General features: G+C 36.7%; 2 pseudogenes; both read left to right on the top strand.

Annotated features, from left to right (window-relative positions):
- Nucleotides 1-19,541: 19,541 nt before the first annotated feature.
- LOC149161695 (alcohol dehydrogenase class-3-like) lies at nucleotides 19,542-21,150 on the top strand (annotated as a pseudogene).
- Nucleotides 21,151-27,192: 6,042 nt separating this feature from the next.
- Nucleotides 27,193-56,039, top strand: LOC149161694 (uncharacterized; annotated as a pseudogene).
- The last annotated feature ends 16,050 nt before the right edge of the window (nucleotides 56,040-72,089 follow it).

The raw sequence follows: 72,089 nt of genomic DNA, 5'->3' as shown, positions 1-72,089 counted from the left end.
CAAGAAAAAGCATCAGGGCAAAAGCACCCTTAGAAATTGTCCACTCAGAATTATGTGGACCAATGAAAACTCCATCACTAGCAGGCAGCTAATATTTTCTAACATTCATTGATGATTTTACTAGAAAAACTTGGGTTTATTTCTTGAAGAACAAAAGTGAAGTGTTTGAAAAATTTCGAAATTTCAAAGCACTTGTAGAAAACCAAATCGGGCTGCATATCAAAGTTTTAAGAACTAACAGAGGAGGTGAGTATATCTCCAAAGACTTTATATGGTTTTGTAGAGAAAATGGAATCCATAAGAAATTTACAGCTAGGTACACCCCGCAGCAAAATGGAGTGGTTGAAAGGAAGAATAGGACCATCATGGATATGGCAAGGAGTATGCTAAAGGCAAAGCATTTGCCAAATGATTATTGGGATGAAGCTGTACACTGTGCAGTATATATTTTGAATAGATGCTCGACAAAAGTAGTCATAAACAAAGTGCAGGAAGAAGCATGGAGTGGGAGAAAGCAAGGATTAACCCACATGAAAGTTTTTGGTTGTGTGGCTTGTGCACACATTCCAGATCAGCTAAGGAGGTATTTGGATAGCAAAGGGGATAAATGTATTTTCATTAGATATAGTGAGTAATCCAAAGCTTACAGGTTGTATATTCCATCTACCAAGAAGTTTTTTGTGAGCAGAGATGTTCAATTCATTGAGGAGGAAGCTTGGGATGGAAGCATAGAGAAAACAATGAATGTTAAAAACTGTTTGTCTCATGATGAAGATGATGAGGAGATGGCTGAAATACATCCCCAAATAGCAGCGCCAAAACAATGACAACAAGAGACACCCTTGAGGAGAAATGAAAGTGCTTCTACAAGCACACCACAAGGAGGAAATTCAAGAGCTTCTTCAAGCACTTCCACTCCAAATGAAAGAGGTAAGAAATTCAGAAATTTAAGTGACATTTATGATGAAAGTATGAATTCTTTGCTTGCTTTATATTGTCATGTTGATGACCCTATTCATTTCAAAGAAGCAATTAAGGATAGGAAATGGATAGAAGCTATGGATGAGGAGATCAATGCCATAGAAAGAAACAAGACATGGGATTTGGTTGAACTACCAAAAGGAAAATAAGTCATTGGAGTTAAATGGGTTTACAAGACCAAGAGTAATGCTGAAGGCAAAATAGAAAGACACAACGCAAGACTGGTTGTCAAGGGATACAAGCAGTAGTATGAGAGAGACTATGAGGAAACTTTCGCACCAATTGCTAGAATGGAAACCGTGAGAGCAGTGTTATCCATAGCAGCACAAAACAAGTGGAAAGTTTACCAAATGGACGTGAAGTCAGCATTCCTAGATGGAGTGTTAATGGAAGAGGTTTACATTGAACAACCTCTAGGCTATGAAAAGAAATGCCAAGAGCAAAAAGTGTGCAGATTGAAGAAAGCTCTTTATGGGCTGAAGCAAGCACCAAGAACGTGGTACAGCAGGATAGATTCTTATCTACAGGGAAATGGACTTGAAAAGTGTGAGGGAGAACCCACCCTCTACATCAAAGAAAAGGATGGTAAAATTCTTATTGTTGTGTTATACGTTGATGATGTTATTTTCACAGGATATGATGACTACCTTATTGAAATTTTCAAAACAGTCATGAAATAAGAATTTGAAATGACTGACATGAGTTTACTGAGATACTTCTTAGGAATAGAAGTAGATCAAAATGAAAATGGGATTTTTATCTCACAGAAAAATATGTTAATGAAGTGTGGGAAAGATTTAATATGTAAGAGTGCAAGGCAGAAATCACTCCCACAGTGATGGGATTAAAACTCAGCAAAGAGGACAACAACAAGGATTTTGATCCTAGTTTGTACACGAGCATAGTTGGCAACCTCATGTATTTGACTGCTACTAGGCTGGATATAATTTTCTCTGTTAGTTTAATATCTAGATTCATCGAGAGGCCAACAGAAGCACATTGGTAGGTAGAAAAAGGGATTCTGAGGTATGTTAAAGGTACTAAAAGGATTGGCATTTTATATACTACTTCAGAATGTTCAGATTTAGTTGGATACACTGATAGTGATTGGGCTGGAAGTGTGGATGATCGAAAAAGGACATCCGGTTATGTCTTTCACATGGGTTCAGGAGCCATTTCATGGGCTTCTAAGAAACAACCTGTTGTAGAATTGTCTACAGCAGAGGCAGAATATGTTGCAGCTACAACAGCAACATGTCAAGCAGTTTGGATGAGAAGGATGTTAAGAAGTTTATGCCAAGAGCAAACAAAAGGAACTGTGATTTTTTGTGACAATAGCTCAACTATTGCATTATCCAAGAATGCAGTGTTTCATAAGAGAATGAAACACATTGACACAAAGTTTCATTACATCAGGGAATTGGTAAACAATGGAGAAATTATTTTAAAACATTACAAGACTCCAGAGCAGATTGCGGACATTCTGACCAAGCCATTGGAACTTAAAAGTTTTGAATTTTTGTGGAAATGTTTGGGTATGACTGATAATCCAGTAGTTGAAATTAAAGGGGAGTGTTGAAATATAATTTCAACTGCAGCTCCATTAAACGACAACCGTAAAACCATTTCAAGAAAATCGCTAAGCTTATCGCACCGCTTTTCATGAGAAAGTGGCATTCTCTCAAACGCTCTCGATACTATACACCTTTCGACGCGTGTCCATGGTACTTTTTCCAAAACCACTTTTTATCAGGACGTAACGTTCATTTGGATTGGGCAAGCGATAGTCGTTTGATCGAAAGGAAGGTTGTCCACTGTTGATTGCATCCAATGTTGCGTACAGGCCTGCAACAAACACATTGCGTGAAGTTTTGGGTTGACCGTCGGTAAAACAATAAGTAAAATTAATTGAGGTTCGTAAATATAGGTAAAAGTTCTTAGTTCATTTTGTACGTGAGTATGGCACGACTAAAAGAAAGGTATGGGCACAGGTAAACGTTGGTAAAAACCATTTAATTTTAATGTTTTTTTTTATTGTTATGGAAGTATGGGCATAGGTAAACGTATTTTGTTATTTTTTTTTTGGTTTAGTGCATATGTAATGTTTTTTTGTTTTTTGTTAAAAAAAAAATGAGTGTGAACCACACAGCAGCGTGTGAGTATAAACCATTACACAGCAGTGTAACATTTTGTATGCAGAGGAAGATTGTTTCTTAATGTAATATGCAACAACGTGAAGCTTGTTTGGGTGTTCGTTGAAAAATGAAGTGTAACGCACAACAATGCGAATGAATTGTAATTTTTTTGTTGTTGGGCATATGAAATGAAACTCACAACAGAGAATATGTAAGGGATTTCTTTTACAGCAGTAAATCCATGTAATTTTTTTTTATTTTACAGCAGTAAATGTAAAAGAAATTTTTACACACAGTAGTGTAAACTCTCTAAAAGAGACAGAGTAATTTTTTTTAAGTTCTTGGTGAATCCCTCTGTTAAGAGGATGAAGTTTGTATCAGGCAGTTTATTAATGAATATAAAGTTTTTATGTGTGTGAGAAACTCTGTCTGCTCAGCAAACCATTTTTAAGTTTCCCTGTGTTAAAGATCCTGTGGCAAAAATAGTGCATTGTTCCCTGTTCAATCTTTTGTTTGAAATTACCAGAAATTTTCAACACAGTTATCTTCGACAGGCGACAGGCACGACGAAATTGATATTGAATTTCTAGGAAATGTTTCTGGTCAGCCATACATTCTGCATACAAACATCTATACAAATGGTTCAGGTAATAGGGAGCAAGAATTCTATTTATGGTTCGATCCCACATCAGATTTCCACAATTACTCAATTCTCTGGAACCCACAGCAAATTGTGTAATCTATCTCTTTCTCTGAACATGGTTTAATGTGTTTTTCTATTATGATGAATCCATCTCACCTGGTATCTTCATTTCAGGATTTTTGTAGATGGACTACCTATCAGAGTATTTGGGAACAATGAAGACATAGGTGTGCCTTACGCGAACTGGCAGGCGATGAGAGTGTACTCCAGCATATGGGACAGAGATAGTTGGGCAACTCAAGGCAGGTGGGTGAAAATCGATTGGTCTTACGCACCATTTGTGGCTTCGTACAAAAATTTCACAAAAGACATATGCCAATGGACAGGCAGTGTCAGCTCCTCCTAGTGTTGTGCTAATACCCCCAGTAACTAGTGGAATGAATCAACTTATGAGAGCTTGACCTATGCCCAACAAGGAAAATTATAGTCCCTACCATAATGTCAAAATAATAAAAGATGCTTGCAATGGGATTTCCTGTCTTAATTTTCAGAGAAGGTTCGACCATAGCCACAGTCCTAATGCATGCATGAAATATTCTCTGATCTCCATTTAACAGGTGGATCTGATAAGAAATTTAACTGACATGTATTAAGACACTGGTTCCACAACTGACCTTTGGACTTTTGCGATTGTTGTTTATAAATCCCTAATAGCCTGGATCCTAGATCTGGTATGCAACTTAATTATGATTAATAAATGATATCAGGTATATAGCATTATATCGAGACTTTTAAATGATTGCATCTATAAACTTCTGATTCTTTCGATTCTCCGACATACTACTCCAGCTTCCACCTGCTTATATATTTGATCCTTGGAATCTTGGCCATGAACTTAGCATTTAGTGTAAGCTACAGATGGAGAAGATTTTTCACGCAAGATCACCAAATTTTGGTGTTAACATCTAGAGCGTTGCCCATTTTAGGGCTCTGCGAACTGGGCAACAACCCACAAATGACGGGGTGCGGTAGTCTGTGGCGGGCAGGTCAGCCTACTATGGGTGCTAATAGCCAGAGTGTGAATGAGAATGATTGATGGAAATAATAATCCCAACCATTGCAATAAACAGCCTAATAGCAACCATACTTGTCAGAAGTATTTTTACAGGTTGCGTCTCTGTTTGAATATGGAGGGACTTAAGTCAGGCATGAACTATTCTGAAACCCAACAAGGAATTTAAAGTAGTCAATGTGCTTTGGTAAATAGATATGGGCAAGCATTTATATAACAACTATTTCCCACACTCGAGAAACACCTGTGTGATTTTGATCACACGCAACAACAACATCATATTAATTTCTCTTTTTCATGAATTAAATGTAAAATTGTATGTTGATTTATATATGAATGAAAAAGTAATTTTGTAATAGGTTAGAGAGTAAGAGGTTAGAGAAAAGGAGAGTGCAAGTCTCTAGGGAGAAAATGGTGGAGCAAATTTTGGTGGGTGCATGAAAACAACAGTTACAATGTTTTACTGTGTGTTATTACATGTAAGCGTAAATCACCGTAAAACTTTTGTTTTACTTTGGTGAATGAGGCACAGTCTCATTTAAATGCATTTTCATGTTTAAGAACTCAATACTAAGTTTTAGTGTGTTGCTCCAAACCTACTTTGCTAATTTTTTCTGTGAGTAAATATTATTCATAAGTCTCTGAAATGGCTACACGGTGCACGAAATGCAAGTCTATGAAATAGCTTCGCAGTGCGAGAAGGTAGCTACGCGAAAGTAGCTTTGCAAAAATCATAACTCTCTGCCCTCTGTGAAAATTAAATTTCATAAATGTTGCTAACATGGTATCAGAGCGGGTTAAATTTTGTTAGTGTAAAAACATGTGTTTTTACTAAGAGTGAAAATTGTTTTTGAGTGCAGATTGTTTTTAGCATATTTACCAATAGGTAGAAAGTTTTTTTTATGCTCAGAAATGGCAACATCAAGAACAAGCTTGACTAATCCTCAAATACCTTAGTTTAATGGAAAAAATTATGAATATTGGGCTATTACAATGAAGGCCCTATTTTCTTCTCAAGACATTTGGGATTTGGTGGAGAATGGTTTTCAAGAACCAGTAGATGTAGCATCATGCAATGCCTTATCTCAACAAGAAAAAGATGTGTTAAGGGGCAATAGGAAGAAGGATTCAAAATCTTTGTTTTATATTTTCCAAGCAGTTCATGAAAGTATTTTCCCAAGGGTTGCAGCAGCAACAAAGTCCAAGCAATTATGGGACACCCTTCAGACAGCCTACCAAGGCATGGCAAAAGTCAAGATAACAAAGCTACAAATGTTGAGGAGAGATTTTGAAACACTTTGTGTGGAAGAGTCTGAGAATATAGACTCATTTTCTACACATGTAAGTGGGTTGGTTACTCAAATCAGGTCTCATCATGAGACACTTGAGGAAAGAAGAATAGTTGAGAAAGTTTTGAGAAGTTTGCCAACAAGGTTTGAGGCCATTGTTGTGGCCATATAAGAGACAAAGGATATCTCACAGTTCTTAGTGGATGAGCTTAATGCATCACTGATTTCTCATGAACATAGATTGAACAGAGCAGCAAGCTCCTCACTGGAGCATGACGTCAAGACGTAAGCATCATTTGGTCAAGGTTGAGGCAGAGGAAGATCATATGCTAGAGGAAGAGGAAGAAGCCCTCACAGAGGTGGAAGAAGCCACCCTTCAAGCTCAAATGGAAGAGGCAGCAATCAAAATCCATGCCAAGGCCCAAGCCAAAATCAAGCACAAACGCAGAGGTATGATAAATCTCAAGTTCAATGTCATTACTATAAGAAGTATGGTCATTATGAAAATGAATGTAAAAAGAAGCAATATGACATTAGTAACAAACCAAGTGTAAATTTCACAAGAGAAAATTAGAACCATGATAGCATGTTTTTAGCTTGTAATGTAGCACAAGAAGAAGAGAGTGATATATGGTATTTAGATTCACAGTGCAACAACCATATGTCAGGAAACATAGAAATGATTTCCGATCTAGATGAAAGTGTGAAATCTGAGTTGACATTAGGGACTGATAGCAAAGTCTTTGTCATCGGAAAAGGAAGAGTTAATATCCTGACAAAGAAGGGGGAGAAGAAATACATCTCAGATGTTTACTTTGTCCCCAATCTGAAACATAATCTCATGAGCGTTGGACAACTCATGTAGAAAGGCTACAATGTCTTCTTCAAAAATGATGTCTGCGCAATTTTGGATAGGCCTACAAGTAGACAGCTGATTACAAATGTTCAGCTGACAAAAAATAGAATTCTTCCCCTAAAACTAGTATCAGATTTGCAAAAATAAGGTGCACCGGCACAACTCTCAATGAACTCACAAGAAGCTGCGTGAAAGGAGGCAACTTTCACACAAATAAAATTTCAAGAAGAGGTAAAAGATGAAAACTAGTTATGGCATTTGAGATCTGGACATCTCAACTTTGGAGGTTTGAATTTGCTGCATAGGAAAGACATGGTTAAGGTTTTACCACTCATAGAGAAACTAGACAACATTGCTGAAGGATGTATCTTGGGCAAGGACATAGAGAGACATTTCTAGAAGGAAATTCAGTGAGGGAAAACGCAAATTTGGAGATTGTCCACTTAGATTCATGTGGAGCAATGTAGACACCATCAATTGGTAGCAATCACTATGTATTGACCTTCATAGATGACTACATAAGGAAGACATGGGTCTTTCTCCTAAAACAAAAAATTGAAGTGTTTGAGCGCTTTCGCCAATACAAGGCTCTTGTTGAAAAGCAAAGTGGACACTACATCAAAGTCCTTAGGACTAGCAGAGGTGGAGAATACATCTTGGAAGACTTCCTTCGATTTTGTAGGGAGCATGGAATTCAGAAGAAATTTACGACAAGATATACACCGCAGCAAAATGGTGTGGTAGAAAGGAGGAATAGGACCATTATGGAGATGGCAAGGAGTATGTTGAAGGCAAAGCATTTGCCAAATGACTATTGGGCTGAATTTATCACTTGTGCAGCTTATATCTTGAATAGTTGTCCAACCAAAAGCGTCTATAACATAGTTCCTGAAGAAGGATGGAGTGGAAGTCACTCACATGAGAATTTTTGGATGTGTGGCTTATGCGCATGTCCCGAATGAGTTGAGAAAGAAGTTGGACAGCAAGGGGTAGAAATGCATACTTGTTGGATACAGTGATGGATCCAAGGCATACAAACTCTACAATCCATTAATCAAGAAAGTCATAATCAGCAGAGATTTACAGTTTATTGAAGAGGAAGCATGGGATGGAAGTCTAGAAAAGACAGTCGTTGTCAAAGCATGCATACCACATGAGGACAAAGAGGAATTAACAGGAGTATGTAATTCCTCAACTGTGACTCCCTCTACTCCTATTCAAGCGCAGCAAAGCAGGCAGCAAGCAACGCCATCAACAAATAATAGAACGGTTTCGCGTGGCCAAGCAAGTGCTTTTCTAAGCACACCACGAAGTAGGAAACCAAGTGACATGTCAAGCCCATCTTCAGCAAGCACAAGAAGACCAAAGTTCAAAAATTTAAATGAAATTTATGAGCAAGATGAAGTTGATAGTAACGCAGGTCTAAATTCCTTATTTGCATTATTTTGTCATGTTCATAACCCAATCCACTTTGAAGATGCAGTCAAAGAAGAAAAATGGGTTGCGGCAATGGAGGAATAAATAGAAGCAATAGAAAGGAATGACACATGGGAGTTAGTGAGCCTTCCGAAAGGAAAACATGTTATTGGAGTGAAGTAGGTCTATAAGACCAAAAGAAACATTGAGGGAAAGATTGAAAGGCACAAAGCAAGGCTAGTTGTCAAAGGATAAAAGTAGCAGCATGGATGAGATTATGCGGAGACATTCGGGCCAGTCGCGCAGATGGAGACAATGCATGTAGTTGTGTCGATTGTGCACAACACAAAGGGACAGTGTATCAGATGGACGTAAAATCAACGTTCTTGAATGGAGTGCTGAAAGAGGAAGTGTATGTCACGCAACTGCCTGGTTATGAGATTGAAGTCCAAGAAGAAAAAGCGTATCGGTTGAGGAAATCTCTTTATGGATTGAAGCAAGCATCACACACATGGTACAGTAGGATAGATGCTTACTTGTTGGAAAATGGTTTTGAAAAATATGACGGTGAGCCTACTCTCTACATCAAAGAGAGAGAAGGTAAGATTTACATTATCGTATTATAGGTAGATGATTTGATTTTTATAAGCAGTTATGATTTCCTCATCACTAATTTCAAGCAAGTCATAAAGAGTGAATTTGAAATGACTGTCTTGGGATTGTTAAGATATTTTTTTGGCATAGAAGTGAAGCAAATAGAAAATGGAATTTTTATCTCTAAAGCAAAGTATGTGGCAGAAATTTTGGAGAGGTTTAAAATGTAGAACAACAAGTCCACACCAACTCCAACTATCATAGGGTTGAAGTTGAGCAAAGAAGATTGCAACAACAATGTCAATCTGACATTATACAAAAGCATGATAGGTAGCTTGATGTATTTGACCGCCACTAGGCCAGATATAATGTATGCAGTAAGTTTGGTGTCAAGGTTCATGGAAACACCTAAGGAGACACATTGGCAAGCAGCGAAAAGGATTCTGAGGTATGTTAATGGGAAAAAGCAATATGGCATTTTGTACACAACAACAAGTGATTTCAGGCTGGTTTGTTACACTGAGATTGGGCAGGCAGTGTCGATGACAAAAAGAGCACGTCAGGATATGTTTTTCATTTGTGTTATGGAGCCATTTCATGGGCCTCCAAGAAGCAGCCAATAGTGTCACTCTCAACATCAAAAGCTGAATATGTCGCAGCAACAACAGTAGCGTGTTAGGGAGTTTGGATGAGAAGGATGTTGAGGGATCTTCGTCATGACCAAGAGGGCACGACAACTATTTTCTGCGACAACACCTCAGCGATTGCATTGTCAAAGAATTCTGTTTTCCACAAGAGAACCAAGCATATTGATGTTAAATATCATTTTATTACAGAATTGATTAACAATGATGAAATTGTGTTGCAACACTGCAGGTCACAGGAATAGTTTGTTGATATTTTCACAATACCATTGGTAGGTGAAAGTTTTGTTTATCTCATAAATTGTTTGGTAATTGTCAATGGTGGCAATTGTGATTAAGGGGGATTGTTAGAAATAATAATCCCAACCACTGCAATAAACAGCCTGACAACAACCATACTTGTGAGACATAGTTTTGCAAGTTGCATTTTTGTTTGAAGATGGAATGATTAAAGCCAGGCGTGAACCATTATGAAACACATCAAGGAATTTAAAGAAGTCAATATACTTTGGTAAATAGATATGGGCAAGCATTTATACAGCAACTATTGCCCACACTCCATAAACACTTTTGCCCTTCCGATCACACTTAACAACAAAACCATATTAATTTCATTCTCTCATGAATTAAATGTAAAATTGTATGTTGAGTTATATATGAATGTAAAATTCATTTTGCAATAGGTTAGAGAGTGAGAATTTAGAGAAAAAGAGAGCGCAAGTCTCTGGGGAAAAAATGGTGGTGCAAATTTGGTGGGGGCGTGAAAACAACTCTTACAATTTTTTACTATGTATTATTCCACGTAAGTGTAAATCAAAATAAAACCTTTGTTTTAGTTGGTGAATGAGGCACAATATCATTTAATATTATTCATAAGTCTGTGAAACAGCTGTGCCGTGGGCAAAATCCAAGTCTGGGAAATAATTTCGGGGTGCCCAGCTTCGCAAAAGTCATAACTTTGTGCCCTCCGTGAAAATTAAATTTCATAAATATTGCTAACAATGATGTATCAAAAAAAACTTGTGAATTTTCTATTTTAAAGGCTTTTCTTATTGGGTAAATCATATCACAATTCTATTTTTTCCATAATAAGATACACTTATAAATGTAAAGCTTAATGATTGTCATATTAAAACAATTTATCTCAATTAGGAAATAAAAACTGAAACCAAACAAATTATTAATTATACTAATTAATTATACAAATTTATAATCCAGGTAAAAAAAACCATAAATTTCTTTTTAACCAACTTCATAGGCTAAATTAATAAGAAAATATCAAAATATCCCTGAGATATTCTATTGAGGACAAACTTTATACGCTGAGTTAACAATGAAATATCACGAGAATCTTGCCTCCTCTGCTGAGATATACAAAATCAAGGGCAAACTATAAAGGCTGAGTTACAAATGAGATATGGCAGGATAATGTATAATTGGCTAAATTAAGTCGACAATATATGTTGGAAAAATTGAATCATAATCATTCTTGTGAAGAAAGTCGCTTGAATTACCCACTTCACCATAGCCTAATTGATATTAAAAAGATATTTTTTAAAAATTATATGTAAATGAGCAATTTCTTTTCCGCTATCCAAAATAACCAAATGAATGCATGGAAATGCTAAATCCATAAAGGAATAGAAACCTAATTCACGAATTGAGTATCAAGATTATCTACAAAGACTTATTTGTATCGGGACATTTTGTGTGAGAGTACGTATAATCCTAAATCCTTCTAATAATGAATCAGATGCTAATCCAGGGCTTGAGTATCAACAACCTGTAGAAGGACTTATTTGTATGGGTGGCAATTTGTGTGAGTACATATAGCGTTGGGGAAACAACAGTAAAATCCAAAAATTCAGATTAAAACAAGAATCTTTTAATTACTTTAATCAATCCGCCAGCCATTTCATCAAGAAGACAAGCGTAGATACCCTTCGTAATTTATATGCATTTTGTGAAAAAACTATTTATATCAGAATAAGTGAGCCCATGCTAAGTCATTTGCATTTTGTGAAGAAGAATTGAACTCAAAGGCAGTCTTACTCTGCCTCTGAGAAATTTACAATAAAGCAGGAATTTTAGTATTTTCATCCTTATAATTTATTTAAAATAAAAGTTGTTCGGATATATAAAAATGTAAAGTTATTGAGTTTTGGGATCTATCTTCACTTAAATGCAATGGCTAAGGGTTGGCTCTACCTTGACTTAGCTAAGGGCTATCTGAGGCTTTCACCTGGTCTCATCTGTTGAGATAGTTGAGATACAGTACCTCAGACAAACTGCATTGGCTGAGTTAAAATGAAATATTGCAGGATTTATGCCTCCTCCACTGAGATAGACTGCAGTGGACTGCTTGGGGAAAACTGAATAAGCTGACTTAACAATGAGATATCACGAGTTCTTGCTTTCTCCGTTGAGGTACACTACAAACTGCATATTTTAGATTAGTTATGATAAAATAATCTAAAATAAAATAAACGACATAAAATTTTCCAATTTATAATTGTTTTCAGTGATATTTTTATTCTAGGTTTTTTTTCATGGTACTTTTTTTAATATGACCTATTTAAAAGTTTAATTAAATCTCTGTAGATCCATCTGAATTTCAAATCTACCAAGTGTCAAAAAATAAAAAAATCAAATTTAAAGTGTCACTTCTATGGCATATATTATATGCAAATGCTATTATTTTTTAATAATATTTTAGTATCATATCCTCTTCCTTTTATCACATGTTTCCAATATCACATATTTGTGAAAACTACCATATTAAAATCTCCTGTATCAAAACCTCTAATAACTAATATGCTTTTTTTTGGCACATGAGTGCATGGCTCAACAGACGGGCGTCAATTAACTCGCACCCCGCCCGCTTTCGAACCTCCTTCGTGCTGCTGTGCTTAGTGCTGCTGTGCTTCCCGTTGATACGATGATTTTGATGTGACAGTTATCAGCTTTTCTGATATGTATATAATGTAATAAAAAAAAGACCCTATAACACTTTGGCTTGGGAACTAGCCCCTCCATTTAAAAAAAAATACGTTTTTTTAACTCAAACAGAAATAAACTCAAATTCCACATATCCTGTCAGCATTGCTTTACCCCTCTGAGTAAAAATGCTAGTTAATATTCTTTACGGTGCACCTTTCCAAAATGAACAGCATTGCTTTACGCCTCTGAGTACAAATGCTAGTTAATATTCTTTACGGTGCACCTTTCCAAAATTAACGCAAAAATTCGCGTACAAAGCCTTCCTTATTTAATTTGTTGATGATTACGTCGATATTTTTTTATTCTATGATGATTACGTCGATATTTTTTAATTCTATGGGCGTGCAATAATTAAGATATGAACAAACACTCCAGTCTTCGCTGGTGGGTGAATCAAACATTGTTTATTCATTTTTCACAGTAAGGTGCATGACCCATGCTGCCATGATTTGTGAAATGTATGTGCTTGGAATAATTTAAAGCAAGGTTCATGACACATGCTGCCATGATTTGTTGAATGTATGTGCTCGGAATAATTTAAAGGGTTGTTGCCTAGGAGTACATACCTGCTTTTTGACGCTGCTGTTTTTCCCTTCGTTTCCATACAAAGTCGTTTGAATGGTAAAATGTTCCCTGATCAATAAATGAAGTCGCAAGTCTTGATTCAACGACGCACTTACCTGATAATTACGCTACAATACATAGTTACCAAGTTTGAATCGACTCTTTAAAATCTAATACTAAAAAATTTAGGATATGCATCTTACATATTTTTTAAATTTGAAAAAAAAAAAATCATTAAGGGTGAAAATTGTCAAAATTAACTTCTACCTTTTTTTAAGAATGGATTTCAAACATTAATTTCTAAAACAATGGAACAAAATAATGAAAATTTTAATGTATGAAATTTATTTATATTATAAAATAAAGGAAAATGACAAAAGTAAATTTAATAATATCAATAACAAAATTTTAAAACTAAAATTTAATATAAAAAATAAAATAAAAAATATTAAAAATATAATTCAATCAACCTTCATCTACCAAAATTTTTATCTTTCGAGCATTAAACAAATTGATATAAAGCAAAATAATATTAAAACCATCTACAAACATTAAAACCATCTAATTGTGAAATTAAAATATATTCAATAATATAAAAATTACACTGAATAAAGTGACATTTTCATTATCATCCATTGAAAAATGGAACTTACTTGAAACCCCACACCATGTATTTGACATTTTCATTATCATCCATTGAAAAATGGAACTTGCTTGAAACCCCACCACTGAATAGGCACCTGATAATCATTATCTATCCCAAAAAAAATTGTCAAGAAATAAAGAATTTTTAAAGCTGTACTCTTTAGCAAATTTCCCCTTTCAAATTATCTCTTTCTTTTAAAGAAAATTACCCCTTCATATTACTCTTTTTTACAATTTTTAAGAAAGTGGCCTTCTCTAGAGCGTTGTTCCACTTTGTTGTGCTTGCGCTGCTCTCTTTCAGTAGATTCAAAACTCATCTCTGTTGATTTTATCACCGATTCCCCATGAAATGTAACGTGATACTATTGGAATGGAACACATGAAATTCTCCACAATTTGGATGAGGACCAGTAGGTCCCTGTTCACCTGACCTCACCGATTCTCCATTAAATACAACTCAATCCTCCATTACCAAATTGAAATTGGCTTATTAATATATCAATCAAATCGAATTATCTAGAATTTGTATTTTTGAGGTTTATTTGGATCTAGAATTTGTATTTTTGAGGTTTATTTGGTTGAATTTGGTAGCTATGTTACAGCAATGCGATTATTTAGAGTTTTTGATTCGGATCATCCACAATACCGTGTGTTTCTTGTCCATGTTTCTAATCTCAACATGGATATATCTTGAAGACATAAGTGATACATTGAAGGAAAAGCTTACCAACCAAAATAAATAAATAGCTAATGCATAACAACAAAAACAACATAATCTCTAAAAACTTAACCTAAGCCTACTTGACTCATTGATAGATAAAAATATTTAATTTACTATATATATTTGTTTAATTTTAAGTAATATCTAATAATCATTGCTTTAATTTTATTATCAAACATCCAATATTTTAAGTCTATTTCCTAAAAAAAATTAATTTAAGTGAAATTTACAACCTCAACCTAATTAATTTTAAAATTTATTTTAATAAAAAGTATTAAATTAATAAAATTATTATTATAATTATTATTACATTAATAATGATGATTTTAATAATGATGATTTTTTACAAATATTTTTAAAAGGATAAAATAATTAATTTATAAGTAATGTTAATAATAAATGACCCACAGTAATTTATTAATTAATATTCTATTAATTTTATGATGAAATATATAGTTATTAGAATTATTATGTTAAATTAATATTAATATCTACTAGGGACATCGAGGATGAAAACCACTTCCTCTTAGAGTGCCGTGCTTATTATCTTTGTCGCAATACTGACCTTCCTAGCCTTTTACAATGTCAAAAGTGTAGTGAGCTCAGGAGGCTTCTCTCCAAGCTCTTGAGCATAAGAATAAAATCTTAAATCAAACTAAATAATTTTTTTCTTTAGGTCTGATAGACCAAAGTTTGGTCTCATGAAACTGACCTTCCTAGCCTTTTACAATGTCAAAAGTGTAGTGAGCTCAGGAGGCTTCTCTCCAAGCTCTTGAGCATAAGAATAAAATCTTAAATCAAACTAAATAATTTTTTTCTTTAGGTCTGATAGACCAAAGTTTGGTCTCATGAAACGTTCATCATTATCATCATCATATTTGTGGAAAAAAAAATATTTTTTATTTATTACCAATAAAATAATAATTATTATATTATTTAGTTAATAATGATTAATAATTTAAATCTTATTGTAAAAAAAATAATTATTATGAATACACATTATAAATAAATAATAAATTATTTATTTATTAATAGTTAATAGTTAATTATTAATTAAATTCACTTAATGTTTATAAGAATTTATTTATCTATTTGTGTTTCATAAATAATTAGAATTAAGTTAGAAAAAAAGTTCATATCTGAAATACTATATCTTAAAAGACTTGAAAGTGGTGATATAATTAATCACTGGAAGTCAATTTTCCCTGATCTCATTCCCACCCACTCTATTGAAATTATTCAAACATTTCCTAATTTCAAACGCCTCTTTTTCCAACAAAAAGCAGTAAGTATAACATTTTTCAAAAAAAAAACACCTAACATGCATGTTCTTTGATGGAGCGGAATCCATGGGCGGAAGGAAATATTATTCAGATCAATTTAAAAAAAAAAAACCTAAATGCATGTTTATTGATGGAGTGGAATCCATGGGCGGAAGGAAATATTATTCAAATCCGAGGAAATGGTAACCAAGTGGTATATTTCATGGCGACGAATGTATATGGTGCATGTATCATTTTTCCGAGACTGACGTCAAAGAGATGAAGTTTCGCCACGTAGAAGCCTCCCAGATGAGCAGAGTAACAGAGAAGCTTTAGTTCTGGCCAGTGGATCACATGTAGATGAAGCGGCAAAGCTGACAGCCTTGCAAAAAGGAATCATAAGTCGAGCTCACATGAGATAGAGATCCGTACAATACAATCAGAACTTTTACAAAGTCATTCTCAAGCTTTTTTGTTTATGGGAGGTGCATGTGTATATAAATGAAAATTTTTGATTGTTTTTTTCACATTCAAATATTTGTGTTTTTTTTCAATTATTCGTTCTTATAAGTGTGTTTTTTTCACATTCAAATATTTAAATTTAATAAATTTATGAGTAATTTAATATAAAAATAAAGTTAACTATAAATTAAGTGGCTAATAAATATTAATAGATATTAAATAAATTTTGTTATAATATTATGGTTTATCAAATATTTTTTATTATAATACTGTGATTTTTCAATATTATATATCCAAAAAATTATAACATATTTTATATGTGATGCTTATTCATATGACTTTAATTAATTTAATTTAAAAACTATTTTTAAGACAAAGCAGTATAATAACTACTAATAATACTATTATTGAAAATATATTAAAATATTCAATCCTGCTATCTATTTAATTTAATAATTATTGAAAGTTAAATTAAAATTATGAAAATCTATTATAACAATTTTCTAAATTTTTATAAATTCAATTGAAAAATTATTATTATTTATAAGTTTATAATATTTAATATACCATTAAAAACCAATATTAACTTTACTTAATTATTTATATTCAGTTTTTAAAACCAATAATAATAATAAATTAAATTAAATAATATAATTATTTTACACTATACTATAATTAAAATTTAAGGTTATTATTTTTATCATGCATAATATACTAAGTAAGATATACTATATTCAATTCATTAAATTAGTCCATCCTATATTTGCGTAGATTTTTCAAAATATTGTTATTCAAAATATTGGGTTAAATATTGTTTTGTTTTTTTCCAATATTTAAATTTATTTATCTAACATTTCTTCACCTATTTATTTGAAATTTTATTATTTTTTTTGTTAATGCAACTTATAATATTTATATATTTTTCAATATTGTTAAAAAAATAATTTTCAAATATTTGATTGGACTATAATTTAAATTTTTTATTGTAGCCTTTGCACTAGATAAAGCCATGTAAGTAACCATCTCACATATTTTTCTAATGGTTCTTAGTTTGAGCGAATGGGATTGTGGCTTGTTTTTCATCCATAGTCTTAGATATATATTAGTAGGACTTACTTCTCACTATTATTTTAGTAGGTAAAACTATAAATGTGTAGACTTACTAGTCATCACTACCCACGAAAATTTTATGCAAGTTCATGTCCCAATTTTCCCACTTCACTTGCCAATTTATTAGTTCCTCTTCATGAAAGAGGAGAGGATTCCATTTGCCTATTAAGTACTATTAATTATGTCGTAAGACATTCCCCTTTCAAAAGAATTATCCCCTTTGACAAGGTGTATGGATCTGAATCGTCAGATGAATTGTTAGATGATTGAACCATCGTCTGCCCTCTGATTGAACCTCCATCATGGTTTACAATTTCAATTGAATAGGATAGGTAGCATCTGACCTATCCAGTATTGTGTGCTTCACCTTCCATTTGCTTGGGTTTCTGAAACAGTTCTTGCACGGCCCCTGTCTAGAGTTATGGTGGCTTGCAGAGTGCATTTTTGCATGCTTCTCGTGCCAACAATGTAGTTTTGGCTCTCGATCATTCATCTGTCTCTATTACAGTGCCATTTGTTGTGGTTTCTGAAACAGTGGTTGCAGGGCCCCTGTCTAGAGTTATGGTGGCTTGTAGAGTGCATTTTTGCATGCCTCTCATGGCAACAATGTAGCTTTGGCTCCTGACCATTCATCTGTCTTTATTTCAGTACATGTGGAGATGTTTTACTAGTTTCATGATTGAATTTCTCATTATAGGGGTTGTTGCTGCAGTATCCAAAACTACAGCTGCCCCTATTAAGCATGTCAAATTATTGATACAAAGCCACGATGAAATGTTGAAGTCTGGACGTCTTGCTGAACCATACAAAGGAATCAGGGATTGTTTTGATAAGAAAATGAAGGATAAAAGTATCATTGCGTTATGAAGAGGAAACACTGCGAATGTTATCCGTTATTTTCCTACTCAGGTTTTGAACTTTGCTTTCAAGGATTATTTTAAAAGACTCTTTAATTTCAAGAAAGATAGAGATGGTTACTGGAAATGGTTTGCTGGAAACCTCACCTCTGGTGGTGCAACTGGTGCATCTTCTCTCCTTTTTGTTTATTCTTTGGGCTAAGCTCAAACTCGGCTGGCTAATGGCTGCAAAGAAACAGGGGAGAGGCAATTTAATGGGTTGCGTTCACCTTTCACGGGAAGGAAAGCTTTTTTGCTTCGAATAAAACAATGATTTCTCGCCTATTTTCTTTATTTGATAACAAATTTTCATTTGTAGCTTCAAACACTCCGGCCTTTAGTTTTTCTAAACTTTATTTTCACATGCTTGTAGTGAGATTTTAGCACACGAAATTGTGACCTAGGTAAAAATTATTAATATTTTATTAATGGCGGGTGAATAACAAAATCAATTGGTTACTGTCCCTTTACTGCTTGGAACTTGGGTTTTTAACTAACTTGAATTTATAAGTAACGATGGCTCGATTACGCATAGATAATTGCAAGTAATATTTCAGATTTATCAAAATGAAATGATAAAAAAATCAATGACTCTAAGAAAAACATTTGCATTTAGGTGTATTTCTATTATCCCTTTTGGTAATCAATAAATCCTTCATTTTTCCATTTGTCTAACCTAATTTGATTTTCCAATTCAGTAAATGTCGAATCATTACTGTAACTATCACTCTATTCAGTCCCATAGGCATAACTGGTGAAGTCCCACTGCTTCCTAGAATCCCGTGTCTCTCATCACTTCAAATCTAGTAGGGCAAAAGGCTAGAGGGACTCATGGCGTCCTCTACTGCGGCGCAAGTCATTAGCTGCAAGGGTGAGAACAGAAAAGAAAACTTATACATATATGAATTAAATTCTTTAGGTCAAAGATTCTCATTTATGTGGTTAGTTATAAAGATCATCTAACCTTCTTTGAACTGCGTATCAGCTGGTGTAGTATGGGAAGCAGGGCAACACATATCTATCCAACAAATCCAAGTGGCTCCTCCCCAGGACAAAGAAGTATGAATCAAAATCACTCACACTTCTCTCTGTCATACTGATACTTATTTATGGAAAGGAAAGGTACCACTCTCGTCATCTCATTTTTCATTCATTGTATTGAAGGTTCAGTTTCATTATCCCAATTTTCATTCATTTTATTAAGGGTTCACCTCCATCTTTGGTTAATGTAATGTATTTACACATTGCAAGATGGAGGAGCTTGGTTGCTAAGGATTTTGGGTCACAAAGGTGTTGGGTATGTTCATTTTATATATGATATTTCAATTGCATAAGGGTAATTGAAGTGTATTTATATATGTGTTATGTCTTTAAGTTGATACAGGGAATTGACAAAAAAAAAATCCATTTTTTTAGTCCCTTCCCTGTTTCCTAGGATTTTGATGGGTAAAATGAATATATCGTTTCTTCATCTACCCTAGTTTTGAAATTAAGTATTGATTAGCTTTATCATTATGACACATTATTCAGCCAACGATAATGTATGACTCACTCACACAGGATTGTAGAAAGTGTGGGAAGTGAAGTTACAGAGTTGAAAGTAGGCAATCATGTGATTCCACAATATATGGCGGAATGCAAAGAATGTGAGCCCTGTCATCGACGAAAGAACAACATCTGTCAAGTTTTCAGATTCAACTTCATGATCGGAGTTGCTTACACTGAAAAAAAAATGTCGATTCTCTATCAAGGGAAAACCCATCTCTCATTTCTTTGGGTTGTCCACATTTAGTGAATATACACTGGGGCATGTGTCCTGTGTAGCGAAAATGAATCATGAAGCTGCATTGGAAAAGATCTGTTTGCTTAGATGCGGAGCTTCTGCAGTTAGTATAATCATACATTCTCCACTAAAATACACCTAGATCTAAGATCATTTCCCTGCAAAAATACAGAAAAGTAAAATGGTCGATGCATCATAAAATGGGGCCTAGTTTTTCCTTTCAGGATTAGGAGGTTCCTGGAACACTGGGAAGGTGAAGCCTGGTGATTCAGTAGCAATCTTTGGATTGTGTACCACTGGCTTGGCTGTAAGTTTTCCTGAATATCTCAAGCAGCAACTATACATACACATATTTACATAAAGATTTTCTCTTGTGCCGTAGAGAGTAGTTTCCATTCTGTGTCTTTCTAATTGTTGTCTATTAGTGAATCCTGCATTGTTCAGGTTGCAGAAGGGGCCCGAATAGCTAGAGCTTCCAGAATCCTTGGAATTGACATCGACCGATGAAAGGAAGAAATATGTGGGTTGGAAACCATACACAACAATAACCTTTATTACTAGAGTGTATATAAACCGGAATGCTTTGGGCTGATTCCCTTTAACTTTTGCACATGGGTATGGCTGTTCTGAAATTAATAACTGCCATTTTCTTTCCTAATAGCTAAATGATTTGGGGTCACTGAGTTTCTTAATCCATCCAATTTGGATAAACCCATTCAAGAAGTATTCTATAAAGTCTCCAGCACTAGTTCTTTTGGGTCTATAAGACTGGATTTAAGGGCATGAACATTACTGATGCTAATAACATGTTGGAATTTAATGAATATTGTAGTTGTTATGAGTGTGACAATCTTAATGGGACCTGTGTTTGTTGATGTAAAACAATAGATGACTAGGAGTTAATTAAAAATATGGGCCTATCCCTTTTTCTCACTAAGTAAAATGCATTGCTGATAGCAGGTGATTACAAAGATGAATGAAGGAGGAGTATATTCAAGCTACGAATGTGTTGGAAGAGTCGAACTTATGCTTTGTGCACTTCAATGCTCTCACCCGGTCTCGTTTTTTGTATCCTAAATTATTTTTCATGTTTCTTTTGTTAATTGCAATTATTTTTCAATCATCCAACTAGGTGTGTACAAGAACATAAAAGACTAATTAAGTTTGGCTTCCTCTGTGATCACAATTTTGTTGTGGCTTCCTCTGTGATCACAATTTTGTTGGGCATGTTTTGTGATTTGCGTTGCAGGTATGGGGAAAAATAGTGATATTGGAATCTTGACCATGCACCCATGGGGTACATCTCTCTCTTTTATGATTACTTGGAAGAGCTCCAAACTAGGCCCTTACCTAAGCAAAGAAGCCCAATTCCAATGAAATCAAAGTAGTCCAATTCTAGTGAAATCCTCAGAGACGTTATTTAATAGACTTCTTGAGCACTATGCCGCATATTCAAATGGGCTTAAAATTTCTATGAGAAATAATTGCATTAAAACGGTGACTCCCCATTCCCAGAAACACTAAAAGCCAACCAAATGGAGAATCTGTTTTCACTGGCTTCTTCAAGTCTTTTATTATCTCAGGCTATGTGAAGCCAGACACACATTGAAAATACTACACAACAAGCTGAATCCTATTGTAATTTGTACCATCTCTCCATGTATTGATTGCCTTCTCATAGAACATCCTATTGCTAAAACTCACAATACAGAGATCACCGTGCCTAAGACTCATTTAGAATTGGCTATCCCGACTTCGTTCAGGAATAACATTTTCAGGAAATATGCAGATAAATATTTTGTTGGAATTGGTGTCAGAGCTAATAGACTATTACTCCTTGTCTATGTAGGTAAGGGTAACCTGTCAGCTCAAGCATCAGCTCCATAATATATAATTCTTGATGTATTATTTGTTGATGAAGTATAAGATGAATTTTCCAAAAATGAAAGGAAGGCACGCTTAAAATTAACATGCCTAGAGATTTTGGAATGCAATATAAGCTCTAGCACATATTGATGAGTCTGAAACCACTGCTTATAAAAATTTTCAATGGGTTTCCCCATTCCTCCTTTGGTAAAATAATCACTAGGACTGGGCCATGGAATCAGGCTGTGGCATTGCTCTACCAATTCTGCATTGAATATTTTGGGCAGATCATATACATATATTTTCCTTGCTTTACATTGTTTCTGGCTTGGATCCTTGATGCCTGCAAGCATTGAAGCATACCTAAACGCCTCCATTTGCATTTTCACTGCATACAGAGAAAATGTAACGTTATTTGCATTAGTTTTCTTCTTTCCCATTATGGCCCATTCACTAGATCCATTTTCAAATTTCTCCTGCGATGAAATCTCAATATGGGTAGTTGGTCTCTCCCATTTTAGAGCCACTAATCCATGCCCATTAACAAACTCATTTAGCAATGGTGGTGCAACATTCAAGCCATGTTTCGCCACCTTGAGACCTTGAATCTCATGGTCACGAAAATTAAACTTGTCATCATGAAACAAAGTTTCTTGATTTGGGAAACGTGTAGTGCTGGTAGAAACACAATATACATTCAACGTGCAGTTGGAAAAACGGAGATGAAGAATAGATGCAGGTAACAGGTTTTTCATAACCCAAAGACATATAACAAGCATTAAGAACAATAGGGGCAACAACAACTATATTACAGCACCCATACACTTCATCCCGAATCCTGATCCTTCCACATTCTTGTTTCTCTTTCTTTGCTTCCCCATGGTTGTAGACCCATGGATCAGTGAATCACACACCACGTTTATTATAGCAAGGGTACCATCTTTATCTCACTGTCAAAACCATACCTTGAAGAGACAAACACCATGTCAATTCAATATAGGTTTCAACGCATGTTAACACTACTTAAAAACTATGACTGTTTGACGTTAGGAAAATGGATGCTTATTTCCATTTCTAAAGATTTAAACTGTAATGGGAATTATAACAACAACTTCCACTGACCCATTCTTTATGCTAGCAGTTCTCCATTTTTTATGTAGTATTTTAACTATTGCCCTAGCAAGAACAAAGGTAAGTGGAAGAGGAGATCGATTATTTTTTCCAATAAAACCTAATTGAAATTTGCATTGGGTTTTACTATTTTAATCTCTTCCTATAATTATTTCCTTTGTTATTACTGACATCTACCTATCCCATGGTATGACTTGCAGGATTGATCGGTGTTTGGCATTGCAGATTCTCTATTTTTGTTGGGTGCACATCGATACTCTGGCCCATTATACGCTTTCTATATGGCTTTAGATATACAATTTTGATAGTTTGTATCTGTTGAATGTTGTAGCAGTTAGTATTTGTATATACTTAGAATGTCGAACATGGAGACAGTTGAAAAGGGATATTTTGGATATTTTGAACATCAAATTATGTACTAGTTTTTCAAAATAATAAAAAATGCATTGATTTTTCTTTCCTAATAAAAAAGCCTCCTCTTTTAACTAAGAATATGTGATAATCCAACAAATATTGGCCAATAGTATGGGAATCTATGGGTTAAGGCTATGAACACACTGAGAAGTGATGCATGATGCTAAACCCTATGATGTAGACTGAATAAACTCCTAATCATGTGGATGATTGAATGACATGCATGAGGCTCAACCCTAGGATATAACCTTAATAAGCTCCTAATCATATGAATGATTGAATGGCATGGGCACCAAAACATAGAAGGGTCACCATGCTAGGGAACTAATGAAAGGAAGGCTGTATGTCTAGGTAGATGATAAATGCTAAATATCAATGGGTTAATTTATCTACATAAGCAAGGGTGGTCATATAAGAAGGGGAAAGAAAGGGAAATACAACATTCTCAAGAGAGATATGTTATGCTAAACACCATTTAAAGAAATATAACTGAAGAGGATCACTTTTGATAGCGAGATAAGGGCATGTATGCAGAATTCCTAAATGGAAGTAAGTCAATCAATATTGATGTGTAGATTTTCTTAAGAAAATAAAAATAATGCATATATATTTGAATTAGTAATGTTACCTACTTGAATGACCCCATGAGTAAAGGCTCCCTGAAGAAGTTTCAAAGCAAAACAATCTAAGAATGGCATTTTGAAGGGCTTGGAAATAATGACATAGGCAGCTTATGAATTATAGTTTGTATGAGTATGTACAAGGAAAAATAAAAAAGAAGGGTTTCTTTAAAAAGACTAAATCTCAAAATTCAAATTCACTTTTGCATACTAAATTTGAAGAGGAGGAGGTAGTCCCACATCTTTATATGTTCATCATAGACATATTAAATATGGGAATTTTAGTTAGTTAGTCTAAAGGCATGTATATCAAAAACTTCATCTTCAAGAATAAGTGTATGCTCAATAGGATGTACCGAACCCCACCAATTAAAATATTAATAATAAAGAGAAATATTATGCTACTAAAAATTTGACTTCATCATGGACATGCAATTAGGTTTGATATGGACCACATTTTCCATTTGTATTTGAAGGTATCACATGTGAATTTCCTAGAGGAGAGAAGATTGTGATAATTGAACGGACTCGTAGTGGCGAATTCACACTTCAAGTACTAATTCATATTGTAGAACCCACAAGAGGGAGAATTTTCATGGATGGAGTTGACATCTCAAAGATTGGACTCCATGATTTAAGATACAAACTAAGAATTATCCCACAATACTAAATATTATTTGAAGGAACTATGTAAAGCAATCTGTACCCACTCGAAGAACATTCTGACAATAAAATTTGGGAGGTAAGTCTTATTAAAATGAATGAGTTTTGATTTCCATGGTATGTCAGAGGCTCTTAGAAATATAACTTATCATTTTGCAAGATTGAAACATTTCACTTTTTTTCGAGATCAAACCTAAATAAGCTTGCCACAAGAAGCCACTGGGGTTGGTGAAAACATGTCATCATTCTAGCTCTCACCAGATTCCATTCTTCTCTTTTTAAACAGTGTCCTCTCCTATATTATGTGGTTCTCTATGCTACTCTTTCCTATGCTCTTGCCTTACGACGTTCCCATTGCAACATGTGGAGCAATTGCTAGTTTAGCTAACATTGATCAATATAGGTTATAATTTACTATGCAAATTTTCCCATAACATAATTTTTAATTTGACTAATAGAGACTAAGTTGTTCTGTAACACTTATTAATGATTCGATTTGAGTCTTATTTTAGATTTAGCATTAATATTTTTAAGATTGTTTAATTTATAGTTAGCAATAACCTTTTTCACATTGATTAAATTATTAGGTTTACAAGTTTCTATGTTTTTTTAATATATAAAAACATGTTTCAAAGTTCTAAGTGATGATGAATTTTAAATTATTAAATATTGAATGTATTTATGGTATGAATTTTGGTTGTTGCTGAGTTAGACAAAATATAATGAATAGTTAAAATGACTATATATATTTTTCCACAAGATAATTATTTACTTATAATAAAATATAAGGAGATTTCAATATTATAAAAAGCGAGTTTATGTTGTTAAGGCGATTTAAGAAAACTTTTTTTTGTAAGCTGAGGTATGATTCTATTAATATAAAAATACGAAAACTATGTATAGATACAAATACATGACACCACCTGCCCAGAAGAGAAACCACGTGGCCTTCAAAAAGATATAATCCCCATCAAAAAAGAAGTGTTCAGTGTGTCTAACGAGAGCTAAAAACCTGCTATTCTACCTTAAAGCATACTATGCTTACTATACTTGACATTAAACTATGCTCGCAGAGATAGCAAAAATACAGAAAAAGTCATATAAAAACCTCCATACGCTACTGCTTCATGGCCTCTGTCTGGACAACCGTTCAGTCTTAACTATACCAGCATCGTGGAGCATCTGGACCAGCTTGTCCATCTTGCTGTCCTGCATCATGAGAGTTATTTGGAGATTCTTCAATTCTTTCTTCAGATTTTCTTGGGCAAGCTCCACCATTTCAGCTGCTACCTGTTCCATTGATTTAGCAAGCAACCGCTTCATGCCCCAATATACGTGCAGAGACTGTTTGTAAAGGGACATCCTCCCTCTGGTGTGACCCGGGTCGGGCAGATAATGCTCCCAGTCTACCATCTCATCTGCCGACTGGTCCTGCAACGCCTCTTCCTCCAGATGATCTATAATCCTCCGCACATTGGGATGGGTTTCCTTCACATAAGCGTTCTCAGCTTCCCACAATTTACGCCGCATATCCTTCTTGCCTCGTGTTCTGCTAGGAACTCTAGCACTACCACCTTCCTCATACGCATTGTTGCGAGCTCGGTTCGACCCACGGCCTCGTGCTACACCGCGACCCCTTCGTCCCCGACCTCGACCGCGGCCGCCGTGAACCTCCTCGTCATCATCTTCCTCTGGGCTGCCATCATCCTCCACAGCATCATCTTCTGGGCCGGGGTGCCTCATCCACTTACCGACTTTACCTCCCGAGGTCGGCCTTGGCATCTCCTCTGCGTAATACTCATCCGACTCCTCAGAGATGTCCACATGGTCAAGTTACCAGCTTTTTTTGGGCTCTAAGTTTATGAGATCCCACGTTTTTTCCATTATAATCATCTCTAATATAATCTATTTAAATACAGAGAAACTCCATGTTAATTGGTCATGGTGATGAGTGGAATACTAAAACTATCTGTTTAGACATCACTACTTCTCTCGATGTTCAACTAAAAATAATATATACATATACACATCAATATATACATTGTTTTCATAAAATCTTCACAAAATTATTAACTTTATAAAAAAATAACTTTCAACGTATCAATTAATTAATTAGCATCCACTAATTTTAGCCTGTATTATTATAATATTATATTACTATAATAATATTATATATTATATTATATAATTAATACTAATGAGTTAACTATGTAATATAATAATTTAATGCTTTGCAAAATATTGAACACTATAGCGGATGTCTTGTACCAAATCATTTTCACAAAATTAAAGCTTCAGATTATAAGTGTGTCTTGAAAAAGACAACTATGGAGTGGCTTCGTGTGGCTGATGATATTAGACACAATATTATTTTTGTATTAAAGGTAAAGAAAGTATAAAGTAGGTTTTACTGTACAAATTAATAATGGAGTACGTTTGTCATTATTACAAATAAGAGATGAAATATTTGAATCAATAGTGTTAGTTTCGGATAAATGAATTTAAATATGGCTTAAAAATAATAAATTTTACTTGATAGTGTTAAAGTTTAAGTAAGTTTTAATTTTTGTTTGTCAAAAAGAAACTAATAAATAATCAATACAAAACACAATATAATATTTATAATATAATATATATTAGTAATAGTGCACATAATATAAGTAATCAATACAAAACACAATATAATATTTATTAGTAATAGTGCACATAATATAGTTTGGTGTACATTTCAGTGGATTTTTTTTAATTTGCAATGCATTTGAAATATATTGTTTGGATACTCATAATACTTTATAATGGATGGTCATAATAATACTTTGTGGTGGATTTTTTACTGTACAGTAGATGTTGGTATTTATTCATATGCAGACAAGCTCCTTTATCTATTTTTTTTTCCTTTTTTTAATTTTTATTTGAAAAAATAATGATGAGCACTCACCACATATATCAAAACTTCAAAAAAAAAAAAAAAAAAGGGAAGATCTTTATGAACATTTTGATTCAATAGAAAAATGGAAAGAGAAGAAGAAATATAACATAAAATACAACTACTTACAATGATTGAAAACAAATTCGAATTATGAAAAAATAAAATATTAAAGTTCGAGATTGAGTCAAAAATGATAAAAGATAGTATACAAGAAATTGAAAAGTAAAAATAAACATTGATTGAAGAGAATTACACCTTGAGAGATGATAATAAAGAATAAAATAAAAAACAAAAAAATAATATGGTCCTAAGTAGTATAGATAATAAATTAGACATCAAACCCATCTAGAGGAAATGAACAAGTTAATTGATCATAAGTGCAATAAAAGGGCCTTGAATCTTGTAATTGTGTTTATAAAAGAATAGAACTAAGAGAACGTGTTAGAAACAATGAAAGAACTAAAAGAAAAGTCACATGTTGAAATGACTTATCTCATAGTAGTAAGAAGGATGGGAAAGATACATAATGATAGACTAATCCATGTTAGGCTAAGTTGTAGTGACCACTAATTTTCCATACCCACTAAATCTCCAAGCCTAGATGAAACATAAATCTTCATAAATTAGGACCTTATCCCTATAAATCAAGTTGAACTAAGAAGTTCAAAAGATAAAGGAAGCTAGAGAAGAAACAAAATGGAAATTCATTTGAAATAGGAAAGTTATTATTAGGGATGGAGACCAAAAGAAGAGTAATAAATAGGAATTTAGAACAGTTTGGATCCCCGGTTAGAATAGTCATGATTTTCCATGATGTAAATATCCTATGTTAATTGGGATCCTAAATAAAATTGATAATATCTTTTTAGTTGAAACATGAAAGAATGATGAGTCTAAGGTCTGTCACAAATATGTATTCATTTTATGGTAAACTTGGATCAAGAAATCTTCTCACAGAAGAATTAGAGGAACAGTTAGTTATATAAAAAAGAACATCTCTCCTCAAACTCAGTTTTATAAGATAAACTCCCTCATTTGACACATCTGGATTGAAATATAGAACATCTCTCCTCAAACTCAGTTTTATAAGATAAACTCCCTTATTTGACACATCTGGATTGAAATATATGACATTAACGCTAATATGATTTATATCACAATTTGTTATTTTGCACCTATCAACTATAAATTTTATAATAAAAATAACATGGATAAGAATTTCCCTTATAATTCCTTAGGAAAATATATTTACATTCATAAGTGTTATTTTATAAGAGTTTTCCTAGTAACACTATTGAAAATTTGTCGTCCTCAACCGGTGTCGTCTTTATCTTAATCCACAGAAGAAAAACATTAATAACCATAGAAAAATATTAATAACCATAAGATTAATTAGTGATAACCATAATAACATGTTTTAACTTTCAAACCTAGCCTACTATTGTTTCACACAACCATTATGGATGTTTAAATCCTATGCATTAATCGATGTTTCATGAACGCATTACATGTTACCTACCCTTTAATCATAGATTTTCTCAGGATCGATAAGAATTGAAAGCTAAACTAATTAGCATTCATGTTAAATAATGTACTCATTAAGATATAATAAATTATCAGAGTTTCAAATTGTCCTAGCCTTTGCAATTAGTGGTTTGGTGAAGTCGTTGATGTCCACGTACCATCTTGAATTGTAAAATGCCATTAATCTTGCACAAAGTATTGGTAATAAGAAATACGTCTAAATTTAGTAACAATTGGATGCTTTAATGGAATTTGAGATATTCGACTACTTGGGTACTCAAACAAGGAGGTGTGCCACTAAAATAAAGTAATTTGTTCTTCGTCCACAATTCATTTGCATGGAAATATCTGCAGACTACTTGTCGTCTTACATGGAGTTGCCATCCCCTTTCCCTTTCTCTACCCACCGGCAAGTTTCTCTACTGGGATTAATTTTGCTTCTGGAGGTAGTCGATTGTTGGATTCCACAGGACAAGGATTGTTGAGTTCCCCTTCATGTCTTTAGGATCACATTTGGAAAATATTGCTTCTAGAGGTAACTAACTATTGGATTCCAGAGGACATAGGACAAGGATTGGTGAGTTCCCCTTCATGTCTTGAGGATCACTTTTGGAAAATATGTATTTCTTACTTTAAAAATGGAATTATTCTATTTCTTAAACGTTAATATATGGTTTGGCAAGAAAAGTTTTTGATTTAGAATTTATCCATCTTCCACTCCTGCAGAATATTGTTTCATTCAGTCATAAAAAAAAATGGAAATTTACACAGTATGCTTGTATTCTTCAACATTGGTGAAGAAGAATGGAAGTATTGCAGTTGAGTCTTACCTATCCAAGTCGTTATACTACATTTTTAATGGAGCCAATCACATTGTTAGATACATGGTTTTCTCTGAAAATGATTCTGCCTACTCTAATGTTTCAAAGGGAAACATTGCAAAATGGTCAAGAGTTTTCTATAGCACCCCAACTACGGAATGAATCGAAACTGTGTGAATCATCTTACCCTTCCCATGGTAACTGTGATTTCCAAACGTTGCATTATGTTCTCCTCGAGCTCTGCGAGGTGGGTTTGAGAGCTCAATGGAGATGCCAGTTGGGTCTCATGCAAGGGAGGTTCTTACTAAACATAGACTCATGCAAACTATGACTTAGCTTTTAGGTTTTCTTAGCTTTTAGCTATTTTAGTTTTTCTACAATAAAAAAAAAAGTGAACTACTAATCTTGAATTCACTTAACTCATCTATATACTTAACTCATCTATATGCACGCATATCAGTAGAATTATATCCAATACTCTCTCTTAATTATGATCCCTAGACATAAATACCATTACGACTGAGCTATGCCTCCTCGTCTAAGTTTCGACTAGGATTATATAGTAAAATTAACTCAATTTTTTTTTTAACTCTTTGCATGAGTGGTTTTCTATTCCTCATTCTCTAATTTCTGAAATCTCTGACTAGTTTCAGTTTTATCCTTGTTATTATGTTGAATGTTGCAAATTTGAATTTCTTTTATGTTTTTCCTTTTTTGGTTGAAGTTGCAACCTTTTCATTGTTTCATTTTTGTTCATTAACATTCTAAAAAAACACTTCAGGCTATCCACGCTTATCCTCTTCACCTTCTTCAAAACATTGTTTTTATATGGATTGCTACCACATGTAACACTTTTCTGCTTGGTCTTCATACTCATGTATTTGCTAATTCAATTGTTACCACAGAAGTCCATGATAATATTTTATCTCTTCCTGGATCTATTGCTAAAAAAATCTTCTCAGCATTTCCTTCAATTTCTACAAGGCTCTCCATGTCTTCTTCATCTTCACTTTTAGTTATAGTTGGAAGTGGATTGTTGTCCTACAAATTTTCATTCTCAAAAAACTTGTTAAAAACATTTAAAACATCATTACAGTAATCCGTTTCTCTATGCTCTTCTTAGAGAGTTTTATCAAAAAAATCATATTTTCTCTACTGCTGCACAACTGTCATCCACTTGGTTTTCACATGCAAGTGGGCTTCCCTTACCAACAAAAACTCATTAATCAGATGTTTCAGCTTCATCATCTACAACCACTCTTTATTTGTTAAGTGATCTTCATCAAATTTAACATCCTTTGATTTAGAGAGGTCACCTTCATCAATCTCACCGGAGGAATCTACCATATCATTCACTACTTCAATGACAACTTCCCAATCATCGACAAAGTTAGTTACTGGATTTACTGAATCATAATTCTTCCCTTTTAGAACATGCGGTGGAATACTTGTTTTAAAAGCCTTCATGCTGGAAATTTTTTATATCTCAATGCTCTTTGCTTTCAGATACGTCATTAAATGTGCATGAACTCTAGTACTGGATCGACATACGTTTCCCTCGTAAAAAAACCTCCCCCTCAGAGAAATTATTTTTCTTATTTTTCCTTTAATGATCATTGTCGAACCTCTTACGGATCTTCAAGGTTCCCGCTTCGCCTTTGAATTACGTTGTTTGAAACTTACCTTTGCTCTTACGCCAATCTGTTGATTAGGCAGAGATGAAATTCACAAAACATAAATTTGGTACTTTCAAGAAACCATAGTTACTTCTCAATATTCCATTGAATCTTCAACTTAAACTAATTTTAAATACAGTGAGCTTCACCCGAGCTCCCACACTTCAACTTTGCTTCACCTCACTCCATTACAACTGATTCCAGGGTGTGTATATAAAGACTAGACTTGTTAAACATTGACTTAGCTTTTAGCTCTTCTTCATTTTTGACTTTCTTAACTTTTCTGTACAAAGTGTAAATTTCTAATCTAGATTTCACTTAACTTATCTATATGCATGCATGACACGAGTAATTATGTCCAAGAAGGCTAATCATTTTTATTGAAATCTTCCCATATAATTCAATGTTTACGGAAAGGAAATAATGAGTGAACATGTTTGGTTGAAAGTTTGAGTATAAATTTTTACATAAAGTTTCATTTATATGAATTGATGATCTATATTAATTTTTTTTTTTTTTAACCAGAGTTTAAACACCAAAAGGAGCTGTAATAGGGAAGATTGCGCTTTAAATGTCAAAAAAATTGGATACATATGAAATTTCATTGATTTGAATCAATAAATAATAAAATATAGGTATTTTTTGCTCTATGTCAAAACGATATCTTTTGTTATTCATATAGAATTAAAAAAAATATAAAGATGTTGTAACAGTTTTGATTTTTACAGCAATATAATAACATTCAATTTGTTGTATGACACTAGTTTACAGGATTATAACAACCTTCTTTACATTATAAGAACATTTCTTTTTGGCTGAGACTCTGACTTACATACTTATATAGTTCAGACTTGCTTGCATTCAGCTAAAGCGTATTTTTGAAAAATCACCAAAAAATTCATCTTGAGAAAACAATTATACAACCACCGAAAAATTCATCTTGAGAAAACAATTATACAACCAGGAATGATAGTCACCTGAAAATCTGGAAGTTACAAGGATATAGAGAATGATATATTTGTCAAGAACTAAATTGTCTCAAAACACTGACCATAAATCTGTTTGATGTCCTGTGAGAATAGCATTATACCTGGAAGAGAACGGCGGATTAGAGAAATTGTGCTAATTGAAGAGAGCGAGTTTCAGTAATAAAGTTTCCTTCCGATTCCTGTAATGATATGTAAGCATGTTCAAGAGAACGGCGGATTAGAGAAATTGTGCTAATTGAAGAGAGCGAGTTTCAGTAATAAAGTTTCCTTCCGATTCCTGTAATGATATGTAAGCATGTTCAAGAGAGGAAGGTCTTTTTGATAGATTATCTGTTACATTGTTAAATTTTTGATAGATATGCCACAGAGGATTTACTCAATAAACCTCTGACCTATCACATGCGTTTGTGACATATTAAACAATACCTTTAATTTGACTATATATTGGAAAATTTTCCTAAAAAACATATTATTTAAACCTCTACCAATACAAACCCAATACACCTTCCTAATTTAAAAAACACCTACTTCCACTAATATTGTAGGTATCGACTTTTTCATTAACATTTTTTATACCCTTTTATATTTTTTCATTAACTTTGAGCTCCATTTTATATACCTACCAATATAAAAATCCTCTACTTCCATATATCCCTCAATATATTATACCATTTTTTCTCAATATATATCTCCTAATATAAACCCATGTAGTATAATATTTATCCATAAATAAAACCCTCGTTAGATATATCTGAAAGAGATGGCTTGAAAGTACTATTTCAATTGTAATATTTTGTTTTTCCAACTTTATAAGTTTAGGACATCCCGGTGAAAATGCTCTCTCAATTCTAATATTCTGTTTTTCCGAACTTATAATTTTAGGACATCCAGTTGCGCTTGGGCTGCTAACCCATCAATGAGACATTTTGAATTACAAAGAAATTGAATGTTGTTTATATTTTTGTGCTTTGACAAATAATAATCAGTTCAGCTTTGGTGTTCGTCCGGACCAATTCCAATTTTGAAACATATGCATTTCGAATTTCTTAACTTTACCATCCCTCCGCCTACACAAAAGTTGTTTTGAACAACTTAAAAATATCATACCGGAAGATTAAAATTTAGTTATTATAATTTTAATTTGTTTAACTATAATTTTAGGGAAATTTTATTCTTGTTATTTGCACTGTATATTATTTAGTAACTGAATGAATAAATAAATTTATTGTGAACAAAATGTTGAAATAATTAGTATTTTTTAAGGTATATTTTTAAAAAATTAATACAATTTTTTTGGGGAAAAATTTGCTCTTTATTATCCCTGTGAGGATATATAACTTATTCAGTTTTTCATTGATTTAATAATTAAGTCCTTTGTACAAAAAATAATAAAATTTATGTAAAATTTAATATTATGAAATGAAATTTATCATTTTTAAATAAAATTTAAATTAATTTATCTTAAATATTTTTGGTTAAAATATTTCACTTATTATTAGATAATAATAATTTCAATATATTACATTATTAATTACTATTTTACTATCCACATTATTTTTATTATTTATTACTTTTCCTCATTTGTCATGCGCAAAAATCTAAAGGAAAGACGAAGCTATTTATTCCATAAAAGATTTGGCTTACTAATTTGAGAAATGAAAATCACTATCAATATATCTTTGAAAGAATCGTTACAGCTTTGATGTGCGAAATTATGTAAATGGAGTGGTGGACCTTGCGTGGCTGAGGAATCAATATCTTGTCGCATACAACCGACCATCTAATAAACCTTATAAACTCCACACGAATTAATGATTGATTTCACAATAAAACTTCATGAAAATGACAAGAAAAAGGTTGCGCGGCTAAATCAAATAATGATTATTTATTTGTTTTTTATTCCAATTAAATTTTGAATATTAATTTGTTTATTTATAATTAACTAAAAATGATAGCTATTATTATTTTTATATATAAATATATTAAATTAATAAATAATTAAAAAATTATTAAAAATCTTTATTATTTTTTATTTTAATTTTAGACCGGCTGATAGATACTCGTTACTATATAGTTTATTTATATTTATTGATGATTGGGTCGATATTTTGTTATTTAATGGCCGTGAAATAATTAAGATATGAACAGTTCTAGTCTTCGAAGGTGGGTGACTCTAACATTGTTTATTTCTTTTCGCACTGAAAGTAACACAAAGATCGATTCACACGGAGGTGAAGTGCATGACACATGCTGCCATGATTTGCGGAATGTATGTGCTCGGAATAATTTTAAGCGTTGTTGCCTACGGGTAGGTGCCTGCTTTTTGACGCTGCCGTTTTTCCCTTCATTTCCATGCAAAGTCGTCTGAATGGTAAAACGTGCCCCCAACCATAAGTGAAGTTGGAAATCTTAATTCAACGAAGCAGTTACATGATAATTACGCTACAACAGCGCGATATTTTTTCAACAAAAGACATGGAATTTTCTCAAGGTTTATGCAAAAGTCTTGTGAAGGACATTGGTCTATTGCAAAAAGAGCTCTAAGGTACTTGAAGGGAACTCAATACTCTGAAATCAAGTATATGCAGGTGGACGACATCATTTTGATTTGATACTCTCATTTAGACTTCGATGGAGACAAAGAAACTGGGGTATCTACTTCAGGATATGTTATGAGTCTTGGATCAGGAGCTGTCTCATGGAGATCATGCAAACAATCAGTTCCAACAGATCGCATAACAGAAGTAGAATACGTGGCAGCAGCTGAGGCAACAAAAGAAATTGTGTGGCTCAGGAAGATTCTTGAATATTTGCAGGTAAAACAAGTACAATCAATTCCACTCATGATTGACAATACTTCTACAATAAAGTTGGCTAAGAACCCAAAGTTCCATGATCAAACGAAGCACATCAATACTAAATATCATCTGATTCGACATCATGTTGGGGCCAAGACAATCCATCTCCGTCATTTTTCCACTAATGCGCAAATTGTAGAAATCTTCACTAAAGCACTTGGAAGAGAAAAGCTTGAACAATTCAAAATGATGCTTGGATTCACCAACATCCCTTCAAATTGTGGGGGGGTGGAGGGAATATTGCAACCTAATCATCAGGATTGGGTGAATAATTACAATTGATGTAAATAAATAATAAGAAATATGAACAGTCATCGGGAGATGATGTAAGGACCCAATTCCTACTATTTCAGCCTTTGTCTATTATTAACTGACAAATCTATTTCCTCTAGATTTAAAAGTTATAAAAGGAGCTTGCTGACCTTCTTACATAGCTTTAAACATTTAACATCTTATCATTTTATCATAAGCAACATAAATTAAGGTGAACATTTCATTGATATCAACTTAACAAGAGTAGTCCATGGAGAATTACCTATTCCGGTGGTTGATGATGATACCTTTGTCTTGTTGCTCCAGTTGAACGCTCCTTCTCACCGACCCATCCAGATTTATCTCCCAGCCAACTAGGATATAAATTCCTAGCCCAGGAAACCTCCACAGGTTCCGTAGCCCTCCGTGCCCAAGTCCAACCAGATATAATGTGTCCTCAAGAAGAATGTGCAAAACAAGATAATAATACTTTCCTCCTCTCAAACCCAAGAAACTTCCACAGGTTTCCAAGGTCTCCAAAAACACAAGAAGTCCAAACAATCACAAGCAACGCCCCCCCACAATCATAAGCCAGACCTCAACCTTTTCCCTTTCTTCCTTCCCCCTTCCCTTTTTATACCTTACTTCCCTTCTCCATCTCAACCACCTCTCATTAATGTCATTAACTTCTCGTCCATCCTTACAGTTGACTTCTCTTCTCCCAAGTAAACTAGGAGTGCATTTAGAAATGTGACATGAATATAAAATTGAGAATTTAATGGGAAAGGATCATGACTTCTCCCAAGTAAATCTGAAAAGTACATTTGGGAATGTGAGGTGAATATATATATATAGATATATAGATATATAGATATATATAGATAATTAAATGGAGAGGACTATGTCTTCTCCCAAGTAAATGTGAGGGTACATTGGGGAATGTGAGATGTAATTACATGGAGAGGACCATGTCTTCTCCTTAGTAAATGTGAGGGTACATTGGGTAATGTGAAATGAATATATATATAGATAATGAGTTGGAGAGGACTATGTCTTCTCCCAAGTAAATGTGAGGGTACATTGGAGAATGTGAGATGTAATTACATGGAGAGGACCATGTCTTCTCCTTAGTAAATGTGAGGGTACATTGGGTAATGTGAAATGAATATATATATTGATAATGAGTTGGAGAGGACTATGTCTTCTCCCAAGTAAATGTGAGGGTACATTGGGGAATGTAAAATGAATACATATATTTTGAAATAATGGAAGGAGACCATATCCTTCTTAATATTCAGTTTAAGAAGGTAAGTGGGGAATTTGAATAATGGAAATCATGAATTTTATATTAGACCAATATTTCTCAATATTTTCATATAATGTAAACATTAACAAAATTTGTAGGATAAGATTTAAGTGGGGCATTACATACAACCCTCCTTCAGAAAACTTTGTCCCGAAGTTAGAATGAAAAGATGCAAGGAGTTTGAAAGCATAACAACCGGAGAGAGTTATAGCAATAAAATCGGATAAGTTCGACAATGACATTTCTTCCCATCAAGAGTCTCCAACTGATATATATCCTTCTATCCACCCTGGCCTACTTCCATTCCCACCCTATCCGTCCTCTGTTGCTTTATCAGTGGCAGCGACCATACTAACCACTGATAAAATCGACATGGTAGGAGTGTCAAATACATCGACTTAACTTCCCCAGCAGGAAACTGGCAATCGCCATCACACGTCTAGGGGAGCGTGCCCACCACTGCCCTCCCACAATTCCAGGTTTCAGAGGATACACGGTGGGAAATGCCTCCATGCCTCCTGCAGAGCTAGGGTCAATACCCTAATACAGACCACACTATAGAGCTGGTTGGACTTGTCATCGAATAATCCAGTCAGGTCGTCTTGCCACCTGTCATTTGCATTTTTCTCGTGTCATAAGAGTGCATATCAAGTAGATACCAAATGAAGTAAAATAATGTACATTATACCTTCCTCATGAGATGTCTCATCCTTCCCTCTTGGCTATCACATAGTTCCTTTTCCCCTGTGGGTTAGTTCTCATTCATGCATTTATATAACAACATGACATATAATCATCACATTACTAAGTCTAGTATCCATGTGTCAATCTAGGAATTCTCGCTAAGTCATTCGTTTAAATATATCATATCCACTTTGAGCTATATATGAATAATTCTGATTAGTTACACACTAGATAATCCATCACTAAGTGAGTCACACATGTAGTCCATATATCAACCATTTCTATCATCAATATCAAATTTATCAACTGAGTCATATGAGTAGTTTTATGTGTCAAACCAAATGCATCAATATTACATAATGTTCATAAATGAATAACATGGAAATAGAATCTTAACATAGGTAGCTATCTAAAATCAAAATAGGCATCACAGATGCTCAAAAAGTGAGGGGTAGTCATGACGCATAGTCTCTGCATCCTCCCAGGTAGCAGATCCTGGGCTATACTTGTCCTGCTGGACCTTAACTTGGTCCACCGTGCGACGTCTGAGATGTCGAACCCTACGGTCCAATATAAGTAATGGTTCTACCATTACGGTTCCCATGTCCGAGACCTGCAAGTCCTGCCAATCCAATTTGTGAGATTCATCAGAAACATAATGTCATAAAACAGACACATGAAAAACATCATGAGTTTTATGTAAATGGGGCGGCAGTACAAGAGGATAGGCAACTAGTCCAATCTTCTCTTTAATCCTAAAAGGCCCTACGAATCGAGGTGACAATTTCGTCCCCTTCCCAAACCGGATGGTGCTTTTGTTGGGTCGGATACGAATAAAAACTTGGTCCCCTACTTCATAACTGCGATCAATCCTATGTTAATTAGCATAACTCTTCTGTCTATCCTGTGCTTCCTTTAACCTTTGCCGAACCTGCTTTATTTGTTCCTCCATTTCTTGAACTAATTCTCAGGCAACTATCACTCGGTCCTCCAACTTTTCCCAACTCAACGGCATCCTGTAAGGTCTTCCATATAGAGCTTGATAAGGAGGCATCCTGATTGAACTATGATAATTGTTATTATAGGCAAACTCTACCAATGGTAAGTACTTTTCCCACTGAGTCTAATTATCCATGACGTCCATCCTAAGCATGTCCTCCAGAACCTGATTTACTCTTTCAGTCTGCCCATCTATTTCTGGATGATATGCAGTGCTTAGGTTTAACTGAGTTCCCAGTGCTGACTGCAAACTTGTCCAAAACCTAGATGTAAATCGGGAGTCTCTATCAGAAATGATCTTTGTGGGCAATCCGTGCAGTCGGATAACTTCATTGACAAACACTTGCGCCACATCCATAACATCGTAAGTGTCTCTTACTGGGATGAAATGGGCACTTTTGGTCAATTTATCCACTATAACCAATATAGCATTGTGCCTCTGGGAAGTGAGTGGCAAACCCACCACAAAATCCATGGAAATTACTTCCCATTTAGATGTAGGGATGTCATGAGGTTGTAGGAGTCCTGCTGGATGGTGACGATCAACCTTCACTTGCTGACATTCAAGACATTTGGCGACAAACTCGACTATGTCATGCTTCATCCCTGCCCAAAAGAAGAGTTTCCTTGTGTCTGCATACATCTTCTTTACCCCGGGATGTGCACAATAGAGTGCTCTATGAGACTCTCTGAGGATGGTTTCTCTTATACCCCCTTCCTTAGGTACGTACATTCTCCCTTGGAATCTCAATAGCCCATCTAGTTCAAGGACATATCCTTCAAACTTTGGTTCTATTTGCTTCCAATTCTGGATAGCTGAGATGACTTTTAAATACCAACTATCTTCAAAAAGTTTCTCCAATATTTGCTCCCTTAAATTTACCTTTAAGGCTACTAGGGAGAAAGTTCGTGGCCTCCTGCTTAGTGCATCCGCCACTACATTCTCCTTTCCCTTGATGTATGAGATTTCAAAATCATACTCACTCATGAATTCGCTCCATTGCCTTTGTCTGGCGTTCAGATACCTTTGAGTGAAGAGATGCTTTAGGCTTTGATGATCTGTTCTTAACTCAAATATTCTCCCAATGAGGTAGTGTCTCCATAGCTTCAAGGCTAACATCACTACTGCCAATTCTAAGTCGTGGGTAGCATATAAATCTTCATGCTTCTTCAATTTTCTAGAAGCGTAAGCTATTACCTCGCCTTCTTGCATCAATACTGCACCCAATCCCTGTGCCAAAGCATTAGTGCAGATAGTGAAGTCTTTTCTCATGTCTGGTACTTGAAGGATTGGTGCACTAGTCAGTAACCTCTTCAGCTCTGTGAATGCAGTGCCACATTCATTTGTCCATTCATACCTAACCCCCTTTCCCTGTAATGTGGTGATGGGTTTTGCAATGCTTGAAAACCCTTCCACAAACCTGTGATAATACCTAGCTAGCCCCATAAAACTACGTACCTCATGGGCATTTTTTGGCACTGGCCAATCCATTATGGTCTTCACCTTTTCTGGGTCAACTGAAATCCCTTCTCCTGAAATGATGTGCCCAAGGTAATGGACTTTCTTCTGAAAGAAGGAACACTTTGACAATTTCCCATACAATTGATTTTCCCTTAAACGAGTCAATACTACCCTTAGGTGCTTTTCATGCTCCTTTTCATTCTTGGAATATATAACAATGTCATCAAGGAAGACTTGCACGAATTGGTCCAAATAATTTCTGAACACACCATTCATGAGGCTCATGAATACTGCTGGTGCATTGGTTAAACCTAATGGAACAACTACGAACTCATAGTGCCCAAACCGATTTTGAAATGCAGTTTTTGAGATGTCTTCCTCCTTTATCCTCAATTGGTGGTACCCAGATCATAGATCGATTTTTGAGAAGACCGCTGCCCCCTTCATTTGATCAAATAAGTCATCTATTCAAGGTATTGGGTACCTATTCTTTATCGTGGCTCTGTTTAAGTCTCTATAATCTATGCATAGCCGCAAGGAACCATCCTTCTTCTTGATGAAAATTACTGGTGCACCCCAAGGGGAAATACTAGGTCTGATCAATCCCAAGTCTAAGAGCTCCTTTAACTGCATCTGTAACTCACAAAGCTCTGGAGTTGTCATCCTATAGGGTGTCTTAGATATTGGTTCTGCACCTGGTTTCAGATCAATGGTGAAATCAATCTCTCTTATAGGAGGTAATCCAGGCAATTCCTCTGGAAAAACATCCTTGAATTCTGCCAAAACTGGATGTTGATCCAGGGAAGGTCCCTTCTGGTCACTTATAGTCTTGACCAAATACAATTTGCAACCTTGTCTGAGACAACGTTTTACCTTCATCATGGATATGAATCGTAGGGACACTCCCCTCTTGATTCCACAAATCTCAATTGGCCTACCTTCATCATCTAAATAGATCACCTTCTTCTTGAAACAGTCTACTAAAGCTCAATGAGCTTCTAGCCAGTCCATTCCAACAATTACATCATACGTTCCCAATTCTGTGACGTATGCCTTCAACTTAGTCATACACACCTCGAGGTTTACCTGACATTGGTCAACACTAGGCCCTACTGCTTGTTTTATTCCAGAAGCCATCTCAACTTGTTTAAAGTCATCATGCTCATAGGCTGCCAACCCACATTTTTCTAATGCAACTGGTGAAATGAAACTATCTGTAGCACCAGAGTCAAACAAAATTTTAACTTTTACTTTGTTTATCATACCTGAGGTTTCTACCACTGCAGACTAGTGTTCAACTTGCTGATTGTCAACTGCGGCATAGATTCGGTGGTGGCTACTTGCTCTCCCCATTGGTTCTTTTCCCTCTCTTCTGTTGTTACTAGTTCGAAACTCTGGGCAGTCCCGTTGGTAATGAGGTCCTCTGCATCCCCAACAAGTGATGCATGGTGGACCTTGAACCAAATGTTGTGGAGTTCTTTGGAAAGAGTTTCTTCCCCTGGAACCCCTACCCCCACTTGTTGTTCCTTGCCTATGACTTTGATCTATATGCGCCCTTGAAACTGTGGGTGAAGCTGCACTAGAAACCATTGAAATTCCTACTGTTGGTATTGTAGGTATAACCTTGTTTCCATATGGTGGTGGCCTTCGACTTCCCCCCCTTGGGAAGGTACGAGGGGCCTTCCCCATAAACCTTGTTTGACGTGGAAAGATGGCTCTGCCTTCACCTTTTAAGTCTAGGTGTTCTTCAACATAATGAGCTTGTTCTACAGCTTCTGCAACTAAGGATGGTTTCCACATCCGCACCATTGCCCTAATCTTAGGTCTCAATCCATACATAAAACGATCTGCTTGGCACTGGTCAGTGTCCATGTATGAGACATACTTGACCAATTTCATAAATCAAATTTCATATTCTTCTACAGTACGACCTCCTTGTATCAGGGCATGGAAGGCTCCTACGTTCTGTTCTTCATAATACACTGGCAGGTACTTCTTCCTGAACCTCTCCTCAAACAATTCCCAAGTAACTGTGTCTGGAGTGAGGTGTAGTTGACGCTCCAAGTTACCCCACAAATTCAGAGCACTATCTCTGAGTTGGAATATTGCTATTTTGGCTTTGGAATTGGAATTGTAATCCCTTAGTGCGAAACACCTTCCCATCCCCTCTAACCAGGCTTCTGCACGCTCACTGGCATGACCTCCTGCAAATTCTGGGAGTTTAATCTTCTGGAGCTCCTTAGTAATGTCCTCAACTAGAGGTCTTCTATCATAATCTCTAGATCCCTTGGGGTTCCCTAACCCTGATGAAGGGTGTTCTCCTTCCATTTCGTTTGTTTGGTGCCCTCTTAAGGTTTCATTAATTGCTTCCAGGGAACGTAGGATTAGAGTCAATTCTGGTGAAGGTAATGGGTTATTTGAAGGAGGTCCTTGTGAAGACTCTCCAAGCCCTTGGTTCCTTCGCGTCCTCACCATTTTGATTTGTTCAAAATCTGCACGATATCTAAGACTTATTAGCACTTATTCCTAGCATTTTCTTCCACACTCTAGATAGTCCATAGAGAACCCTAAGCAATAGATCAATTCAAGTTATGCCACTATGTATGTGATCACTGTAGCTCACCTATGACTCACTATTCACCTATGACTCACTATTTTCGAGCCAAATCTTTTGATAAGAACAATGAACCATTTATACCGCAATGTGACTTGTTGCCATGTATAACCTTGTTGCCTGAAGTTGTGGATGTTATGATCCAAGTTATCCATAATATATATCTAATATTTGATATACATGCCTTGTTCATAAAAGTTTTCTATGTTTCGTTTTCATTTTATCTTTATTGAGTTGATATAGGCTAATATGAACAAACAAACAAACAAACAACAAAAAATAATAATAATAATAATAATAATGATAATAAAAAAAAAATAAAAATGAGCTATTAAATATAAGAATTTTCATGAAGCCATTATGTAGAACCGAACCTTACATCATATAAAAATTGGAACCGCAATGTCATGCACATTTTTTTTTTTTTTAACACTTAAAACATGTTTAACATTTATATTAAAGGAACATTACTTCTTATCTTAACACCTAATAAATAATTAATATTGACCTATAAAAAAAACAATATTACTCTGACTTTTTTGGCTGAGTTTACAAAAAGAGGTGAAAAAATTAAAACACTGAAGCAACAAATCGCGAGACATAATATTTATAGCCTCTTCTAAACACTCTTAAGCCCTTACTAAATTGGTCATGTGCTAGATAAAGCTTATAGGTATAAAATGCTTATTTATTATCATTGTGCCAGAAATATAGCAAGATAAAGAATGCATTAACCGGGAAAAACAAATGAGAGTGTAATAGAAGTAAATCCAATGCAAATTATACATCAAATTTAGTCTTCATTAGTATGAAACAGGTGTTAATTATTTTATTTTTTTTACAACCAGCAACAAGTTAAAATCTACGCAGAAGTTGACTATTGGTCATTCAACTGATTCAATTAAGTATGTCCAGATACAGAGGAAATAATCTCATTGTGAATTTTTCAACATTATTATTGCATTTTCTCCACAATTGTGATCTGCCCAAAATCTTAGGAAGGTTTAAACTATACCATGTTTCCGAATCAGAGGTGAAACAAAGAGCGAAAAAGAAGCAACATGGCGGTCTTTGTGTGGTTAGTGGTACCTATTTGTCTTGCTGTAACTTGTAATTAATTTTCTGAACGAATTGTTGCGGGCTTTTATGAAGTCTGCCTAAGCATGTGAAATATGAGATCCTAGAGGTGAAGGTTTCTCGTCGAAAATTCAATTTGTGTGTAAATGTAAAGATGGTGTGTTGTCGTTAATAATACAACAATGGAATGCTGATATGACATTTTAATTTCCATGACACCAATTTAGTTTAATTGGGGTGCAAATAGAGTTTGCATTATGATGTGATGAACTGAATTTCAGAATCCAGTTGGACCAGATTAATCTTCTTGGTTCTGCAATAGATTTAACTTAAATGACAAATTAACCTATGATGAGGAACATGTGGACATGCTTTTGAAGATCTGCGTTATGAATTTTAAGGAATTTTCTTGCGTAGGCACATGCTTCTCCCTTGTATGTTGCCCTGATCCTTGCAAAGCTGCGATTTTTCTGTCTTGTGAATTAACTTTCCTAAGGAAGCATTTCTGTAGATTTAGGTGGAGGAATCAACCCTCTCAGCATGAATACAAGCAAAACACATATCATCAATCAAGTTCTCATGCCATCATCAAAGTTTTTCCCTGGCTTAAAAGTTCAAAATCATTGATCTTTAATTCCTCAATTTCAAAAGCCATATTTGAAACTGCAAAATAAAGAAGTTTGACCATATTTTTCTTTGAATAATATTGCTCTTGTCAGGTACTGATAAAACAGTTATGAAAGTTGTGAAAAGAGAGATATCAAGCTTTTTATTCCTTGGCCTCTATGAGCTCATACATGTGGAAAATTAAATAAGAGGGACCCTACTAGGAGAGAGGTAAAAGTATAGAAAGGACAAATGAACATAGAGCTGGGTAAATGACTAAAATATATTAAATGGGGAGTTATATTGAAGATTTGGTTGTGACTTCTTGGTTAATGAGGGTTACAACTTTTCACTAGAAAATGAAGCCTTTGGGTTCACCAAAATGGCAAAGAAGTATGATAGAATCCCTTTGATTATGACCACAACCACGATGAAATTTTCCATTCTGCAACAAACCTACTTTAATAGCTACTAAATCCCATATTCATAATACCTTCACGAGGATCACAATAGCAAATGGCTCAAATGTTGGGGTACTCACTTCTAGAACACAATTTAGGCACACCAAGGGCTTGGATTACAGATTAAGATAGCATAATGACCACCTCTAATCCAAATAATGGATAACTATAATTCTTAATCTAGACAAGGTAACACATAAAAATAAACACTAGATAATGTGAATGTGGAAAACAATAACAACTACCTTATGTCTCGCTGAAATTTTGGGAACAAGAAGAACTGAAGCTAATCCTAAGCACACAAAGAGGGTGTTTTCATCGAAGAAGAGACACATTTATCCTCTGATCACATAAATAACTTCAAAATAAGAGTTCAAAGTAAATGCACTCCCATTTGATAACTTTCTAGAGGCTCCCAAACATAAACTGAAGCAAAACAAACTTAAGCTCCATAATAACATAGGCCCATATTGCTCATATTTGGGTAAAGTAGACAAATGTGATCAAAATATGTTTTCAATTTGTCGATGAATATGAAGGCATGGCCACTGAGAAGCAATCAGTGGAGAACAACTGTTAACTAGACCCAATTTTCAGACCACATAAAGGATAAGTGGAGTCGAAGAAAATCACATTCGATTATCATAGGGGCAGTGGCATGGTTACCAACCGAGACCCCAAACATAGCTCATAGAGTTGCAAGGGAGTGTCATGGGAAATGCCACTGTTGACCTACAGCCCTCCATACGGGGCTCTAAACCACAAGATTTCAATGCTCCCTAGCAATATCAGAAGCAAGAAGCCACCATAGTAGGAAAATGATGGATGTGAAGTTCATGCTCCAAACAGTGAGCAACCGATCAAGGGATAGAGAGGGCCTCACAACAATGAAAAGAAAAGTTACAGAATTTAGTTTCATAATAATCTTGGCAAGGCCAGAGAATAAAAGTTTGACTTATACTCAACACAAACATTGGAAATATCCAGCTAATACGTAGAAACTAAAGGGTCAACAAATATTTTGTTAGGCCCCTATACTACTAGTGTAACCCCTTATTATTATTAGTATAACCCACTTATTATATTGATGTACCCATGTAGTGCCCATATTGTTACTATTGTGCCCCATAGAAGCCCACTATTGTTATTATTGTGCCCTTACATTATTATTGTTATGTCGGCTCTGATTAGGTTATAACCCCTTAGACTCCTATATATAGAAAGGAGTTCTTTTCATTTGTATCATCCAAGAATTGTTCATTTATGTAATGTAAAAGAGGTTTCCCCCTCGAAGAGGCTGAATTCTAAGGCGTGGATCTCTCTTTTCTATCTTTTTGTGAGCTGGTTTCATAACATTTGGTATCAGAGCTTTAGATTCTAGGGTTTTGCTGCTCCAAACAGGTCATCATGGCATTTTCGCTATAACTTTTTTTCTGTGATGTTTCAGAAGTCGCAAAAAAAAACCCATTTGAGAAGAAATCGCGTTGCACCTTGGGTCCAAATTTCAGAGCTTGTCGCGCGATATTGGCGGAGATATGATCTGAGGAATTTGGTCTTTTTGAAGACTCCTGAATTACATTCAAAACGGGTGACCTGGGGAAAATCATCATAACTTTCTCTCTGGGGATCGGATTGAAGTTTCGTAAGAAGGTACAGAAAGAGGACGGACTGTAGTTTCTTGTGCGTGTTTTTCAGATCCAAAGGTCGAAACAGTGACTCGTGGCACATTGTACAATTTCGCTCTACTGAACTAGTCTATAATCAAGTCACTGTGGGAGATTTTGCATAACTCTTCCTTGGAGAATCCAATTTGGGTCAGACTTGTGGCGTTGGAAAGAGGACACAGAGGGCTACTACAGGTCACAAATTCAAAACTAGGTGATTGAAAAGTACAGAGTTACAGTCGTTTCAAGGTCGAGCTCCTAAAATCAAGAAAAAGCAAGTGAGGAAGTTTGATGGCAAGGATCCGGTAAATTGGATACTTCAAATGGAGCAATATTTTGATCTACATGGTGTACATGTTAGGATATTCCGACACATAGGATATAGTTAAGTCCAACTTGGTCTAGCATAGAGTTAGGTTAGAGTTAGGTAAAGTGTGTTTCTTTACCGTTGTACATTTTGTAACTTACAATCCGACGGTCACGATATGTAGTGATCCGACGGTTCACTCTCACCTCGGTATTACCGACACTTGATCCGTGGCTTGACACCCGATTGGTCCATGAGTTCTATTTAAAGCGCATGGAGGGTCATTGTTCGGGTAATCCATGCATGAGAGAAGCTTATGTAAATTTTCATTCTTTGATTAATAAATTGCCTGTAGTACCCACGTTGGGACAGGCCGTGGACTGTTTCCCTCCTTGCACTCTGAGGGTTTTAACCACGTCAAAAATACTGGTGTATTGATTTGAGATCTGGTTGTGAGCGGTGTCCTTTTGGTATTCTTTCTGTGGAACTTACCCTGTAAATTCCTACATGGTATCGGAGCTATTTGAGGGCCGCGTCCGTTGGTGATCCAAATCTGAAGCCGGTAGAACTGCATGCGGCTGTCGTTTCCTAGATCTGTTGTTTCTGACTGCTTTCGGGTCGAGAGGACTGCTCTGTTGCGTTCGGAGCATCTGTTCCAGTGAGGAACCCCTTTTGTTTCATGCGAAAAGGTTTCCGGTAGCCCTAGCTGCGTCATTTTTTAGATCGGGAGGTATACAGTGTTTTTTTTGCAGTTTACTGTTAATTTCTCTCTGCTTATTTCGGTCTCAGTTTATTTAGCCTTTTTTTTTTAACCGGATCTATACCTTTCATTTCTGCGTATGCTCTTTGCCCTGCGACTCTGTGCGATCTGGGCAAATCAGAAACAGAAAGGAAGGATTTTTCTCATGCGTATGCTCTTTTCCCTGCACCTTAGTGTGATCTCGGAAAATCAGAAACATTGAGAAAAATATTTAGTTTTTCGGCTAAAGCTAACCTTGAGATTTTTTTTTAAAATTTCTAGTTTTTTGGCTAAAGCTAACTTCGAGCCGCAAGGTTCGTTTTTCTTTGCATATTCGTGTTGGGTTTTGTGTTTTGTGTTTTGTAGGGAAAAAGAGCTTTCTCAAGGCAAGCACGCAAATCGAGGCCCCCCCCCCCCCCCCCCCCCCCTCTCTCTCTCTCTCTCTCTCTCTCTCTCAAATTTTTTGTATAGATCAATTGGTTCAAAGCTATTTTTAGAGAGTAGAGGTCTTGGGTTCAAGTCTCCATTTTGTGGGGGCGGATTTTTTCATTCCCGCACATTCGCGCACTTTGCCGGCAACGTCAACAAGTTTTTTTCAAAAAAGCCATAACTTCTTCATTCGGAAGCCTTTTTCAGAGCCGTTTTTTTTAAAACCGCCTATTTTTTCGAGATCTATCCGTTGGTACACTTACTTTCAGCATCTTCAGCTTCAGTTTTTTTTAAAAAAATGGAAAGTCCATGCCAAGTCATTCTTGACAGCACTAACTACTTCCAATGGGTAGAATACATGGAAGATTTACTTAGAAGTAAAGGTCTCTTCAGAATAGCCACAAACCAAGAGAAGAAACCCAAAGATGAAGACAAGGCGGCAAAATGGGAAAATAGACAAGATCAAGCACGTGGTTTGATAGGGATGTCTATTTCTCCTGATCTTAGATTCCACATTGCAGGACTTGAGACTCCTCATGAAGCATTAGAAAAACTTGCTAAAGTTTTTGGGATTAAAAATGAAATTAGATCCCATCAACTTGAAAATGAGCTGCTTACTTTGGATCCTAATAATTTTTCTTGCATTGAAGATTTCTTGTCAAAATTCAAGACCCTTAGATATCTCTTGGAAGGTGTTAAAGTTAAGAAAGATGATGGTAACCTTATTTATTCCATCCTTACTAAGTTAGGACCAGCCTACTCTGTATTTGTTTCCACTTTCCATTCTACAAGAGAAGCTTTCATTTGTCAAGGACAAGAATACAAGGCCCCTTCCTTTGACTCCTTTTGTGATTCCTTAATAAGAGAACAAGAAAAACTCTTACACCTTGGTCTTCTTAATCTTGGAAACTCTTCCACAAAAGCGTTAGCCGCCCAGCAGCACCCAAATTCAAAGAATCCTAAGAAGTCATATCCTCAAAAGAATGGTCCTAAACCATCTCAGCCTCAAAATGAAATATCATTTCAGCAAAATGATAAGCCCAATAAAAACAAATGGAAGAAGACTGATAGACATTGTAACTTTTGTAATCGAGATGGCCACTTAGAATCTAAATGCTTTAAGAAGATGGAAGCCTTGGAAGCCGCAATGAAGAAACATAACATCCATCTGGAGCCTACTTCAACTTCAACTTCCGGAACGGCACTTTCTGCATGTCATCGTCAATCATCTCAGTCTGGTTATGCATTAAATGTATCTTCTTCTTCTTCTCATTCTCATGAGTGGCTCATTGATTCTGGAGCCTCTTGTCACATGGCCAAAAACCAAGCCATGTTTTCTTCTTTAAATGATTGTAACACCAAAAATATATATGTTGGTGATGATAGATCTCTTAATGTTGTAGGGACTGGAACTGTTCATCTAGACAATGGTCAGTTCAATGATGTATTATGTGTTCCAAACTTATCCTGCAACCTTCTATCTGTCTATCAGATAACTCATTCAGGTGAAGGTAAAATTGTTGAATTTTCACCTCATGATGTTGTAATCAAGGATCTAAAGATCCTAAACAGATTCTAGCTACTGGTCTTGCTGATGATTCCAAAAGGTTGTATAAGTTTCACAACTTTGGGTCATCCCATCTTCCCTCAGTATTTGTTGCTCATAATGATGAAGTGAGCAAACTTTGGCATGAGCGGTTTGGTCACTTAAACTATCGCTCCCTTCAGCATCTATGTAAAGAAAATATGGTGACAGGTCTTCCTATGGTATCTTGCAAAGATGGTGTTTGTTCCGGATGTGTACTCGGAAAACATCATCGGGACAGTTTTGACAAACGTGCCTCTTGGCACGCCTCAGCCCCTTTACAGCTTGTGCACAGTGATTTATGTGGTCCTCTTCCTGTTGCTTCATTCTCTGGCTGCAAGTACTTCTTAACTTTCATTGATGATTTCTCTAGACGCACTTGGGTATACTTCTTAAAACTCAAGAGCGAAGTATTTAGCACTTTTTTGGCCTTCAAAGCATTTGTTGAAAAACAATCTGGACATCAAATTCTTAAGCTAAGAACTGATAATGGTGGAGAATATGTTAAAAACGCATTCATCAACTTTTGCACCGAAAATGGAATTCAAATGCAACATACTGTTCCATACACTCCACAACAAAATGGTGTAGCTGAAAGGAAAAATCGCACCTTAAAGGAAATGGCTAATTGTATGCTGCAATCTAAAGGACTCAGTCTTAGTTTTTGGGCCGAAGCAATTAATTGTGCAAATTATATAATCAATCGCACTCCTACTAAGGTTCTAGAGAATATCACTCCAGAAGAAGCTTGGAGTTCCATTAAACCAGATGTAAGTCACTTTCGTGTGTTTGGAAGTGAAGCATGGGCCCATATTCCAGATGAAAAGCATAAAGCTTTAGAACCTAAGAGTGAGAAATGTACTTTTGTTGGATATTCTGAAGATGTAAAAGGTTATAGACTTATTCCATTTAAGTCCAAAAATGTTATCATTAGAAGAGATGTAAAATTTGATGAAAATAAATCGGCCTGCGAGCCTAGTCCGGCGGATGTGCCACCTCTTCCTATCTCTTCTATCTTTGAAAACATTTCTTCTTCTGATGATGAAAGAAAGGATGATAATCCTCCCCCACCTTCTCAGGATCCTCAACTTCCAAGATGGGTCCGTGCTACTCGGGATGCAGCAGGTGATCTTGCCGGTGATCCTACAGATCAGCGACGTACACGTTCTCAGTTTGAAAGAGCCTCTTCTTTACTGGCTCAAGCTCCAGTAAATCATGATCCTGACACTTTTGCAGAAGCTTCAGGCCATCCACATTGGGAAGCAGCTATGAATGAAGAATATCATTCATTGATGACAAATGATACATGGGATCTTGTTCCTCTACCAAAGGGACGCAAACTTGTTAGATGCAAATGGGTTTACAGAACCAAGTATGGACCAGATGGGAAAGTTGATAAACATAAAGCTCGTCTAGTTGCTAAGGGCTTTTCACAGGTTGAAGGCATTGACTACACTGAAACCTTCTCTCCAGTTGCCAAAATGAACTCTATCCGCCTTGTTCTTTCCCTTGCTGCCTCTTTAAAATGGGAAGTCCATCAAATGGATGTTAAATCTGCCTTCTTGCATGGGGACTTGCAGGAAGAAATCTATATGGAACAACCCATTGGCTTCATACAAACAGACTCCAGCCTAGTTTGTCGACTTAAGAAATCCCTTTATGGCCTCAAGCAAGCTCCTCGGGCTTGGTATGCCAAAATGGATAGCTTTCTTCTAGAATCTGGCTTTTCTAGGTGTCATTCTGACAATACTGTCTACACAAAGAAAGTGGGCAACTCTCTTATCATCCTTGTTCTTTATGTTGATGATCTTATTCTTACTGGTAGTGATCCCAACCTTATAAACCATGTGAAGTCCAGCCTCAAAAAGAAATTTGAAATGACAGACTTAGGACACTTACACTATTTTCTCGGTCTTCAAGTCTTGCAATCCCAAGAGGGTATTTTCCTTTCCCAGTCCAAGTATGCTTGTGATATTCTTCGTCATTTTCACATGGAAGACTGTAAGCCAGCCCCTTCTCCCTTTCAGTCTGGAGTCAAACTTTCAGTCTCTTGTACTTCTCCTGAAGTTGATGCTACCTTATACCGTCAACTTGTCGGAAAACTCTTGTATTTAACCCATACTCGTCCTGATCTTTCCTTTGTTGTTGGCCTTGTTGCTCGTTTTATGCAAAACCCCCGTGAAAGTCATTGGAAAGCAGCTAAAAGAATACTTCGTTATGTTCGAGGTACAGTACAGTTTGGGATTCATTACAGTGCCAAAGCAGCTCCTCTGTTAGTTGGTTTCACTGATTCTGATTGGGCTGGTGACCTTGATGATCGGAAGTCTACTGCCGGTTATGTCTTCACTCTTGGTTCAGGACCTATTACATGGGCTTGTAAGAAACAGGCTGCCATTTCTCTTTCGTCAGCAGAAGCAGAGTATCGTGGTGCCGTGGAAGCTAGTAAGGAAGCCTTGTGGCTTCGTCAGATCCTATCAGAGTTTGGCTTTGAGCAGCAGCATCCAACCACACTTTGGTGTGATAATCAAAGTGCCATTCAGCTATGCAAAGATCCAGTCCAACATCAGCACAGCAAACACATTGAACTACACATGCACTTCATCAGAAAGCTCATTCATGACCATGTTCTTGAAGTGCAATATTGTCCAACAGATGATCAGGTTGCAGACATCTTCACAAAGGCTCTCACAGAGGCGAAGTTCACTAAACTTCGATATATGCTTGGAGTTCAGGAAGTTGTCACTAAGGGGGGATAGGCTCTAGTGCCTCCTTCCTTCTCCTATTGTGTCATATTTGTAAATCCTTCAATCCTATCCCAAGTTGTTCTTAAGGGGGGATGTTAGGATATTCCGACACATAGGATATAGTTAAGTCCAACTTGGTCTAGCATAGAGTTAGGTTAGAGTTAGGTAAAGTGTGTTTCTTTACCGTTGTACATTTTGTAACTTACAATCCGACGGTCACGATATGTAGTGATCCGACGGTTCACTCTCACCTCGGTATTACCGACACTTGATCCGTGGCTTGACACCCGATTGGTCCATGAGTTCTATTTAAAGCGCATGGAGGGTCATTGTTCGGGTAATCCGTGCATGAGAGAAGCTTATGTAAATTTTCATTCTTTGATTAATAAATTGCCTGTAGTACCCACGTTGGGACAGGCCGTGGACTGTTTCCCTCCTTGCACTCTGAGGGTTTTAACCACGTCAAAAATACTGGTGTATTGATTTGAGATCTGGTTGTGAGCGGTGTCCTTTTGGTATTCTTTCTGTGGAACTTACCCTGTAAATTCCTACAGTACAACTGTTACAAAATGTATGTATTGCATCTTCATATTTAGAACCAGATCAATTTTTATGGTATGAAGGGCTTTGTTCTCGTAAAAAACTTGTTACGTGGTCAATTTTCACGGAGGAAATGATAGCACATTATGAGGATACAAAGAGCAACACCTTCTTTAGAGAAACACCACAACAATTGGAAAGAGTAAAAGGGCTTTGTGACATAATGGAAAGAAAAATTATGGAAACCAGGAAGCATACCCCTCACAACTATAAATATGGAAGTGTTGTTTCTCCGAGCCTTCCACAACCTACAAGGGTTACACCCCAACAATTGGAAGAAAAAAGAGAAAAAGGGCTTTGTTACAATTGTGATAGCAAATGCACTAAAGGTCATAGGTGTGCTGAGAAGAAATTATTTTACATAGAATATGAAGAGGAGGAAGAAAAGGATCAAGAAACATCAAAAGAAGAGGATATACGCCAGGACACCACCCTAGAGAAAGAAGAAATGAATCAGACCATATCTTGTAAAGCATTGGAAAGAATTACCACTCCTCAAACTCTCAAGATAGAAGGACATATCAAGAAGAAAAAGGTGCAAGTAGTGAAAGATGACATCGAGAAAGAAGAAATGAATCCAACCATATCTTGTAATTCAATGGACGAAATTACCAGTCCTCAAACTATCAAGATAGAAGGACACATCAAGAAGAAAAATGTTCAAGAAGTGAAAGATCACATTGAGCATCAAGAAATGAATCCGACCATATCTTGTAAAGGACGGGAAGAAATTACCACTCCTCAAAAGATAGAAGGACATATCAAGAAGAAAAAGGTTCAAGCAGAGAAAGATCACATCGAGCATCAACAACAAGTTCTCCAAATTTTAAAGGATAACACCACTTCGGTGCAAAATCAAACGAAATAACAGGTAGATCAAAATCGTAGTGAAAAATGTTTTGATGTAGGTGATTGGGATTTTTTACTGCTACATCTCAAGAAAGCTATTTATGAGAAGGAAATGTTGGCAATACTACATGCACTTAAAAAATGGCGACCTTACCGAATGAGAATACTCTTCAAGGATGAGGATGTGGAAGCATTGTTTTTTGCTATTTATATTATCCAACCAAATTGGATAAACGAAGCAAGGGATGAATGGAAGAAGGACGAAGAAGTATGGCCACTTATTCAAAAGTTGCAAAAGATCCCAATTCAAGCAATATTGTCAGAAATTGAAGAGGGAGGAAAAATCATATTGGAACCTGGAGCAGTCACAGAAACAAGAACCCGACAGCTACGAAATCGATCAATTTCAGAGTATTTCATCAAGTGGAAGAACTTACCCGCTGAATATTCAACATGGGAGGACAAGAATTTTATACAGAAGCATCAAGAACTACTCAAGCGTTGAGGACAACGCTTTTTGAAGGAGAGGGGCATGTTAGGCCCCTATACTACTAGTGTAACCCCCTATTGTTGTTAGTATAACCCACTTATTATATTGATGTACCCATGTAGTGCCTATATTGTTACTATTGTGCCACATAGAAGCCCACTATTGTTATTATTGTGCCGTTACATTATTATTGTTATGTCGGCTCTGATTATGTTATAACCCCTTAGACTCCTATATATAGAAAGGAGGTCTTTTCATTTGTATCATCCAAGAATTGTTCATTTATGTAATGTAAAGGAGGTTGCCCCCTCGAAGAGGCTGAATTCTAAGGCGTTGATCTATCTTTTCTATCTTTTCTTGAGCTGGTTTCATAACATATTTTATGTTTGGATTATATCAAGAATCCCACGAGGTTTACATTGGGCTTGCAAATCAAACACGGCCAGTAATCAATCCCTGGGAGAAGACCCTGAAACGACATTGGAATTTTTCAAGTGGGTTGGAAGGCAAAATTGTTTTAAGCATAGTGCTATCACTTACAATGCAATGATCAAACTTGTGGGTAGTAACAAATACATTGATTTTTTCTATATTTTGATGAATGAATGGGTCATGAGGGATACTAGATGGATATAAAGACATATATAGTAGTCCTTAGAAGGTTTATCAAGAGAAAAATGATGAAAGATGCCGTAGATTTGTTTATTTGGATGATGGATAATGGTGAAAGTATGCCTTCTTCCCAGAATTGTAGTATAGTTTTGCACGAGCTCTCTTTGTTCAGTAGCCCTCATATTGATCTAGTTTTTAAAGTGGTAGAAGCTTTCGGAGATGGTGGTGGTTATCTTGACAAGGTTGTTTACGATGGAATTCATCGTTCGTTGTCGAGTTCTAGTAGATTTGATGAGGCCGACAATGTTGCGAATGCTATGAGGAAAGCGAGTTTTGTGCCAGACAATATTACCTACAGTCAACTTGTCTATGGGCTCTGCAAGGCTGGGAGATTGGATGAAGGGTGTACAATTTTGGAGAAGATGAAAGGACTGGGCTGCATTCCTGATTTGAAGACATGGACCATTTTAATTGATGGACATTGTAGGGCTGGTAAGGTAGATAAGGCACTATCCTGTTTTAGACAGATGCTGGAAGATGGATGTCAGGCCGATTACGAAGTCTTGGCAATTTTAGTTAGTGCATTTTGCAATCAAAACAGAGTAGATAATGCCTACTCATTTCTCTGTCAAATAATAGAAGAGAAAAATTTCAAACCTTCACAGGCTACATTCAATGAGTTGATAAAGAAATTGACCCATGCAGAGAAGCTGCCGGAGGCCTTAAAGGTCTTCTACTTAATGAAGGATGGGGGTTTTCCACCTTCTGTGGATCCTTTCTATGAGATTTATGCTAAGAGAGAGACAGTGGACAGGGCTCTGGATTTTCTGAACAACATGAGAAGAAAGCGCATTGCAACCAATAACATGAAGAGAAGTGGAAAACATACCAATATACTTGATCGAGAAATATGGGCCGAGAGGGGGTTCTTCAACCTGGCGGTCCTACCAAGCCTGGCCGCTACTAACGAACTCGCCATGGCTGCCCACCTTTAGATGACAATGCTCAACCGAGAAAGGGATATAGAGGAAAATCAACAGGCTCTGTTATTTAAATAAATAATAAGAACCTCCCAGAAATGTTGGGAATGTAAATGCTTACAGAGGAAAGAGCCGCCACTCCTTCTCTCACTAGGGATGCACCAGAATATAGCCCTCCTCGAGCGAAGAGGCAAGAATTCTCTTTGGATGTGGCCTCCGCCACGAAGAATCTGAGGTGGATGTTGAATCTTGATTTTGATGCTTGAAGAAATTGAGAAATTCTTAAAATAAATGAAGAGTTGTCCAAATTTTCTTACTGAAGCTTCCACGAGTATCAATCTTAACTTGCATATGAGCGAAATTCGAAGTACTTGCTATATTAGGCAGCTATAGAGTTGCATTATGCTCATAGGAGTGCGTATCTTCTCTATAAAATTGGATATGATCTATATAGTAGCTAAGAAACTTATATGCATGGTTTGGAAGATCAACATATCAAAAGAGTTGGAAGAATGTATATAGATTACAAACTTCCCAACAGGGTTGTAAGGTTGTTCTCCTGGCCTTCAAATTGCTCATTCGTTTACAACAAATGTCCTTATGAATATGTTCAGATTTCTGTTTTGCATGTCCTATAAAATGTCTTACTTATTGTTTAAAAGAAACTTCAGCGATAAGTAAATAATTATTTTATGAGGTTTTCTTTTCTGGTTTTATCGCAGGAGTCCTTAGGAGATTTGCTTTTCTGGTTTGGACAGGCTATGGTTGACTGAATAGGAGAGCTTGGGCGCTGGAACATTAACTGAAGTTCTTCATGTTTAACATCTGCAATGAAATGTTCGAATGCTAAATAATGAATTTAGTTCCCAGGTCAGAAGTGTGACTCTGTGTCCTCTTAACATTCTTGTTCCTTATGAGGGTTACAAGCTCAGCAGAATTTGGGTTTAATGGGTTTTGTGTCCAGATATTGAACCAGAGCTCTGATACCATGTGTAAGGACCCAATTCCTACTATTTCAGCCTTTGTCTATTATTAACCGACAAATCTATTTCCTCTAGATTTAAAAGTTATAAAAGGAGCTTGCTAACCTTCTTACATAGCTTTAAACATTTAACATCTTATCATTTTATCATAAGCAACATAAATTAAGGTGAAAATTTCATTGATATCAACTTAACAAGAGTATTCCATGGAGAATTACCTGCTCCGGTGGTTGATGATGATACCTTTGTCTTGTTGCTCCAGCTGAATGCTCCTTCTCACTGACCCAACCAGATTTACCTCCCAACCAACTAGGAAATAAATTCCTAGCCCAGGAAACCTCCACAGGTTCCCTAGCCCTCCGTGCCCAAGTCCAACCAGATATAGTGTGTCCTCAAGAAGAATGTGCAAAACAATATAATAATACTTTCCTCCTCTCAAACCCAAGAAGCCTCCACAGGTTTCCAAGGTCTCCAAAAACACAACAAGTCCAAACAATCACAACCAACCACCCCCACAATCATAAGCCAAATCTCAACCTTTTCCCTTTCTTCCTTCCCCCTTCCCTTTTTATACCCTCCTTCCCTTCTCCATCTCAACCACCTCTCATTAATGTCATTAACTTCTCATCCATCCTTACAGTTGACTTCTCTTCTCCCAAGTAAGCTAGGAGTGCATTTGGAAATGTGACATGAATATAAAATTGAGAATTTAATGGGAAAGGATCATGTCTTCTCCCAAGTAAATTTGAAAAGTACATTTCGGAATGTGAGGTGAATATATATATATATATATATATATATATATATATATATATATATATATATATATATATAAAATTAAATGGAGAGGACTATGTCTTCTCCCAAGTAAATGTGAGGGTACATTGGGGAATGCGAGATGTAATTACATGGACAGGACCATGTCTTCTCCTTAGTAAATGTGAGGGTACATTGGGTAATGTGAAATATATATATATATATATATATATATATTGATAATGAGTTGGAGAGGACTATGTCTTCTCCCAAGTAAATGTGAGGGTACATTGGGGAATGTGAGATGTAATTACATGGAGAGGACCATGTCTTCTCCTTAGTAAATGTGAGGGTACGTTGGGTAATGTGAAATGAATATATATATATTGATAATGAGTTGGAGAGGACTATGTCTTCTCCCAAGTAAATGTGAGGGTACATTGGGGAATGTGAAATGAATACATATATTTTAAAATAATGGAAGGAGACCATATCCTTCCTAATATTCAGTTTGAGAAGGTAAGTGGGGAATTTGAATAATGGAAATCATGAATTTTATGTTAGACCAATATTTCTCAACATTTTCATATAATGTAAACATTAACAAAATTTGTAGGATAAGATTTAAGTGGGGCATTACAGATTAAGTGAACAGTCTCCCTCATGTATATAATAAAGACCAACCTGAAGGAATAATATGAATTGATTTGGTGGAGTTACTGCATGGCCTGACAAGTATGACACCCTGTGTTTGATAGCTCATTGCATTCCCCTCACAGGCTGCTTCCCCAGACCTGGTCCAGCTACTGGCTAAGCAACTCCCTCAAAAAATTACAGAATTCTGGAGGGGAACCGACCTTCCCTCTAGACATTATGCAATCATGTCTGGTAGCTTGTTGGGCTCAGGAATTGCATAATTCTTCCTATCAACCTTCCTTAGAAAATGTACGAAATCTGACCTAGTAGTTGATCCAGGTGGATGTTGGTGGCCACCCACCTATCCCATTTGTACCCCCACAATTGTCTCTTCTAGATTTTTAGTTTCTGTAATTGTAGCACAATTTACTATTTTTAGCAGTTTTTCGGGTCCTGAACTTCTGAAGCCGTTTTGAGGCCCTAAATGACGTTTTTTGGGAAATATGGGAGCAACATGGGTCCATGGACCAATATTGTTCTTCCCAAAGTTGTAGTGCTTGGACATATCTTTCTAACGAGCTATTGTACGCGTCAAACGGAAATCGTATGCCAAAGTTACGACCCTGAGAAATTGATGTACCAATTTACCCAAACTGGGCCCACAATTTGGCGTTTCATCTTCTAGGGTTAGGTTTTTGGATGTTAAGGGTTTTCCATTATTTCTCAGCAATAAATAGGCCTTCGAGCCTCATTGTAACACAGTTCAGAGACATGTAGCTGTCACATCTCTTCTTAGAGATACGCCACCATCGCTCTAGCTGGTTTATTTCCATTTCTGTTTGTAAGCATATTTCAGTATTTTACATTAATGAAATGAAGTATTATTTTCGCTGCATCTTTGTGTATATGGTTATCTCTATATTTTGTTGTGTTCATGTTTAAATCTGGATCAGTGGGATCAGTGGTATCAGAGCAGTGTGCTTTTTCTCTGTTTTTCTTTGCATGTCCCCAACGAGGTCAAGATATAAGGAGTTAGGGTTTGAACTCGTCGAACCTTTGTAATACCAGCCTCAAAAATCCTGACGGCATCCCATGGCGTATGAAAAGAAAGACGAGGGGGCAGATATCCTATCAGAATCTTGCTCGAAGAAGCCCTCGAGCAACGAAGGAACACAATGATGGATAGCTTTGCACATATCCTTCAATGGCTACCTAGAGGCGACACATTGACTTCCAACGACTACTCTGGAAATGCCACACCGTTTAAGGTACAAGTTAATTTTGAAATCCCCATCTTCTAGGGTCAAATAGATGCAGATGTTGTAGATAAATAGTTAAATATGCTAGATGGGTATTTTTCTGTTCATGAATTTTCGAATCAGGAAAATATTGTTTTCCCTCTTCTCAAAGCAGCCCCCCATGTCAAGGACTTGTGGGAAACCTACTGCGAGTAGAAGGATGAAAGAACAGGCTCACTATTTTTAGCCACACCCACTTGGGATACATTTTTGGATGCCACCAAGGAGCAGTACTACCCTGTCAAATGATACGAGGACAAACACATAAAGTGGACCATGCTGCGACAGGGAAGGGACGAAGATGTGCCAGATTTCACCAACATTTTTCATGCCCTTCACACATAGTTGGGTCTCAAAGATTTTGATCTGCATCTGGTACTCAAATACTGCGACTGCCTACATAGATACATCCTGGAAGAGATGGAGTTCCTGAACATCTCCTTACTTGGCACGGCGTACCAATACACTGTCAAAATCGAGCAAAAGTTTAAACAGAAGAAGCGAGACTTTGGATCTGTGAATCCAAAGACCAAAGGACAAAGCCAAGACGGGGTGATCTAAGACAACCCATCGAAGCTGCAAGAAAAGAACAACACCATGAAGTCGAAAAAGGACACAGGAAAGTGGTGTGAGTTCCACAAGAGCCCCACTCACAACACAAGTGAGTGTGGGACCAAGCAGTCACTGGTGGCCGAGTTGAAAGCTTCTGAATCAGATGCATGTTCCGACCCTGAGCTAGAACCTGACAAGGGGAATGGAAAAGGGAAGCAGATCATTGATGTGAATCCTAGCGTCACTGTTGCCACCGCTAAGATCCAGAAAAATGAGCCCAAAGATCCAGAGGAGGGGGAACGTCTTTTTCACTCACAGATGTGGGTGAAGGGTTCGTCGCTGCAATTCATTGTTGACAGTGGTAGCCAATAGAACCTCGTTTCAACAGAGGTCGTGAAGTGGTTGGGCCTACCGAGTACGCCACACCCACAACCGTAGAATATTGGGTGGCTTCATGAAGGATGAGATCTCAAAGTTCGCTAGCAGTGTCGCCTTACCTAAAACATCAAGCCCTTCATAGATGAGGTATTGTGTGATGTTACACCTTTGGATGTTTGTGATGTATTATTAGGCCAGCCATACTTGTGGAGGCAACATGTTATGTATGAGTGAAGGCCTAGCACTGTCATTATTTCTTTGGATAATTCATTATAAAGCATACCAAAGGTAGCCCCACCTATCGCCACCTCTTTGGTCTCTACTAGGAAAGGCAACAAGCTTATCTCCCAGACTAAGAAATTCATCTGTCTGGTTCGCTCCCAAAGTAAGGGGAATATTTCCACCGCATCCATGACCCCCGCGAAGGGTTCCTCCATGCAGCAGCAGAAATAGAGGGATACGATCATGAAAGAAAACAGGAACAACTTCTCCTCACCTATAGGGGTACCACACAAGCTTCAGGTGGGCAATAAATTCTGGTTACATCTGCAGAAAGAATGCCTTACAAGAGCCCATCAGAATCTCTGACCACACCGACATGGTCCTTATACCATTACCAATGTTGTGGGAAACAATGCTTTGGAGCAAAGCATTCCTCCATTCCTTTGTTTTCACCGAGTGTTCAATGCGTACTGTCCTCGCCTTACAAGAGCCCATCAGAAGCTCCGACCACACCGACATGGTCTTTACACCATTACCAAGGTTGTGGGAAATAATTCTTTGGAGCAAAGCATTCCTCCATCCCTTCACTTGCATTGAGTGTTCAATGCGTATCATCCTTAATCATGCTTCCCACCATTACTGGACATTCGAGATTGCAGAACAACTCACCAGGGACCAAGTTTAGTAGATGGAGGAAATCAACACAATGGGGACCATTACTTCCTAAGGGGGGAGGAATGATCTAGGTGGATGTTGGTGGCCACCCACCTATCCCATTTGTACCCCCATAGCTATCTCTTTCAGTTCTTCAGTTTCCGTAATTGTAGCACAATTTACTATTTTTAGCAGTTTTTCGGGTCCTGAACTTCCAGAGCCGTTTTGAGGCCCTAAACGATGTTTTTTGGAAAATCTGGGAGCAACATGGGTCCATTGACTAATGTTTCTCTTCGCAAAGTTGTAGTGCTCGGACAGATCTTTCTAACGAGCTATTGTTCACGTCAAATGGAGATCGTATGCCAAAGTTACGACCCTGGGAAATTGATGTACCAATTTACCCAAACGGGGGCCACAATTTGGCGTTTCATCTTCTAGGGTTAGGTTTTGGGATGTCAAGGGTTTTCCATTGTTTCTCAACAATAAATAGGCCTTCAAGCCTCATTGTAACACAGTTCAGAGGCATGTAGCTGCCACATCTCTTGTCAGAGATAAGCTACCATTGCCCTAGTTAGTTTATTTCCATTTCTGTTTGTAAGCATATTTTAGTATTTTACATTAATGAAATGAAGTATTATTTCCTCTGCATCTTTGTGTATATGGTTTTCTCTATATTTTTTTGTGTTCCTAATTAAATCTAGATCAGCAGGACTACTCAGCCCAGAAATTGAGCAATCCCTTTGGGCAGCTAGCCAAGCTCCCTCCCAGAATTGTGCAAATTTTTCCATCAAGCAAGCATACCACTGCATGTACCATTAGGTTGATCGTTCCACCCAGGACCGAGAAAACTTGACTTGCATGCATGGGTTGATTTTTCCCGCAATAGCAAAAAGAAACATGCAAAAGAATCCCCAGATTTTAGGGAGATATTTTTAGCAGATGGAGGTTACATGCAAAGATCATTTTAGAATCTTTCCTCCAATTGTCACTCTTTTATAGATTTGTGGCATGCACATCATGAGCATCAAAATTATTTATTCGATGCTTCAAAGCTCATTTTTTCACATCAATCTTGGAGCTCTGACACCCCACAACACATCTAGGAGTTTTCGACACATCCAGCTCAACTATTTCTGGGTAAGTCAGGTTAACTTGTCTTTTGCAGCATTTCTGTTAGTTTTTTTGTTTTGGCTCGTGTGAGTGTTGTTTTCTTGATCTCTGTGAATGCTTGTTTTCGTTTTCTTGCATATTAGCTTATAATAGAAACATTTCAATTTTCGTTAGCATCTCACTACTCTCACATGCATGATACTATTTTGTAAGAACGATCGCCGATTCGGTGACTCGCTTCACCCACATGCATGTTGTTCCATTTTCTGAATATTGCATTCACTTTTTGCATGCACAATTATTCACTCCTACTTACATTCAGTATTGCCATGCATTCACATCCACATTTTCTTTCAATTGCCTGTCGGTGGGTCTGGGCAAGCTTGGCCCAGACTCTTCCTCACCAAGACAGCATTGTGCAATATTGAGAGGGAAGCCTCTACTTTCCTCCCAGAAAATGTGCATTTATTCCCAATGACTGTCCTCCAGTCTTGTATTGTGCAATTCTGAGAGGTAGTGATTGCTAGCCCAGAAAATTGCACAATGCAGTCACTGGGCTTGCAACCCCTGCTAGCTCAAATTGCACATTGAAAAATCCCAGTAGCCAGCAGGCTAGTCTGGGTTGCGCATTGCGCAATTCTAGTGGTTAGCTAGCCTCTCAGTAGTTTGGACTACCTTTTGTGTAGTTCTGGAAGCCAGTCTCCCGGCCTCCCAGGATAAATTATGCAATCCTTGCCAGCCAATCCCGAGGTATGTTTCATGTTGTTCCTCAAGTTTGCTTTGGTTTTAGCTAACAGATTTCTTTCCATGCATGTTGCCATGTCTTTAGATCTAGTAGGTGTTCATCCATCACTCAGTAGTTCAGGATCAATGGCCTCCAAGAGAGCAGGATCGAAGGACACCGATGAAAGCACAACTGGATCATTGGTGGAGCGAGTGTCTACAAGTTTTTTGATCTACAAAGACACCAAGATGATTGTAGACAAGGAAAATAAGCTGAAATTTCAAGAGGTCAATGATGCATTTGCAGGCACATTTGGGGAAGACCTCGAAGACCGCCAAGTCTATGTGAACATACACAAGTTCATCTTGTACTAGATTGCATGCAACTTCCCATGCACAAACATGATATATTGGATCATCTCAAACATTAATCCTAAGACGATGACATTGAGAAGAGTCAGCGAGACGTAGACTGCTACCTTCAGGGCACAGGATTAGGAATAGATGTACCATATGTCGAAGCATGTGATCACCATGGAGACACCCTTCAGCATGCCCAACAGCAATGCCAACTCCAAGGATATCTTGAAGAACTGGGTAAAGGAGTCAACTAAATTCAGGATGACACCCAACCAGGTTTACAAGGATGTAGATGTCAAAGCAGAGTAGATCAAGAGATATCCATTTGAGACCCAAAGCTACAATCTGCATGACCTGCATTGTCTTGTAAAAGATCGCTACACGAGAGTACAATTTCAGTAGATTTATGAGGCATGACATTGGGCGGAGGAGGACCCATGGAGATATTGCTAAAAATTCTCCAGGCCCAATGAACTGGTCGGCTTCATTGTGGAATGGTTAGCAAAGCAGCATCCAAGAGAGCACCAACAGTAACAGCAGTAGAGGTAAGCATGTCGGCACACGACAAAGGAAAGAGGAAGATTGTTGATAGTGTGGAGGAAGAAAAAAGTTGTAAGTTCCGAGAAGACGCACTTCTGCAGAAAGTAACTTTGGCAATAGAGGTGAAGAGGCAACAGAGCGATATGAGGAACATTCAAAGGCCGAGAGAAAAATGGAGAATGGAGGGAATAGAGAAGGAGTTTCATGAGTTGAAGGAGAAACTCTGGAAGGAGTAGGGCCTACGCAGACAGGAGAGGGAATCGTAGTAGGAACATATATAGAAGGGGGCGTAACATGTACAAATAGATGAAACTCTGCCCATACATGTAATCGACTCATTTGAACAGTTGGCACCGTGAAGACACGGTGAGCAGTCATAGGAGCAGGACTTTGCTCAAGAGATTGAACAAGCACTTGACTAGATGGATACGAACATAGAGCAGTAGGAGTCAGAGGAAGACATCGACCTCATGCCTCGCCACCAAGAGGTCGACCCACCAGCTTCACCGGATCCGGAAGTGGAGAAAGTCCCAAGTGACCAAGGAGACACTGAAATCCTTGGAGACAATAAGGAGGTAGAGATGCACAACATCTCATTCCATGAGTCCCAACATAGAGTTGTGCAATCATGTAGAGTGTCGACTTCGGATGATCACACATCTCCTGCGTAGTTTTAGGAACGAGTGATCATGCCTGACATGCACAAGAATTCAATAAAATTGGCCAATGCTACCAGAGCATATGTCGAAGCCACTAGCTCAAGTGTTCACTTCTTGATAGCTGAGAACGAGCAAATGGCCAAGGAGTTACAGATGGCCAAGTAGGGAGGAGAATTGGTTACACCATCTTTCTGAGCAGAGTCGAAGAGGGAAATACTAGAAGAAGTATTGTCCCTTGACACAATCATGCAAGCGTTGTATTCCATGTTTGGTACCATGCATAAGGCAGTTGTCCATCTCAATGGTTGGCAACAACGATGTGCTAGGAGAGCACATATCTTGTCAAATGTGCATGTTGTTGTTGATTACATGCAAACATGGAAAATGAGATACACGGGTGCCCCATTACACTTGCCCAAGATGATGAAGCCCGAAGCGGTTGCGCCGAAGGCACACATTCAGAATCAAATCCAAAACTATGAATATCTCCCGCAGTTCATCACTAGTCTACAGGCTTCCAATACATGGGTATTCAAGAGTATGGATGTTGTTTTGCATGAACATGGGATCCCATCTATTGGGATACTCACCCAGGCAAAGACAAAGGCACAGGTCCGACTGGAGCTTGACTCGTACTTTGACGGTTCTATATGCATAATCACTAGCCCAGACTTGGTGATGAGTGTAGACACCATGCATCAATACATCGCTGGTGCGACGGCACTCAAGACAATGATGCACATGTTGTCAAATGAGTTGGACAAAGGAGCTCGAGCATTTCACCCAGATGTTATGGAGGCAAGAGTTCATTTCTAAAAAGATGGCACCTTAGAGTACACAGACACCATCGCGGACTATCGAGCTTGGCATCAATTCGCTACTGTCAACCACCATGAAGATGTCGAAGATCTAGTCTTCCCACAGTTGTCTGAGTCATAGTGATGTCTTGCATGGCTTTCTCAAGCCTATTTTGTTTGACATGTTACATGTGTAGATTGTATGTCATGTCATGTCAAGTGTAATTTTAAGTGTCAATAATTGGATGTAACAGTCATAGAGTAGATGAAGAGTCATGAGGATAGATGAATAGTCACAAAGAGGAATGCCAGGGGACACATCACCCTTTGCTATAAATAGTCCATCATAACTCATTGTAAAGGATTTTCGTTAACCAAGCTTTCGATATGAGTATCTTAGAGGAACCATGGACAATATTGTAATGAGCATTGGCTTCTCCACTGTGCAGAGCTAGTATATCTCTTTGGAGGAGCAGACGACAGTGACTATAAAGTTCTGCTGTCAGAACTAGTGGTTGGTCATGGATGTAGTGTATGACTGGAACTTACACTTCTTAATATAACAAGATGCAACATGTTTCATGCATATGTCATATTGTTTTTCATGTATCATGTTAACTCTAAATGATATATGTATATGTTTGCTTACGCATGCATGTGCAACTTTTCTTTGTATATATATGTATGAATCTTACTGAAACGTGTTGTTGGTTTAACCATCAATTTGGATTGCTAGCTCAATTTCCTTCCAGTTTTTGATGCATATTAGCTCGTGTGTTCCCTTCTGAACTCCGTGCTGTCACAAGTTTCCAAGGGAAGCAATCACCTCACCCTCCATGTGTTAGAACCGCTCATGCACCTTCCTTGAATTATTGCATATGTCACACCCTCGCTACCAATAGGGACATCTTGCTTTGCTTGGTGCAAAACCTTGGTCAAGGCGATACCATACAACCCACGACTAGGACTCCTACACCAAATGGTCTGAGGTCTAGTTGGGACTTCTTACCATGGATATCCCCTGACATTTTGGCGGGTCCAGCACCGTCAACATAACCTTATCCACATTATCAAGAATATTGTTTTCTCTTAACAGAGGAAATAGTACTTTGCTTTAGTGAATTCCTTATGGGCTGAATGAGTGATGCCTAAAGCTTATATGAATATGTCTCCCTACTTCATGGTGCATGGAAAATAATCCATCCTACCCTGAACATCTATTTTCCTGTGCTTCAATTTTTACAAGAATCTAAGGGAAAACCATGCTTATTGGTTATGAGTAGGATAGACACCCTTCACAAGCTGTAGGAAGAAATATAAAAAGCTAAAGAGAAGTTTTCTCTTCACTAGTGTCGTATCAAGAGGTTGTTTGAAAAGAAGTCTGCAGGGAAAAATGAATTCAATGTGGGTCACCTATCCTTGAAGTGGGACAAAGTCCATGAAGATAAAGGAAAACATACTAAGTGCTAATCCTTGTGGATCAGATTTTTCATAGTGCATAAGAAGCTTGGGCAACATAGATATCATCTTCAACATTCAAATAGGAAGATTGGCTCTCTTCATGTTAATGGCCAAGATTTAAAACAATATTTCCAATGATGATTGAGGGTTGTACCCTACCCTATGTACAAATTTTATTTTCTCGATTCTTTTCTTTTGTTTTGGTCTTGTGTTTCATTTTCATTTGGTTAAATAAGCATCATATGTGAATGTTTTTTTTGGCTTCTTTGTTTATGGATGAGCAAAAAGAGTCTTTTGACACTATCACATTTGGCTAACATTCGGTTCTCCTTTGTTTTGGTTACATCTTTTGGTCGATGAAGTTCTAACATAAATTACGATCCTTTTGTAAGGAGATTTTTGTGTTGAACCATGATTTACTCGCGTACTTTGTTCTTTATATTTCTTTGTTTTCACTCTTATATAATCAAGTAGAAGAGGAAAATAGGCAAAATCTAAATGAGAAAATGTAAATTAGAGATCTCTATATGCTTCTCTGAAGGAACAACCTCTTATGCTCTCAATAAGTCGAGATCCCTCTTCCACCGATGAAATAAATAAGCGACTATGCACAATCCTATATAAATATATAAATAAAGGTGAAAGTAGAGAAAAGATTCCTTTGCAGTGAGGTGGAGCAAGCAACTTCGCCAGGGTACTGTGTAGGCTCACTGGCAGCAAATAAATTTTTGTGTTCCTCTAGTGAATCCGATAAGGTACTATCCAAGCATGTTCACAACAATGCAACACTAGAGATGAAAAACTATACTCTGAAAATCTAAAGCTCACAAACTATAATACCCTTTCTCGATTCGAAACATTGCGATATTGTTGATCTTATGATTGTGTTTAACCAATAAGGGACATAGTAGACTATGTTTATTCATGGGGTATGTGGGAAACTAAAATGATCTACATGATGAATCAATGCTCCCTGAAGAACAAGATCTTGCACAAAAGAATCAACCTAGGCAGAGATGCTAGAATTCTACTAGTGTGTCGCCAAGTGTTGTCACTGCTACAACACCCTCCAAAATTTTTTCCTACACAAAAATTTTAGAGACTGTTTTGACCTTTCATAATGCCATCTCAATAATTATGACTTATTGCATGTTTTTTCTCTAAGTGTTTTTGTCCCATTTGCAAGAGAATAAAAGTGTCGTCTTTTGGCATGTGAAGTGTTGCAAGTTGAACAAAAGCTAGTTTTGATGGTATCAAGGGGTAAAATTTTCATAAATGATTTTTTCTTACCATGTAAACACATGTCACACTCATTTCCAAAGTTTCAAGCATTGTCACAAAAGTGTCATCATGGTCATCCCAAAGTGTATATTTGGTGTCGCACCTATCATAAGTCATCGAAAATTTGTCACACTTAGGAGAGTATGTTTTTTAGGTGTTACAAATTATTTATTTTGTGTCATCGAGTGTTTTAAGTGTGCGATCACAATAAGGCTTTTTCACTATTCACATCAGCTTCATGATTCCCACACTTAGCTAAATCTAGAAAACTTCCAGACCGAACAACCTAGCCTCATCCAACCTTCCTGAACTATGAATTTTTCAGTCTCATACCTCAAGAAATAACCCTTTCTCTTGGCACTACAGAATGTGTTGCTCCTACCTCCGAGAACTACGCATTGTGTAGTCGCAGTGCTCAATTCTAGCCCCTAAGCTCCAAAACTATGCAATCATTCCCTCCATCTAGGCCTGAACTATGCATTGCGCAGTCTTAGTCCTAAAGCCCAACCCCTGAGCTCTTGAACTATGCAATTGCACAATCACCTAGCCTCCCTATCCTTCCATCATTGCGCACTATGCAACTTCAGTCATCAAGCCCTCATCCTGGCTCCTTGAGCTCCCCAACAGTGCAATCTTCGAGCACTGTTGAGCTTGAACTGTTAATTACATAATTTTAAGGTTTGGACCTGACCCTTAATTACCTAAGATGTGCAATTACATAGTCTTTGAGCCTCTCCCTCAGCTTGCCACTCAGTTCCAGCTCAGTTAGTGGATCCTCATGGAACATCTTAGACAAGGGGTTTATCAGACGAATGTCGTCTTATAATGAGTTAATTGCATATGCAGTTACTCTACCATACTATGACAAGATGATGAAGAAGGGAATGGTGAAGGAGGTCATGCTAGAAGACACATGTGTAGTTGAATATACAAGTTGATCAATTAAGAGAAAGTGAAGGGAAATCAGTTTGCGACCACAAATCAAGACCTGATAACACTGAAGACTTCTCATCTCTAAAGCCATATGGAGGAGGAAAAGAGATCATTCTCAGGAAGACACAAAACGAGAAGCAATAAAGAATGGCTTGACATTACCATGCCATCAGTGTCATGTCATGAGTCATCATATGCCACATCATTTGAGGATTATGTAAGTTCTTATTCCAAAATGTACTGTAAAGTGGAAGTCCAAAGGACATGTACAAAATATTAAGATTCATGTCAAAGTTGAAAAGTCATGAGAGTAGTCAAAAAGTCACAAGGGAGGTGAAGGTTCACCCAATTGGTTATATATACACCCTCATTGTACAAGAAAATGAATTTTCACCTTGGCTCCTCCCATAAGCCATTAGAGAGAAAAGCTAATTATTTTGGGGGGCAAGCACTATCTCCAATGCTCCACTATTGGTCCTAGTGGTTTTTGTTGTATAGATATGTCCTCGGACTTTTACTTAATATATGAAGCCTAATGGCTAAGACATTCTTCATGCATGGATTATGAATATTTATAAGACTGTTCTATGAATGTTTATGATTCATGTTTGTGTTCACTTGTACTAAAGTAGTTGAACTATTTCAGTTATTTTAGTGTTTATCATATTGAGAATGTGTTATAATGGTTGCAATGATCGTCGCATTTTTGTGGACTAGTCCATTGGATGTTAGATGGATCTTTCCTATTTGTGTGTGTCTCTACTAGGGTGATACTACTACCTCTCTCTTAGAGGCTCACATTATTTTCCCCTCTGTAGTAGAAGAACCTTGAGAAAACTTCAACCAAACACTCACTAGGCACAGTCACTTTCTTTTCGAATGCACATACTGTAGAAATTTTGAATAATTTAACACATATTCAATGGAGATTATCCTGATCATGTACTATTGCGGAAAACATACACAATACATAAGCTCCTCTACGTTGATCAAGAATATAGCAGCATCAATAACAATAAAACATCAAGAGCATTCACTCATTAACACAGTATGTATCACGGGGAAAGCATCTCGCTAAAAACCCCACACTATCTGTATATTAATGATTGAGTCATGTAACATTACACAGCATAATACTTCTCACAAGTATCTCCACCTCTGTTACACACAATAAAACTCCGATCTGATCTCCAAATCTCTTCCACTGCTTGCCTGCCTCCACTGCTCAATACCTTCTCAAGAACTGATGAGAATAGCTTCCCAAACTCGATTTTCACCTGCAAAATAGTCACTCACTCTTTGTGGACGTGAGCAAAGGCTAAAATGCGGGCCAAATACGTGAGCAAACTCATTGGCATACTCAATCCTTTGATTGTGCAAGATCTGGTGCACAACTATAGTCACAACTGATAGCAATCTGATTCTCTACCACCTATCCCTGTTGAACTGAACATGCACTGACATGCAACTGAGTTAACTGATGTATTCTTTAGTTGTATTATGAGTTAATAATTAGTTTAACAACTCATCATTAGTCTCTCTGCAGTTAGACTAACTACAACCAGTTTAACTAAGTTAAACTGAACACAACTCCATCAACTGTACCTCCAGTCCACTAAACTCAACTCACTTGAGTTCTAACTGAAGTCATGCATGCAACAACTCAACTGACTCATAAGAAAAACGAATTTCCTTCTGACAGCTGCATGTGCCACTTCCGTAGCTCAAACTGAAGTGCTCCAAGAGAATAAGATTAAGTTTATAGTCCAAATATTATTGTGAGATAATAATATTTGACTTTTCTATTTTTGACAGCCAGTCTAAAAATAGACTTGATCACTCACACTGTGATCACTCACACTTTCATCAAAAATAGAAGTCCATCTATTTTTCCTAACTTGATCAATCATCCATAAACATAGACATGATCCATATGTCTAAAAATAGACATAGTCTAAAAATAGACTTGCGCCAAAAATAGCCTGCGGGCCCACTTAGTGAAGGCGACTCTTTTCACTAAGCTCCATCATCTTGTTGCAATCTCAACACTCCCTCTCGACAAGATATGGATTATCAGCAACCCCTATCCTGCCTCGGTGGTACTCGAATTTGCTCCTGGTGAGAGCCTTCGTCAGAATATCAGCATCCTGATCCTCCGTTGGAATGTACGAAAGTAACATGATCCTCCGCTGCACACAATCTCTGATATGATGGTACCTGATGTGCTTGGACCCGAACAACCCGACCAGGATCATCCTCATCCACATAGATCGCTGCTTCCTGCTGTACCAAGAAACTGCTGTCGATCCAATACTGAAGACCCCTCCTGATGTGCTCTTTCTATCCGTTGGGCTCCCTGCCCAATCTGCATCCGTGAAGCCACATAGCTTCACCTCATCCTCCTGTCTGTACCACAAACCATATCCCGATGTGCCTCTCAAGTAGCGCAATACATGCTTGCCCGCCTTCCAGAAGAGCTTGGTAGGCTTAACCATAGCTTGTGAAAGCTGGTTAACTGCATAGCATATATCAGGTCGTGTATTGACCAAATACATCAGCAACCCCACCAACTGTCGATAAACAGTGGCATCCACTTCTTCTCCCGAAGTGGCATCCTCCTTCCTCCAACCTCCAGGAAGAGGAGTATCAACAGGCTTGCAGCCATGCATGTTGAACTTCTCCAGTATCTCCCGAGCATACTTGCCCTGAGAAACAAACAGTC

This window comes from Pinus tabuliformis, chromosome 5_2 (assembly GCF_031772625.1).
Source record: "Pinus tabuliformis cultivar Carrire ecotype Pingquan chromosome 5_2, CPIR1, whole genome shotgun sequence".
NCBI lineage: Eukaryota > Viridiplantae > Streptophyta > Pinopsida > Pinales > Pinaceae > Pinus > Pinus tabuliformis.
The sequence above is the reverse complement of the archived record's forward strand: the minus strand, read 5'-3'. Positions and strand labels throughout refer to the sequence as shown.